This window comes from Talpa europaea, assembly GCF_964194135.1.
Source record: "Talpa europaea genome assembly, chromosome: 12".
Taxonomy (NCBI): domain Eukaryota; kingdom Metazoa; phylum Chordata; class Mammalia; order Eulipotyphla; family Talpidae; genus Talpa; species Talpa europaea.
Window position 1 is genome coordinate 64,399,764 of NC_140079.1, and position 64,711 is coordinate 64,464,474.

A 64,711-nucleotide genomic window follows, 5' to 3' on the forward strand; every position below is an offset into this window, starting at 1 on the left:
CAGCACTGAGTCAGGGAGGTGAAAGAAATCTCCTTGAGGAAGGAAGGCTTTCTCCAAAATTTGAAGGATAAGCAGAAGGTAACCCAGTGAAAAGAAATACAGGCAGATGCAATAACAATTGCAAAGACCCTAGAACAAGAGAGCATGACAAGAGGAGAGACTACCTACACGAAATGAAGATGCAAAGTAGAGGCCCAATGGTGTAAGACCATAAAGTCTTCCAGGTCTAAATATAAAACACTGATTGTCTTACTCTAAAAGTAATGGAAAAGATCATCGAGGTTACAATGAAGAGAATAAATGGCAGTGATGCTACAGTAGAGAAAAAAGTCAGTCGGCAGTTGTATTGCTCCTGGTGAGGAATATTAATAACTTGGACCACCTGGATTTTCTGTCAGACATGCAACACCATATATATCCTCAACTTAACTCTAAAATGGCCTCCTTTGCTTTTCAAGGAGTCACTTCTGTTCTTGAACTCAAGTATTTGGTGCACCACCTTTTGTTGACTTTCTCTTCTGACTCCCATCCTCGCCATCACTATAGAGTCTTTTATAGCTTGCTTCATTATCTATCCCTAAAGACCTCAACCCTTTATATGTCAGGCCCACCCAGAGGCCCTGGGATACAGTAAACCATCTCCAGCTCCCACACAGCTTTCTTGAGGTGAACCATCAGATTCATGCCCAGTGTTTTGGTTCAAAACACCATGGACATAGTTTCTGCTTTGTTACAATGTCTTTCCACCAATAACCACAAGGACTTCAAAGTGCTTTTCAATGTCATAAATAGCAAATTGGAGCCCATGAAAGCAAATATAGTTTGGGATGTCTTCTCCATGCTTAGTTATCTATCACTTTTCTGCCATTTTGCAAGATTTGGTTGGATTTTCCTGCACTTATCAGCTCAGAATTTCTACTTTGCTGGTGAGCAATACACCAGTTTTTCAATTATACTCTGTATTTCCTCTTAAGGAATGTTTATGAAAGCATTAAAATAGAAGAAGCTTTAATTTTGAGCCTCAATGGACCTTGCTATTTGACATATTTTCTTATTCCTCAATTTATTTATTTATTTTTAAAGATCTATTTATTTATGCATACAAGAGCTGGGGTATGGGCCAGAGGTGTGGGGGGTGAGAGGATTCACCAGAGACAGAGTGGGGAACAGAACAGGTAGATCTACTGAAATACACTGCTGAGGGGTACAGCGGGCAAGTCAGGAGAGGTCTGCTGCGCCATGTGGGTACCTCCTTGGCCGGCCAGGGATTGAACTCGTGCTGCAGAAGCTGCAGACAGCCTCAATGGCTGCATCTTAACCCCTTGTGCTACCAGGGAGACCCTATTCCTTAATTTAATTGCACAACAATTTAGAGAATTCGGCTTGCTTGTTTAGAATATCAAATATTTCTATGTAGAAAGTTGGTAGTGGTTTTGCTATATTGTCCTTTGGTTGATTACCTACCTTAAATCAAGTTTTTTAATGTTCTGCTTAAAAGTCAACATTTTCCCTTCTTTGTGCATTAACTGAAGAATAAATATGATTCCAGAAAGAGAAGCATGAGTTCCATAAACAATTCAGAAGAAAATCTAAAACAGATTTTTATTACCAATTATAAATACACATAAGTATAAAGAGAATTGTATCAAATAAATATATATATATACACATGAATTATCGAATTGAAACTTTAAAAAGTACAATTGAAACATTTTACCGAAAGTATTAAATATAATGGCATCTTCTAATATTAAATTTCCAAACAAAAAATTTCTAAGCTGGTCCAACAAACTATTCTTGTTGTGAGGAAAATAGAAAGAATTATAACAAATCTCACTCTGCCTCTACAGATATATTCAATTCTTAACCTTGTTTGCTTTGGCTTTCAGTTTTGATATAATTAGAAAGAAGTCAAATAAAGAAAGAAAATGTAGATGTTTTCAGATGAGAAAAAAATACCGAAATAAAACAGGGAAGTGAGCTAAACCATTACTCTCACTATTCAAAACATAAACATTATTAAAAGATCACTTGTGGTTAGGACAGAAGAAGTCTCATTTTGCTTTTATTAATAGCAAACTAAGTATCTTTAACCAGTCTTGTGCTGAGGGCAAAGAGAAAATCAGAATAAAATATAATCACCCGCTTGAAGGAATCAGAGAGCCAGAGAGATGGCAAGGAATGGTGTATTTGAAACTTTTTAAGAGAAAAGATTCAACATGAATGAAAATGAGACACATGGAAAGACCTTTGCCACAGAATGACAGGGGCTTCAGATAAGGATTTAATGGGCACATGCTGACAATTATCGTGAGATAAAAGGAATGTAGGGAATTTTCAGCAGAAAACTGAAAACTTTTAAAAATAACTAAATAGAAATTCTAGAACTAAAAATACAAGTGAAATTAAGAACTCAAAGTGCATAGGTTCAACAGTATATTAGACACAGATGAAGAAAAAATGAACTAGAAGAGGCCAGAAGATAGTACCTAGAATGAAAGATGAAACACACAGAAGAGGGTAAGAGATAGAAACAAGTAAGACTGTCTATCTTATAGATTAGTGTCCAGAAAGAAAAAATAATGGAGAAGAAACAATATTTGAAGAGATCATGGCTAAGACCTTCCCAAAACTAATGTAAGATATTGAGCTAAAGTTTCATGAAGTCCTAAAAACTCTAAATGAATAATAAAAAGAAATTGACATCAAGCACATCACAGTTTAATATGGAAAACTAAGTACAAAGATCCAGATGGAAAAAGACAGATTGCCTTCCAAATGTACCAATTATCACAAAACTAACCTTAACAGAAAAATATACAAAGAAAAGGGACTACTGCAGAGGATTCTGGGAAGAAGTTGGAGTAGTAGGAAGCACCAGGAGACTGTCTCCCCTCCTATCCAGCAATCACAGTGGCAGAATCTGTCTGCTGTAACTATTTTGGAAATCAGAAATCTGTTGATGGTTTGCAACTTCCAGGGGAAAAACATTATATGTTAACAAAAAAATGCATAATATATAGAGTATATTAATACACAGTTGTTAATATTTATATATAATATACCATATATTGACAAAATATACCATATATTCAGATGTTTTCTCATCTGAAAACATCTACATTTTCTTTCTTTATTTGACTTCTTTCTAAATATAGCAAAAATATACAATTATAAACATTTATGCACCATGATAGATCATGAAAATATATGAAGTAAAACTGTCAGAATTAAAGAGAAAAACAGATAATTCTATAACATTAGTTGAACACATCAATACCCATTGACAATAACAGAACAGCCAGATAGAAGATAGGGAAATAAGTGCTTGAGCAATGCAATAAACCAACTGGACCTAACAGACATATATAAACAATTCCACCCAACAGAAAGAGTAAAATATCTAGAAACGAACTTAATCAAGGAGGTAAAAGGCTTGTACAATGAAAACTACAAAACATTGCTTAAAGAAATTAAAAGAAGACATTAATGGAAACACCTCTGAATTAGAGGACTGTCACTATTGAGAGGTTACTACTATTCAAAGCAGTTTACACATTAAATGCAACTCCCATCAAAATGTATTTTGTTTTTGCAGAAAAATTAACTCAGTGCATCCAAGAGCCAAATGTAAGACTAAAATATAAGGTTCCTGGGAGAAAACACCAAGCAAAAGTTTCATACATTAGATTTGGCGATGACTTCTTGGTCATCACACCATAGGTACAAATGAAAATAGACAAATATGGCTTGATAATTTTTTTAAGACTTATTTATTTATTTATTTATACAAGCACTGGGTACAGTCAGAAGCGCGGGAGGGTAAGACTAAAATATAAGGTTCCTGGAAGAAAACACCAAGCAAAAGTTTCATACATTAGATTTGGCAATGACTTCTTGGTCATCACACCATAGGCACAAACGAAAATAGACAAATATGGCTTGATAATTTTTTTTAAGATTTATTTATTTATTTATTCAAGCACTGGGTACAGTCAGAAGTGTGGGAGGGTGAGAGAAATCACCAGAGCCAGAGCAGGGAGCAGAACAGGCAGACTGATGAAGTACACTGCTGAGGGGAGCAGCGGTCGCTGCAGGAGAGGTCTGCGCACCATGTGGGACCCTCGCCTGGCAGCTGGGGATCAAACCGGCGCTGCAGAGGCCGCAGGCAGCTTCGCAGACCAGCGCTCAACTGCTGCGCCACCAGGGGAGGCCCCTTGATAAAAATTTTTAAGTTTTGTGTATCAAAGGGCACAATCAGTGAGAAGGTAACCAAAGGAAAAGGAGAAAATATTTGTAAATCATGTATCTGATAAGAGATTACTATCAAGAATAAAGCCTAAAACTCAACAACAGCAGCAACAAAAAATCCAACTCAAAAATTAGCAAAGAGGGCCTCCCTGGTGGCACAGGGGTTAAAGTCTCAGCACTACCAAGCTATCGCCAACCACTGTGGTCCCTACAAAGGAGCTAATCCACAGGGTGCAGCAGACCTCTCCTGTCTTGCCTGCTGCTCCCCTTAGCAGTGTAGTTCAGTAGATCCGCCTGTTCTGCTCCCCACTCTGTCTCTGGTGAATCTTCTCACCCCCTGCACCTCTGGCTTGTACCCCAGTTCTTGCATACATAACTAAAATAAATCTTTAAAAAAAATGAGCAAGGAATTTGAACAGATTCTCTAATGAAGAGATATATGGTGTGTAAGTACAAGAAAAGATGTTCATTGTCACTGATCACTAAGGAAATATAAATTAAAAAACTACATCAAGATACCACCTCACATCCAATAGAATGGTACTGTTAAAAAAAACAAACAGAAAATAAGAGTTGGTGAGGTAAGAATGCAGAGAAATTGAAACTCTTGTGTACTAATACATTCTCTTCAAATACACTTGGAGCATCCACCAAGATAGTCTGCATTCTAGGCCATAAAAGCATGCTACAATACATTTAAAAGAATTAAAATCATTTAGAATATGTTCTCTAATGACAATGGAATTATAAATCAATCATAGATATCTGAAAAATGCCCAAAATTTTAAAACTTAAATATACATATAAGTAATCAATGGATCAAAGGAGAAATCTCAGGGAAATAGAAAGTATTTTGAACAGAATTAAGATGAAAATACACCCTATCAAATTTGTGAGATGCAGCAAAAGCACAGCATAGAGGGAAATTTATAGTGTTAATCCATATTAGAAAAAAGACGTAAAATGAATTACTTAACCTTCCATTTCAAGTGCTAGAAGAGCAGATTAGACCCAAAGTGAGTATAAAGAAAGAATAAGAGATAAAAAAAATTAAATAAAAGACATCAATAGTGAAAGTCAATGAAATCCAAGCTATTCTTTTTATTATAAAATCAAGCACATCACAAAAGTGCATATACACACATATAGTGCAATGACATAGCAGGTGTAAATACGATTTAGCACTCAGAGTTCCCTTTCCAATCACTAATCTCTCCATGTGTCCCAAAATAATCACTATCTTAACTTTTATGCAAATAGCTTCCTTGCTTTTTATTATTTTACCACCTAAAGAACACATCTGTTGAGTCAAAAATTGAATTCCTTTTTTTCAACTTCTTATAATATAGTGTTTATCAGATATGTTTGTTGGCTATTCATGTTTTTTTTTCTTTTGTTAAATATCCATCTCAATTTTTAAATTGGGTTGCCTTTGAAACAATAAAACTGATAAGCCTCAAGCTGGACTGATCAAGTTAGCGAAGATAGAAATTACCAGAATCTGAGAGAAGGGACATAGCCACAAATCCTACACACATTAAAAGAGTAAGGACATGTTATGAAAAACATTGTACTAATTAGATGACGAGTTTATGCTAAGTAATTAAACCAGTTAGGTATGCAACAATATTCTAAAATAAACACTTAAAACATATCTTTCAAAAACCTTCAGAACTCTCCTTAGACCCATGTTAAGCTCTAGGTCATTCAAAAAAGAGAACCACATATGCAACTAGCTCAAAAACCATCTTACGTGTTGAAAATGTGCGTATATATTAAAAATTCATGTTGAAGACATGGTCTTTTCTTATTGCCACACTATCTTCATTGGCTGAGGGACTCCCAAAAAATAAACATGAAGAGACAATACTAGATTTATTAAAGATCATAATGTTATTATTTATTGGAGAAGGAAAAAATGAGATTTATTGTATGATATATCGGGGAAAAAAACAACAGCAAAATCCTTTCCCTTGGAAATGAATTAGTAAAAAGCATACAATATTTATTGTATGAAATAGTATCTCAAGATAGGAAAAGCAGCACACAAGAATATATTTTTGGATATAAAAAATTCAGTTATGCAATCAGCAGCATTCAAAACCAGCCGAGTATCTATACAGTTACAAAAACTGATCTACGATTTAACAAAGAGTCTTAAAAGCTCTTCATCTTAGAACAAGCATAATGTTCTGAAGGCAGATGAATTCCCCACAGGCTTTTGAGCATTCTCACCCCTACTTTCACAATCAGAATTTACAGAAACAACAAGATGTGAGTGTACAGTCTTTTATTTTTTCTTTTCTTGTTCAAAGTGGCAAATCAAGCAAACAAGTTGAAAAAGGCAAAATAAACTGTTCTGAAAAAGCACGATTGAATATAAACAATGGTTCGCCTTTAGGATTATTATACAAATGCAAGGTTCCTTACCCAGAACAAGATCCAATAAATATCTCCCTGTGCAGGAGAGAAGGTCATTAGGCAAAGAGCAACCTGTGCCCAGACACTAGTTTCAATCAGGCCCTAAAAGACGTCTCACAAGGATGTTTAGTGTAGGCAGCCATTATATTGGAGAACATTTGTCTGTGATCATACATTTTTTGGGGGAACACTACTTATTAAATGTAGTGACATTACTTTTTTGTGATATCTCCACCAGTATTTTGTTATATCTCCACCAGTTATATCTCCACCATTATAATACTGTAGATGGACCTTTCATTTCAAATAGTCAAGTTTCTCCTGTCTTGTCAACTCTCGGCCCTGGTTTCAGTTCATCCAGTCTAGAGGAAATGGTTTGTACATGTCTAAGCCCATTAGCAGTGTATCAACTCCTGATAGAAAGGGTGTGATTTTATTTTGTCAATTTGCATTAGCACAGGCCCTGCTGCTCCAGGTCACTTCCCTGGGTTCCATCAAAAGCCAGGGAGGAAGATATCTGCAAGGCTTTGGGGGACCATGTCATAGGTACCTGAGCACCAAGAGCGAAGCTGAAGGACATCAGGGACATGGGAGTGTCACCTCTGCATTTAGGGCAGAACCAGAAATAACCAGAATGTGGCACTGAACAACCAACCATGAGGAAGTTGACATACAACACAGCACTTTCCTCTTTGCTCAACTAAAAATGCCCCAAGATCTCAGAATTTGATGAAATTATGAATTAGAAGATACTTTAAAGTCACATAATTTAACCTCCCCACCAACTTTTTAAACAAGAAATCATAAAAATTTTCAAAATTCCTTTGCTAACATCTGATCAAGAGTTATATAGATGCAAATCTGTATTCAAGGTCAGTTGAAGAATCGCTTCTCGGTCTTTTGGCTAAGATCAAGTGTCAAGGTCAGCTGAAGATCTATTTGCTATTGTAAAAACACTACCTGCAAAGAAACTATCATATGTGTTAAAAAATTATCCAAAAATTGCTGAAATTTAAAATAAAAAAAAAACTATGCCAAAGATTAGCAAAATGGCTTTAAAATTTTAAACACTGATTTTTTAAAATTCATTTGCTGAAAATGTGGTTTAAGGGCAAGTTGTGAATGTTGAAGTATTTGTAATCCTGTGGCTGAGTTGAGGTACAAGTTCTTTGAAGAACAAGAAGAAAAGGGACTGCACAGCCACTGGGCTGTATTTCAATTTCCTAATTCATCCCATGAGGTCTCATCCTCATTTCACAGCCGGTGAGCTAGCGAGAACTTAAGCATCCAAAGAAGTGCCCCCCAAATCTTTTTTTAAGGGTATCGCCCACTTCTTAATTATCTTTTCCAATGGAAGCAGCCAAAAGTCATTTTATTTAGATACATTCATGATTTTACTTCTTGCACCTCACTGGAGTGAAAGGGAGATTGCTCTCAGACACATAATCCCTCAAGTCAGATACAAGAGTGACGGACAGAAGCGCCAAGCACTGAGCTAACAGACCCAGTGAAAATGAGACCACTTAGGTAAAATAAATTTCGAGTCGGTAGGGTGAGTTCCTGAATCCTATTTGAACAGATAGAGTAAATCAGAGGCTGCCGAGCCCTGCTCAGTTTGGCTAAGAAGGCCCACACTATGAGGGGCCATGGCAGACAGCCAGCGTTAGAGATGACTAGTGATTATCTCACAATTCCCTGGAGGGAGAAGGCCAAGAACCCACATGTAGCCCACATGGGTGTAGCCCAACCCTGAGCAAGCCATGATGCTGCTCTCCTCTGCCCCACCTCATGGACCTACCCATTAAATATCAACTCCCTCACTCCCTTCCAGGCTAAATTCTCCTTTTCTGCTTTGACTCCCTCCTGCATGCGTCTCTAATAAAGCCTGGCTGGTTTAATTACACCTAGTGCTCTTTGGTGAACACTCTCCCTGGAGGGAAAAGGACCCACTCTTTCAGGTTGGGGCTCGTTACAAAAATGCTCCCCTCGAGAGTGATTCGCCTACCCAGGGACGAGACGGTCTGTCTGTGATCTTGAAAGAAGGCTCCAGCCAGGTCTCAGCACAGGGAGCCTGGGACACAGCCACATGGAGGAGTTGGACAAGCAGAGGCTCCAGCAAGCACATTTGATCAAGAGGTGGGAGGCAGTGGTTAGTGAACTGGCCCATCAGCATTAAATCAGCAGGTCTGAGAAGCTGGGAAATGAGGCAAGCAGTGAGACCAAGGGCTGTGCCCCCAGTACAGCGACCACAGCACCAACAGGCACAGGCCAGACCATCCTAGCAGGGGCTTCCAGACCAAAGCACAAGCCTGGGTGAGCACACTTCATATCTGCAAGAGTTGTCACTATGCTTCCCTTCACTCCCCAAAAGGCAATGTTCTGTCCACCTGGCAATAAATAGGATGGGATGAAGGCAGGGAGCAGGAAAACAGGGATCCTGACTAGTCAAAGGGTCTAAAACCAGAATGCTGTGCTCCTCCTTTCTCTAGGTAGCATTGAATCAGCACTGTTGCTTGGTAACAGCTTTCAGCAAATGTGAAAAGGATTTCTTCCTCCCATAGTTCGGCCAACAAAAACAAGTAGGGAAACAACTATAGGATAAGAAGGCAGAATTAAACCTCTAGGGATCTGGAAAATTCTAGAAGGCAGGATTATCCAAAAATTGCCAGTAGTGTCCTGACTGAAGTCTAAGCAAAGTGGCCACAGTCCCAAGAATTAGGACAAAGCAGGAGTTTTTATGCAAGAAGCACTGCCCTCTACTGGTGAGATCTGGCACAGACCCCTGACTCTCCATAATGAAGGGAAGACCCGCTGACTGGCAAAATTATTAAGAACGTTAAATGAAATCATTCATGGCAAGTGCTAAAAACACAGCACTAGATATATTAATGGTCAGAGACATTCATTCAGTCACCCCCAAAGGTCACTGGTTATTTCTGGGATTAAATAACATCTACCTTTCACTATCATTCACCTTAGCTGAGCCCCGTACACAGCACTTGATACCATCTCATTGACACCATGAATGTATCCAGCAGAAAATGCGATCCCCGTTACTCTTAAGCAGATGAGCAAAATGAGGAACCAGCAGTTAAGGAACTTGTTCACCCTGACACCACTGTGTGATGGAGCCATAACTCACATTCACTGCCACTACACTATGTGTGCCCCTGGACTCCTTCAGACCCCTCTTCCACCAGAGGTCTTCTGAGCTCTAACCTATTTCCCAGAGGTACCTGGGGTGTGAAAAGGAAAAAACAAACAAACAAACAAACAAACAAACAAAAACAAAAAACCAGAGGGTAGCACACAGAATTTCCCTTCATGGTTAAACATGAGTTAGGAACCTCAGTCTAAGACAGGATGCCCTCAGCAGCCTAGAAATGGCCTGGTGAGGCCCCACTGGGCCCCATTCAGGCCCCACTGGGCCTATTCCTACCTCTTCTGGTGAAATTAAAAGCCCAGCCAATCAGAGCAGGAGAAAGGCAAGTTCAGCAAGTAGCCACAGAGACCAGCTAGACCTGGTAAAGAGTAAAAAGGCAAACCCACAAGGACTTCATTTGTAGGATGACACTGGGGTCCTGGAATGCTGAGAACTCTGGTAATCAGTACAGGACACTTACAAAGGTCAGGCAGCAAGGCGAAGCTAAACAGGAAGGAACACAAAGGAATGATGAACATCCTCCGGATTCAAGCGGAAGCTTCCCGAGGGAGAATGGGGAGGAGACAATGCAGTGGCATAAAGAGACTGGGAACAGAAAAGACATAAGCTCGGTGATGAAAACAGGGGAGCCAGTTACCAGAGGTAACACCCCCAGAGCCACACCCGGAACATGGGGTTGTGAAGGAGACTAAAGCTGGGGCATCCAGACTCGGGGCTCAGTTCTGTCAATAACTGTGGCTTCAGATGGGTCTGGAAACCTCTCTCAGCCTTGACTTCCTTGCTCACACAGTGGGATAACAATCCCTACTTCTTCATGAGGCTCTTGTGAGGATCAGCCAAGATCATGAGCACAAACAGCACTTTGTATGCGCCCAGGCAGTTGGCTGAGATGTGCTTGCCCTGCAGGTCCATGGTGCCCACCCAGTGTCTGCAGCACAGGCTCAAGTGCACCGGACAGACTGTTTAAAGGTCACTGGCAGGCGTGACCACTTCCCGCTGGCACTACAGTAGGGCTCTGTCTTCCCACCCACTCTCCTATGGCTCTGCTCCAGGGGAAAACGGAAAATAAACTGGCTTAAAAGCAAACATTTATAAATAATGAAAATGCATAGACAGAGATACACACACATACACACACACAGAGAGCCGAGAGCAGCAAAAGTTTTCACCCACTGTGGGCTCTGGTCCAAGAAGAAATAGTGTTTTGTGCTGCTGCTATGTTCTCTCTAATCTAGTTCCAGGAAATCAGGCATAAAGTTATATGGTGAGAAAGACTCAAGAAAAGAGTGTGCACTGAATGCTGGGAACACATTCCAGTCAGGCATGGAGTCAACAGCAAGAGTGCAGGGGTTCAGATTTACAAACGACACTTGTTACCAAAAGGTGCTCCTTTCTCCCTTCACTTCACAGGCCTGTGGGCAGCTGGCAGGAGGGCACGTGGCTTATTCCAGATGGCAGAGCAGAAGCAAGTCCCTGCTAGCTATGTGGGGCAGGGACAAGGGTCTCCAAGCTGAAGGACAAATCTGCGTGTCCCTGTGGACCCCAAAACACTGTCCTTTACTGTTGAATTCCTGCCATCTCCAGTGAGGCTGCCTGAGGTCACCAGGCAATCACTGGCTTCCAAGGCTTATCGGCTGCTGCTTAATAAGGTTTTTATTTATGAGATTGCAGTGGAACACCATCCAAAGAGGAAACAGATGAGAGAGGAAGATTCCACTCCGTGAGATACAAAACCCACCTCTCTTACTGTGCGACAGACATTCGGGTTTAGGGGCAAAAGGTTGCCTCCAAAAGCAACCCTCAAATGTTCAGATGGCAAGCAACACATTGCTGCAAGATAAAAGGCACGTGTTTGCAAAACAGGTTTGGGAGATATTTACAAAAGTGCCCACCGGCTTCCGCCTGTTGTGCCTTCCAAAGCTTTGCCAAGCTGGCTTTGTGTTATGCAAGACACGTAGCAAAACACTTCTTCACAGCATCCCTAGGAAAGAAAAGCACAGATAAATGGGAAGCCAGGAACCATCAATATGTAAGAGGTAAAGATCTACTTGTCCTTAACCTCAACTATAGCACTGATTAGTATTACCCTGGGCAAGTTACCTACCTTGTTTCAAATTCCTCATCTGTAAAAGGGAATTCCCCATTTCCCCTACAGGTCAGTGTAGAAATCGGCACACTGAACAGAGGAGGTACTTAATCGACGATCGCTATCATTACAATCAGAGAAGCAGCTAGGAGGAAAGTACAGACTAGCAGAAACCGGGACATGAGGCAGGACTGCAGAGATCCACATTGTACAGGAGGCACATCCCGCAGTTAGGAGGCCGAGTTGCAATTTCCTCCTCCAAATGAAGCAGGGGAGGTCTCTGGGCACTTACTAACATGCTCTATTCACCCCACCCTGTGTGTGGACTCCTGGGGACTCACTGAGTGCTCAGCAAATCACTGCCCTAGTCAGCCAAGCATCTCCCTCCTCGCCACATCTGGCTACAGCTAGGACTCTGTTCATTCTCTGTTCTCAGCTGCACTCATGTCAAGGGCACAGGGAAGGCCAGAGCAAGGCGTGACTGCATTCTCATGAGCTACTGTGCTCCATTATCAAGATAACTCGAGGAAAGTGTTTCTTAAGATACGTGCCACACTACAGCCCCAGGAGACTTGCTGCACAAAGGGCTCTAGGGCCTAGGAGTGTCCCTTGTGGCAGCTCACAATATACATAACATCTTAAAGGAGCTGGAAAGTAAGGTAACAGAAATCTACCGAATTTGGCTTAAGCGTTTTCCCAAACTTATTTGGTCATGGAACCCCTTGCTTCCACATAAACACCATGAACATAACCAGTAGAGCCCCATGGGAAAGGCCACTCTAGGGGAAGCTACTAGTAAAGGATAGAGCCTGCCTTTGTGGTTCCTTCCCTAGCAGAGGAAACTGTCACTTGCTCAGCTCATGAAACCCACCACTTGCAACAGTACCCACCACTCTGCCCATCACTGGCACATGAGATCTGTAAAGGCCAGTCCCAGTAGAGCCAAGCAGGCCTGGCTTCCCACATGAGAGACCTGTGAGGGTGCCCGAGGCCCCGTATCTGGAAGCACTTACTAACATGCTTTGGTTTAATGTCATCATTATTTAACAAGGAATGACATTGTTTGAGTCCTAAATAATTAGCCTTACCTTGCATATGGTATGTAGGAAAGGCTGTACCTGCAATGAAAAAACAAATGATCAAATCAAGTGAAAGATTATACAAGGGAACAGACTCTGCTCCAAGAGTAGCTTCAGGGATTTATCCAGGTCCTCTGCCGCCCTCCCCTCAGAGTGGCGAAAGAACACACATGTACACACTCACTCATGCACAATGTACAACACTGATGTGAGTACAATGCTCATATATGTGATGCAGACACATTGACACATGCACACACCCATGTATGCACAATGCACAGGTGTGCACACACATGTAAATATACGCTGTGGAGCACATGTAACTGGGGAGAGAAAAGGAATGTCTTCTGTAGCCAAAGAAGGAAGACAGAAGGCCTTGGTGGGGCGGGGACAACCCCATCACTTCTGACTCATGGAATCACAGCTTTCACCCAATGAGCCAGCCGCAAGCACCTAAAATGGGCAGATTCCAGATACCCAGATGGCACCGAAGCCCTCTTCTAAAAGAATGCCAAATAAAATCCAGATCAGCGGCCCTCTAAATATTTTACAAATCCTCAAAAAAATACAAAATATCCAATTGGGATAAATTTTCTGCTCTGCTCTCACTAATTTCAAAAGAAAATAGAATTAAAAAGCCATGACCAACTACTTTGTAGGTGAAAATCCTGGTAAGATAAGATTCTCCTACAACCCCAAGTCAAAGAAATCTTGATGACCATGCCAGCTCTCACAGGCTAAAGGACCAGGCACAAAGCAACAGGCCAGTTCTAAATCGGTCAGTCCTAAGAAAGGCAAAAGTAGCTGGAATAGTCAGTGCTGGAGCCAACACAGCCCTCCGCCTGACTGCATCAAATGCTGAATTTGAAAACTGGCTTCAAAACCAGTCTACGAGCAGAGGAAGGCATGTGGTGGTACCAATTTCTTTCTCCAGAAGGAAACCAAAATAAGTCACTAGTCCCAGCACTTTCAGTACCTACTGCCAAAATATATTATATTAAAATCAGGTCATGATTCTTTTCCATATCTTACACTCAGCATGTACAGAAGCACATTTCCTTGTGAACCCAGCAAATTCCAAATGACATATTGAAAGCGCATTCATTCTGAAGTCCAAAATTACTAAAGGGAGGGGTGGGTGTTAAGCTTGCAATCACAAAATCCACTTCAACCAAACAGGAGTACACAGCAGACCCTTGAAAAGCAACATGAGTTTAGAAAGCATAGGTTGTTTATATGAAGGTTTTCTCCAGCTAAGCTGAAGAGTCACAGATTCCACCAACTGCCTACATCAGCTGGCTGAATGTGCAATGAGGAACCCGCAGACATGAAACCCACGGATGCATAGGATTGACCACAATGGACTAGAGCATCTGGGGATACTGGTGTCCATGGGGGTCCTGACGCCGATCCCCTTTGCATCCCAAGGAATGACTATACTTCAGTTTTGGGGAATCAAAAGTTAAACTCAGACTTTTAACTGTGTGGGGGTCAGCACCCCTAATCCCTGCACTGTTTAAGGGCAATCTTAATTGATCTTTGGAAGATTTAAGACTTTCAGAATTCTTTGCATGAGAGCAAACATTCTTTTTCCAAAGCAGACTAGCCACATCAGTACTGAAACTGTGCTGAAGCTATCATTCCTTGATCAACTTGATAAACTTTCGAAAACATTACAGAAATGGCCCAGAAGCTATACATTTCGTAAGTGAACCATTCCTCCTGCTTTGCAGCTGTGCCAGTAGAAAGGGGCCGGGAGCCTACAAATGTCTCTGCTTTCCTACGCTGAGCCCTAACCTGAGACTGCAGTGGCCAGCCCCTAGTCTTGCTAACAGGCCTCCGGCGCCCCTCCTGACCACACAGGTTGCCACACAATTTTTCATCCCAGTCACCGCTCTTCTCTCCCGCTCAAAATTCACTCTGTCCTTCTCTGAAATGCTTCATTCCAGCACCAATGGAAGGCTTATTATTTTTCTTACCACTTTTCTTTTTCTTCCATGCCTATTTGACTCACAAGCCTCTTTTTACCAATCTTTACAATACTTCATTGTCCTTGTACTTCCTGGATGTGAGTGGTTTGATAACATCTGTAACATCTCAAAGTCAACTATGAATTTGGCAAAAAAACTGCAGCAAAAAACAGCCTCCCAGGCCCACTTAAGACTATGAATGCCATCTATTGGCAGTGGGCGTTGGCTCTGGAGTCTGACTTCACTTGCATCGTTGAGAATTTCTAAATTAAAAAGCTTCAATGTTTTTCTAATCCACTTACACCAAGTGGAATTTTAGCTGCTTAGAGGGCGTTACTCAAAGATCCATGTGGGAGGGGACTGCTTAAAAGGTTACTTACCACGTCAGGGCCAAAGACTGCAAAATGCAGAAGATCAGAGCAAGTCCCTTGTTATGCCACTGAAAGAAAAATGAGATGGTTACATGCAAGTGCGTGACAGAAGCATGAGCCAAGAAGGTGAAGGAAATGAAAATGAAAATACACACTTACCCAAAAGGCTGCACACAGGGTAAGTGCAAAGCACAACTAGAGAGAGAAAGGAAGTCTTATTTAAGTAATGCAATGACAACATGGCAAAAAGCAAACAATACTGCAAAGCATTATTCTCAACAATGCTTACTGAGCCAATTCTGCAATCACCACAGCAAACAAATGCACCTTTCCTGTCAAAGCATTTAACCCCCTGAGCCCTGCATTTGGCAGAAAAGTTAAAATCTCCATGAAATTAAGCTAGACAATAAGGATTCATGTAAAGAAAAGGATCCTTTTCTGCTTTCAAATTCTCCCAAAATCTCTGGGCAGCAAAGAAAACCTCATCTCTGGCCCACCTATTCATCATCCAGCCTGTCATTCAAACACACTAAAGTAGGTTTAACACATTTAAACGCATTTTAAGGCCTGCCCTGTCTGGAGTAAGAAGGGCGTGGGTGGACAAAGGTTAATAAGAGATATCGATATCACTGATGTCAGCAAGTCTTTGTTTCTATGTCCCCTAAAGCTTTCCCAAGCCCTGGCTCAGGGAGCTCTTTCTATCAGAGTCTAGTCCAGGTGCTCCAATCTAGGGGCCAAGAGCAGTGCTCAGCCTGTCAGTCCTGCCTCGCATGAGGAGCCTCTGTCACAGGCACTTCTTAACACATCCACCCTGTGTATTCTCTCTGTGTCCAATATTGTACCCAAGGCTCTGAAAGGACACAAAATAAATAGCAAATGTAGACATGTCTTACAATACTTCCAGTACCTACTGGAACAAAAGAGATGTACACAAATGAAACTAATATATAAGTATGCTGCTTGAGTTCCAAACGATGCAATACCGATCATTATAAGAAAATGTCAGAGAATGTGGTCTGGAATGATTTTAATGATCAAAAGAAGAGAATGACCCAAAGATGGGGAGGATTCTGGGTAAACAGGACAGGAAGCTATGACAAGCCTGAAGGCACTATTGTCAGTGCTGGTCCCAGGGAGCCTGGACCATGAGACCAGGCCCATCTTGGGAAGACTGATGAAAACAAGTGCATGTGATCCCCAAATTACATAATGATGAGGGGGGAAAAGCCCACCCTAGGAGACTGGACACCCACTCTAAAGACTGAACCCTGTGCTTCTGAGATATTCCCTCCAGCTCTGCTGGTGTGTGGCCTCACCCATCACCCGAGGGTGTCCAAGCTCTCTGCTACCTTCTCAATTGGTTAATATGACAAGTAACACTCTATGGAGGTGCTTTCTAGAACTGATGAAACCTTGACACCCACTGAGAAAGAGGGGATAATTATCAGATGAGGGTTTCTCCCTGCTGTCACAGTTCACAGATGTGGGGTCAAGACAAAAGGAAAGCAGTTTAAGAGGAACCGAACTGTCTAAAGCAGAAATAAAATCCTTCAATTTAGAAACCCAGCCCTTACCAGCACCAGGATGGTTGCGATCAAACGTGTCGGCTCAAACATTCGCTTCAGCTGTTTCATTGGTCCCATGAGAAAGACAGTACTATGAGGCAAACACAGACAGAAGCTGTTCAGAGCGGAACAGAACCGTGCCAGGCACGCTAGGTCACCTCCCTGCTACCCCCAAAAAGCCCTGGGCAGCACGAGCAGTAGCTGACATTTGAAAAGCTCTTACCCTGACACTGCATGCCAGACCTTTTGTGTGCTATTCCCATTCAATCTACCAACAGCTTATGCAGTGGATCACAGGAGCAACTATCAATTTATTTTACAGAAGAATTAATTACAGAAGCCCAGAAGTATTAATTACTTATCCAAGGTCACCCAGTTAGTAACTGGTGGAGCCAGGCTGTAAATGCAGGAGACCTACACTAGACCCTCATTCACAATCACCAGGTCAGAAGGGGCCTTTCCCTTGTAGGTGCTATTTTGCCTCCTGAACAATCCACCCCGGAAATCAACCAATCAGTCAAAAAGATTGAAGCAACTTAAAAAAGTAAAACATCTTATGTTACTTATGTTAAAAAGTAGAGCACTTCAGAATGAAGGCTATCAGAAGGGCAGGGTCAGCATGGGGTTCAAAGGGTGGGGGTGACCAAGGCACTCTGGTAAAGGATTAGGGTACTTGGGTGGTGGGGATGGTGTGGTGGCACACAATCAAAGCAGTGTGAACCTGCACCCCTAGATTATATACAGCCTTGTAAACTAATGTTACCTCAATTAAAAAAGGAAACAATAATCTCCAGAAAATCATTCAAATGATATTAACATCATATATGATTTGTTGAATATTTTCTAAATGCCAGGTATCACAAACATGATCTCATTTCATCTGTTATTCCGATATTGTGACATTAGAGATGAGAAAATGAAGCTCGGAAGGGTTAACTTATGATCTAAGCTCGCACAGCTAGAAACCTGAAAAGTTGGCATTCAAACCTGTATCTGCTGGGAGTTCAAAGTTCAAAGACATCCCTAAAGTGCCTTCCGTATGAAAAGAGGAGAGTGAAAGAGAGTAGAGGACAAGGAGCTGAGCCTCACACCTAAGGCACCACGACTGGGTCAGCATTAAGTCCTGTTTCCCATCCCCTGAAGAGCACACCCACCTCAACATCACCCTCGGTAGCCCGTCACAGTCAGCACTGAACACAAGCCAACCAGCAGCTGACACTAGCTACCAAATGCTCACAACAAGCAAAAATTAAGAAAACTAATCTACCTCGCTTGGATATACCATTAAGTTTTCAACTTGAATTACAAGCTATATGCTCAGATCAAACCTTTAAGAGTGCACTTAGCCCATATTGAACAAGAAGCTACAGCCCAGGCTGTTCTTAAAAATTAAACACAGTGTATACAGTTAACCCTTGGACAATACGGATTTGAAGTATGTGGTTCCAATGACACAATGATTTTTTTCAATAAATATGCTGGAAAATTTTTTGGAGATCATGACAATTTGAAAAAACTCACAGATGTCTATAGCCTAGAAATATGGAGAAAATTAAGAAAATGTGTGTCATGAAACTTAAACAGACCATATCATGGCGCCTTTTGCAGTTGGGAGAAATGTAAACACACATAAAGTTCCAGTATTAAGTCAAAACTGCACAAACTAACTGCCGTGCATGTGATACTAACACTCTGCAGCCACTTCCTGTTGCAATCTGTGTTCAAGTGGTACAAATATCCACTTAAAATGCCAGGTGACACTAATTATCTCCACGGATCAGTCCATCACTCCAGTGAAAAAGTGAACGTGAAATTTCAAGTGGAGTGTGCATGGTGACTGGGGGGTGGTGTGGGGTCGGTGCACCTCGCCCCACTTTATTCAAGGGTCAACTGTACATAAAAAATATAACAGATTATAGGTGAAGCTGCAAACGCCTAAAGACACCTAGAATGAACAATTTGCTCCCTTTCTCACTTCCGCAGGCCATGCTGCAGAGAGCTGGTCCCATTAGGATGTGCTCAACAGTTCTTATGAACTAACCAACACACCCATAGATGGATGCTCAGTCCAAATTACATGATAACCTACAATGCCCAAAGCAAAATGCCCTTCCGAAGTTAGTATTTGAGAGTTTTGAAGGCAAGGTTAGACACCTCTGAAGGCCAGTATTTTACTGTCCTAAGTACTAATAAATCAAGCTTTAAAAAGGTGGCCAGAGCAACACAATCACTGCATTAACATAGATAGCCAGAAACAGAGCTAGTTTCGGGCAATCAGGAACAAGTAAGATGGAGTTGTGCTCCTGTCTAGTGGCTTAAGGCCTTGTAACAATGTGGAAAAATGCTAGCTGTCTCACAGGCATGGAGGGATCCACAGAGCCCCATATGAAGGAGGAGGTCACTGATTCTGAGGGAAGACAGTAATTAGGAGGTGTTTCGAAGAAGAGGTGATTTCTGAGTCAGATTTTAACAAGTGAATAAGAATCGACCACATTGGGGGACCTCAGGAGGCAGAGCAGAAGGTGTGGCTGGGGTAGCATTCTGAGCAGAGAAATAGCATGAGCAAAGGAACAAAGATATTTGGAGAAATGGAAGCAGTTCAGCCCAGCTGGGGAGAACATGGAGCAGGGAGTGGGACTGGGTAAAACCAGATCTGGAAGGGCCTCACATACAGAGGGCTTCGGAATGGACCATCAACAGGGAGGAGGAGCCACTGGTTAAGCAGGACTGTGAGTGAACCGCTCCACAGTTTTGTGGAAAATGGCCCAAACTGGGGCACTGAAGCAGGAGGGAAACAGACATGAGGACCGTGTAGCATCCAGGTGAGAAGTGATGCAACCCAGACCTGAGAGCAGCTCAGGTATCACCTTCTCCAGGAAGCCCTCCCTGGCTCTCAGGTTCAAGTTATATCAGTTCAGCTTCTTTCTCCATCTTCTATGACATTAAGAGTTGAAATGTCTGTCTGCCTAGCCCCCCATTGAGTTCGATTGCAGTAAGAACCATACTTGCTTATCTCTGAATCCTCAGAGGCAAGCACACAGGTGGTCAAGGCTTAGTCTCTGAGCCTTGAGTCAATCAGGAAGGGACAACAGTCACAGAGATAAAGAAGAAGGAGCCAGGAAGAGGTCAATACCAAGGCTTGGTGAGTAATGACAGTGTTAGGGTGGGAGGTGGGGCTTGGATACCTAGTATGCCGAGGCTGCTCACAGAGACACAGGGAATGAATAGGGAAGGGGAAGGGCAGACAGCTGAGTTCAAGTTGCAGCTGGTCCTTCTGGGAGTAGGGTGGTACTCCAGCTGCAGACAGAACTGGTGGTGTCAGCACACAGGTGTGGCTGGATCATTGGTTTGAATGACCAAGACCTGAGTCTGTGCGTCCCACGGGTCTGAGATGGTCTTAGACTAAGGAGTACCACGTGTCACCTGCACCACTGGTCTGATGAGTCCTTTTAAAATCCCTGATTCAGATTCTGGCCACAGGAAGACTGGACCACAGGAGACGACTGGGTTATAGACTTTGAAGGACTCATTCAAGCTGAGACTCATTCAGGGCCCTCCTATGTGAATTCACAGCAGTGATACCATTCCTGCTTTCTCCCAGGACATTTCAACGACAAACTAAGACATTAAAATACTTTGTATAAACAATAGCTAAGCTTTGGAAACAACCCAAATGCCCAAAAATAGATGACTGGATCAAGAAGATGTGGTACATATGCACCATGGAATATTACTCAGCATTCAAAAAAGATAAGCACATGCAATTTGCAGCAACATGGATGGCGCTGGAAGGGATCATGCTCAGCAAAATAAGCCAGAAAGAAAAAGAAAAATACCGGATGGTCTCACTCATAGCAGGAATCTAGAAAACTTAAATAAGGGACCAGGAAAAAGAATAACTATAAGAAAGTGAAAATCAAAATCAACAAAAAACTATGAACCAGAGACACTCTATGGAGGGTGGGGGGCGGGGAGGGGAGGGATTGGGGTCAAAATAAGGGGGTTGCAATTGTATGGGGAATATAAAAATAGAAGTTATTATTTTAAAAAAGAAAAAGAAAAAGAAAATATTCTCAAACCCCAAAAAATAAAATAAAATAAAATACTTTGTATAAAGATGCACACCTAAAACTTAGTTGTTATAATGCAATGTTACTTCAAAAAATAAATAATAAAATATTACAAAGTGCTAGGATTTGGAGGTGATATATTTTAACCACATCTTTTCTCTCCAAATCTTTAAAACTACTGAAGCATCCTCCCTTGCAACCGCTGTCCCTTAAGCACAATCCACACCCATTTTCTCATCTAGTAAATGGAGATAGTTAGATTAAAAAATATATATTTACCTCCCAACTGATGCGATGTTACCAAAGGTATAAAACACTGCGAAGAGGTAGAGTCCCTTTTTGGGCACCCAGAGCAGAAAAGTACCCTGCAAAATAAAGCACAGGTTGGCACATGAGAGCCCCATCCTCGGGGCCACAGGACAGAAGCCTAGGTCTCACCCCCTCTCACACCCTCTCCTCTGATCCATGCATTTCAGTGAAGAGCAAAATAGAAAAGGAGGTGAATGAAAGAGAAGACAGGGAAAAGGAAGGCTGGGGGAAAAGACAGAGGAAGGGCAGGTGGTCTTACCAGCAGTGAGCAGACAATTCCTGCAACAAAACATGCAGCGAAACCTTTTATTCTGGTTCCCCAGCTTAATGAAGATGCCTCTACAACCTGAAATTTTTAAAAAATCTGATTACATATATGCATAAGTATATCTAATCACCAAACACAAAGGAGTCAGGTCATTCGATTTAGAGGCAGTGCTTGAGTGTGCCTTGAGCAAGATAGGAACGCAGAGTCCTGCAGCAACACACGCTGTCAGGAGTCTCTGGGAATAATCCAGCTCCTTATCCAGCTGTGCATCTCCTGGCCAGCAGAGGCTAGGTTAGATGCTAGACATGTCCAGAGGGGAGACTCCTGCCTCAAGCACAATGCATTTCACAAACAGCAAGGCAAGACGGCAGACTCTGAGGAGCCCAGGCCTAGTCAGTCAGCGTGAGCTCCATTCTGCCTGTGGGGAAATAAGGAAAAGGCCGCACACAGAGAGATGTACCCTGGGGCCTGGTCTCCTATGTCCACAGGCCCAGCAGCTGGTGCTCCTGCCTGAATCCTGGGACCTCAAGGCAGGGCAGGAGCAGGGAGGAGCACTAACACTCTCATTTACCAGGACTCCCATGGGAGCTACTGGCTCTTGGTGCAGGTGATGCCCTTCAAGGTGCTGGCATTAACCAGGTCAACCAAGAGTGAGACAGAGCCCAGCTAATTAATCACTGCCCTGTTCATCCCGACTCTCTGCCACCATGATTAATCCCTCTCATGAGCAAAGTTCACAGGAGGCCAAGATTTCCCACAAAGTCTGCTAAAACAGAAGCCTGTGAGTACTTCCAAGGGTTTGCTCTTCTCCCACGTACCAGAGACCTTCCTAGTCCGCCCCTCTGGTGCAAAGGACAACACCTGCTGCCAACTGGGCACAGGCAGATGCCCCTCAGACCACAGCCAGGTCTGGGTGTGTTCATACAGGGCTCCCCTGTGTGCCACACAGACCCTGCACCCAACGCTGTGGGGAAAGCTGCCTGCACAGCTGGGGTCAATACACTGGCCACTCCCCAGCCTTAACCACTCCCAGATAAGGGACCTGTTCCAAATCTGTCTCCAAACTTCCTGTCAAACCAGAAGCTTGAAGAAAGGACCAGAGGCTCCCCAGTGGGGCGGACATTGCGACACAATGGCTTCCTCTCCACTCTGGAGAAAGGTATTTAGGGTAGATTATCAAAGGGGCTCCCCTCCTACTCCAGTATAGTCACACAAGTTGAAAATGGTCATAGAACATTGCAATACACAAACGCACATGTGTACACACACACACACACAGCACTTGCATAAAAATGCAGCAACATATGGCCCTGCAGAGAAAGGCACACTCAGGGCTGGCACATGCAGAGGGAGAGGTTGAGGACCTGACAGAGGGCCGCCAGCTCCAGGCTGAGGAAACCTCTCTTCCCCAATGAGTCACGAGCCGCAAAACATCAGGCCTTACTGACTCCTGGACCATGAGCTGGGGCCACTTCTGAACAACCTACTCAACCTCCCAGCAAGGACAAAATAAAATCAAAAGCAAGTACCATGCAAATACTAAAGTACCAAAGAACTTACCTCACCAAGGTGGCAAGAAGAACCAAGCTGCATGTAGGGAAGAAAGTGTGGCAGGAAGACTGGATTGGAAGTGCTGCCTGAGTGCTATGTAGTTATCAACAGGGATAATTAAAAAAAGATTCAACCTTTGTTTACAAAGAGCATAAAAGATAAGGATAAGTATCAAATCTGAACTGGCCTTGGCACTGAGAATACTAAATAGTCGCAAGAGGATGGTGAGATTCCCAGCCCTGTGAAATGAATGAAAATCACTGGCAATAGGAAGCTTTGCTGGTTTCTGCTTTCAGAAAGGAAGTGACATGCTGGGTTGACAGGTCTCTCCAGCTGAATTCCATACAAATGTCACCAAAATGTGTGTGTGTAGGGGGAGGGTGGGCTGTCACTTTTCACCACTGGTTCTCCACGCTGTGTGGCTGCAGGCTTTTACATGCACGCTTGCCCGCAGGAAGGGGGAAGCTGCTGTCCCACTTCTTTTCACTGGTCCCTATGAAAGCTCAATACTTCTTGCCAACTTAGGAAAACAAACTCAGTTGATATGAAATGTCTCTCAAAAGTCGCAGCTGCTGGAAACTGCTACCATACTTTTTGGAAATTAGAGTTGCTAAACGAGTACCTGGATGGAATTTGTGGGCAATCTGTTCATAAGCTGACTTTATGCACAAAGGTCTTTTTGACTCTGGGACAAGGTCAGGGGAGCAGGGGCTCTTGCCAAAGAGAAGTGAAGTTAAGAATTGTTCGGGGAAACAGGGCTGGTAACCAGAAGACAGTGATAAAGGAATACTTCATTCCTGTGCTTGCAAACCAATACCATTCAGACCTCCTTTGTCTCTAGAATTCTTTATAAAACAATGTAAACCTATATTTTGGGAAAGAAAATCACTGAAATTATAGATTCAAAGTGTACCATGAAGACGAGGTATCAATTTGGGAAACATCAAGAGGCTCCTGGTGATTAGACACTGCCAAGTGATTTTCATAGTTACCTGCTTTCTGATGTAGAAGAAACAGAACTAGTCAATCATTTATTATTTGCATTCAAAGAGTAAAAAAAAAAAAAAGCTTAAAACACTCACTTCTAATGGCCTCTGACAGCTTATAGGACTGAATTTAAAGAGACTTTTAAGTCAGGTCACCTGGTTCAACTTATCACACACAGCAGAAATTGCACCACGTAATCCTCCAGCTTTGCTAGCCTTAAAACCATAGAAATGTCAAGCCAGTACCAACACTTTAAAAGGAAGTCCCGACCCCATAAGTAAAATCTGAACCAAAACAACCCTGCAAATAAATAGCATGCAATGATGCACATAAACAGGAATCTCACACTAGGAAAGAGGCAGCAGTTTTCTAGAACACAAGAGAAGCACCTAGTTTTTTTTTTTTAAATAGACTTAACATATGCCTGAGCTTACAATACTCTAAAGCTCTTCATTGTATCCAACATGGGTATTCACCATTTTAGGTAAAAAAGAAACTCAGCGTTTTCTTTTTTTTTTTTTTTAAGATTTATTTATTTATTTATACAAGCACTGGGTACAGTCAGAAGCGTGGAAGGGCGAAGAGAATTCACCAGAGCCAGAGCGGGGAGCAGAGCAGGCAGAAGGACCGAAGTACACTGCTGAGGGGAGCAGCGGGCGGCAGGAGAGGTCTGCGCGCCATGTGGGACCCTCGACCGGTGGCCGGGGATGGAAACGGCGCTGCAGAGGCTGCGGGCAGCTTCGCAACCCAGCGCTCAACCACTGCGCTACTGGGGAGGCCCTCAGCATTTTCATTGTTAACCTGTATTATACCATTCACTCTTGAGAGCTTGCCCACTGCTTGGGATTACTTTGGAAATATAATATCTGTGTCAGCTCTGCTTCCCTCTTGAACCTCAGCTGCTTATAAAAGTTTGTTGACAATCTATGGGAGAAATCAGCTTTAGGTAATAAGTATGACTGTCAACCAAGTTGTCTTAGGTCCAGGCTAAGGTTTGACTTGAGAGTTCATAATAGAAGGGAAAAAAAAAAGAAGAACAGAAATCAAGCACAAAAAACTCAAGGAATTACTCCTGAGCCTTGGCCAATTATTAACGGCAACAAATTTAACTGCTCTCCAATGTCAATAAAGAGTTAAACCCCAGTTTCTGCAACACTGGATTCCTATAGTGTTACTTTTTCAAGGTGACGATTCACAGAGTACATTTTACAGTTCTGCATTTTAAGGAGGGGGTGGAATCATACAAAAATTGGAATAAACAGAAGTGGATGCAGCAGCGCGCTGAGAACACCACGGGAAACCCACTGAAATCAGAGAAAAAACTTAGGTCTCGAGTTGAAGACCCCACCCCAAAGTCATCATTTTCAAAATCTCATTGTACTGATGGGGAAGCTGAGCCCGAGGGAACACACCAAAAAGTAAAGAGCATTGTCACTCTGCAATCTAGAAAGGACAACAAAAACGACTAAAAGCATACAAAACAGGGAAAATGTCAACATTCCGTGTGCCTCTAGCAAAGATTTCAGCTCGATCAAAACCGTGCTAATAACTCAAACACACACACACACGCACACACACGCAGTGTCAGGAGGTCCTTGGGTGTCCACAAAGTGCAAAGAGTGTGGGCGCAGAGAAACAAGATGTGGGACCTGTCCCTGAGGAGTTCCTGGTTTCGCGGTGGAGACAGGAGACAACAAGGAGGAGTGCCGGCCCGTAGCCGGGGGGAGAGTCACACCCCACAACCCCAACTCCAACCAGGCCAAGCACCCGGGAACCCCTCCCGCCCCGCCGCGCCGTGCGCGACCACCGGCCCAGGATCTCCCCAGGGGGACTCCCTTCTCCAGGCTCCGCGCACCCCACGTCTGCCCCGGCGCTCTAGCCCATTCCCTGCGTCCACACGGATGGAGCGGAGCCACTTACGAAGGCCGCCCTCCCCTTCGCAGAAGTTTCTGGGATTTTGCTCCAGCGCCGCCCACTCTTTGCGGGGGGTATAGGGCGGGCCAAGGGGACAGAAAAGTAACCCCAAGTCGACCTCCCAGGACAAAGCGCCGGTTCCCGCACGTGTGGCGGGTGGGGCGTGGGGGTGAGCGGGGGTCCCCGCGGGGCCCTGCAGGGAAGGAAGGAGGAGGAGAGGCTGATCTGCTTTCCAGGAAATCCTGGAAGCCGCTTTCGCCTTCCGCACTCGCCACCCACCAGCGCCCGCGAGCTGAGAGCCCATCGGGTGTCACCTGGTCCCCGCGCCTCGAGCCCGGGCCGAAGCCTGGGGCGCGCGGACCGCCGGGGCGCACTCACCTCGGCCAGGCCTCCCCGGTCCTCGGTGTCCTGCCCACTCAGCACCTTCTTCAGCTTGTCCATCCCGGGGCCTGTCCACCAGCTCCTGCCCCTCCTCGGCCGCCTGTTGCGCCGGCCACGGCCCGGGCTCTTCCGGGTGCTCCGCCCCTGCCACCGCCCCGCCGCCGCCGCCAATCACGGCGCGCCCCGCCCAGGTACCTGCCCACCTGGCGACGGCCGGCGCAGGCGCCCCGAGCCCCTGAGCCCGCCGCCCACGTTCGCTCCGCCTGTTTTCACGGCTGGTTTTGGTCGAAGGAGGTGGGGCTCTCTGGAGGAGTTGGGATTCAGGTCCACCGAGCTTGCTACACGTCGCTTCTGCGTCCCGCGTCGCATTCCAGCTCAAACCTGCTGGCCTCACGGAGCCGTCGGAGAATCAGTCAACAAACACTGAGGACCTACTACGTGCTTTGCCCTCTCCTCCCATCACTCTTCATGTGACGGTGGATTCACACCTCAGCCCCCAGATCTGTGAACAAATGTGTTGAGCTTAAAAATCCTTGGGACCAACTGGAATAAATGCAGTCTATAACGAACTTCGTGAAAGCATTCGAAAGAAAAATACAAATGTAATTCCAGCTGAAAACCTTGAGGGACGGTAGGACTTGGTGAGGGGGTGGGAAAAGGAATACTAGATTGGTGTTTATTGAGTGGCCTGTTTTACTGACCTCAGACCAGACTTAAGCGCTAATGATTCTGTCTTGCAGAATGCATGTAACCACAGGACTCTGCCACAGACGGGCCCAGGGTTCACTTCGTGAACTGCTTGCTGGGAACTGCCTCAAAAACTAACTTCAAGATTACATGGGCTCAGAAAAACAAAGGAGGTTACCAGAACCACCCACTGGAGAATCTCCCCAGCACCCCCCTACACACGCGCGTGCACACACGAGAACACTTAATACAGTAAGAGCTGTAGTTGGATGGAGAACGTTTACATGTTAACGAGAACTTGGGCGTTGTAAAGTATTATAAATCAACCAGGCAAAGGGGTTTGCACAGTACCCCGCACAACACACCGCTGGTGAGGTTTCTTTATGGATACTCAATACCCTCTGTTTTATCATTTTAGCTCACACCACAGATCATGAATGACAAATGCTGTTACTATTGTTGGCTGTTCTTTTCCCCCTTGTTTCACTCAAATAGATCCCTACACATCTTCACGACTCAGGGTAACAGCACACGGTAGGAAATCCACCCACTGAGGAATGTGAGTTACAGCTCTAGCACCATCACATACTAGCTGCCATTGAACTCATTACTAACTTTTCTGATCCTCCATTTTCTCATCTGTAAAGTGAACACGAATGACTATCTCTGAACATTATAGTAAGAAGTAAACGTGTTAGTATATGAAGTATAGCATATAATAACCTCATTCTGTAGTACCTCTAATAACCTCATTTCATTCAATGTCATGTCATTATGACATTTTTGATCAAATGCCATTATTCAACTGAATAATGAATGGGAATGCCATTAGGTGTATAACAAGGAATGAAACATGTCATGTTTTCATCAGAACATGTGCACACTTCTGTGGGCCCATTTGTTTGGGAGTGTATCACTATAAATAGTTCATCTGGGCTTGGATATTCTTGCTATTGTTAGGTCATACATCCTGAACTTCAAATTCCTCCAGTGGCTGACTACTATCTTATGCTTAGAGTGCACCTGGAGAGCAGGATTCTTGTTCTGAGTTTTGCCCTCAACTTTCAGGGATGCCTGCCTCACAGAAAGGGTCTGTCTCTAGTTGCTTCCCCAGGTAGGCCGGTGGTCCTTGTTACTTAGTACTAGGCTTTTGGTGAACACAGGAAGCTTTTCAGTTGGTCTTGGCTAGCCTCAGTCTTTGGCATGCTTTGAGGGCTTGGGTCTTAGAGGTGTGGCTTTCTCAGCATTCTTGCTCCATTTCCAGGGATAACTGAACTCTGCCTCTAATCTATTGTTGATCTTGTGGAATTTTCTTGCCCATGACTGTGTATCCATATAGGTGCAGAGGCCTAGGTTTTTCTGCCCCCCCTCCCAGGTCAGAGGGCATTTCACTTGTCCTCCCTCTAAGAGTGATGATTCTTCATGCCCTGAAGGCAAAACATTTGCTATTCCTCCAGAGGCAGATTTTTTTTTTGTCTTAATTCCTCCCTCAGAAATACTGGATTTTTGCCTGGGGGTGGCAAGATTTGTTATTCCTCTCTCAGGAAGCCTAAGAGAGAGAGAAGGGTCTGGAGGAAGTGGACAGGGTTTCTTACTAACCCTCAGCAACAGCCAATTTCCTCCAACCACTGACAGGGATTTCCTGGTCCTTTGCCCACCCCCAGTGTTCCTGGTGAGCATCTGGGGTGAACCTTTGGGGAAAAAAGCACGAGTATAAAGTCCTCTTATTTGAAACTCTCAGCTATTCCAAACCAATAGCCCACAGTAGCCTGTAACAACTTAAGCATTAGCTGATTTCTTTTTTTTTAACCCGTGGCCACCTCTTTCTCATGGTCTTTCTAAGAAACAATTTGTGTGTCCCATTACTTGTTGAAGGACTTCTCACTTTTTAGGATTCAATTGACTCTGCCTTGCAATCTCAGATCTGTCATGGTTTCAAGAAAAGCTGTAGTTTCACAGATTACCCAGCCTTTTCACCTTGCTAAATTAGGAATGACATTCTCTTCGGGCTTTTTACAATCAACTCGACTAAAGTTGATTTTATTATTGTTTTAAATTAGTATTATTTCTATCATTGCACTTATTAAAATTTGTAATTATTTTTACTTTGTCTCCTCCATTAGACCTTACCTCCAGTCACTCTAGCCCTTCATTGCAATCCTTTGCACCTGGTACCTTACTGGACACAGAGTACTCAAAGCCACACAGCATGGTCCATATGACAGGTATTTATATTTTTATAAAGCAGAAAACATTAGCTTGCCATTCAGTAAGCAGTGGCTAATTAAAACCTGCATAGGCATAGAAGTTTAGGGATACAGAAGAGAGGTAGAAAAAGAGCCCAAATGCTAACTGAGGGATTATATTCTGAACTGTTAAATTTTCATTTATGTGTCTGGAGAATCAGACTACATTGTAGACTAAATTCAAAATATGAAACACAAATGAGAAGTGTATAACAAACCATTCTTTAATTAGGCTTCCAAAAAAACTGAAATAAATGAAATAGTAAAACATAGATCAGTAATTCCTTATTGTTTATTCTCCTCTTAGAAAAAGACACACTGGAACAAATAAATATAAAATGGCATATGTCTTATTTAGCAATGGCAAATACAGGTTTTCTTGGTAGTCTGTATAGGATTAAACTAATGAAGTTTTCAGAAGTACATTCTCCTATCTACCTTCCACCTGCTATTGAGAAAAAAAAAAGGCAATTCTTTAATTCTCTACAATTTTTAACAGTGGATTCTCAAAATAAGTAATCTAAGATTAAGTAAGGGACTATGACAACTGAATCAAGTTAAATACATATATATAATATAATGTGGCCTAGAAACTTCAACTAATGAATTATTCTTACAAGTTTTCATTTCTTATAATTTGTATGAATAGTTTGTTCTGTTCAAATCTGTATGGGGGGGGGGAACAGAGAGCTGTGTACAATATATACACTAAGAGAAAGCATTAAATACAGGTATATTTAATATACAGTGAACATGCCATGTGTCTTCTCAAAGTCAACAAAATCTTGATTTCCTGTACCTTGCAAGTGAAGCAGCAGAAGGCAAACAAATAACAAAACTATTTGTGACCATATTTAGCTAGTAAAGTTACTTAAATAACAATACTACAGAGTTCCAGTAATGATGACTATCCAGTTAGACTTTCTTTGCTACAATGTATCTTTAGGCTAATACCAGGAGAGCGGTTAATACTTTCAATTAAATATTCTTTATAATTTATGAATTAAGCAGAACTATGTGCAAGTTATTTCAAACAAGGGGGGAAATAACAGGGGGTTGACTTTTCCCCTTGCCCTGTAAAAAATTATGGAAAAAAATCCAGTTCAAGTAATTCCTTACTTGGTGCTCTATAACCACTTCCTACTTTATGAAGACCATTTAGAAAGACAGAAAAGAATATAAAATGTTTAAAGGGTCATCATCAAAATAACCAAATGGAGTTTAAATTTACTTTTGGGTACATGCTATACTACCCAGGTCCTGTACTAATTAATTACATTTTATGAGATTCCTATAATGTTAAAAAAACATGAATCTTAATAAAACAGAAAAACTGACTTTTTTTTAGCCCATTCCTCCTCTACAGCTCTCCCTCAAATATTTTAAGTAGAAAAGTAATCTGGTTGCTTTAGTGGATGAAGTAATATTTGCTAGAAACAATCCACATTAACTCTTCAATAACGTTTTTAGGATCAACTCCAAATTCAGTATTAATTTAGTCACTCAGAGCATGCACAGAAGATGAAGTAAAAAATGTCCGTAGAAGTAGAACCACACATAAGAAAAAGCACCTAACGATGGAGGAAAGACATCTCGATGTCCTACCTGTCAGGGCAAACCATGTTCATGTGTTTCCATGGACACAACAGCTTAAGTTCTCACAAAAACTAAGTTTTATGGTTCTATGTCTGAAATTTTCCTTGAACCACAAAAACCAGTTAAAACTTAAGGGGCAAAATGTTTTTATGTTATTTGTAGGGGGAAGATCATTAAAGTATAAGATCAATTCCTGGGAGGCCAGTGATGATTCTCCAGAAGTGCGAATAAACCTCCAGGAGCTCCAGATGAAAGGGCGGAGCAGCAGCAGGCATGAGCAGGGCTCTGGAAAAGTCCCAGGTTCTGCCAATCAGTGATTTCAAGTTAATCTCCCTCACAGGTAGGGTCTCATGACAGAGGCCGATTAGGCCCACACACAGGAGACAGCACATCACTACTGGTGAGGTCCTACTTTGTGGCAATTTAGAAATCCTCATTTAACTCCAGGAAATATAAATCTGGACTATAAATTTGAAGATAAACAATACAAACAGCAGTCAAATGGAACCTGCCTGCAACAATCTTTTATTTATTTTTCCTTTAAGGTGCCAGAAAATCTGCACATTGACCAAGGCAATTAATTCTCATAATAAAAATACTCCCTTGAAACAACCATGGTCTCCAGTCAGACTCCACGATGAGTACATGTTGTATCACATTCTATTCACAGGTGTATTTTCTTGTGAGTCTGCAGGATTTGTATCAATTCTTTCGGGAAATAATAACTTCTCATAAACTGCTTCCTTTATCGGCAAATGCTGTGATATTTCATTAGGTTCGGTGAAAAGGGAAGGTGAAACGTGCTAGGAAATACATAAATTTATGTTAGCATATATTCAGTTACTGCATTCCCACTAAAATGCTGTTGTTCAAGCATTCAGAAAGCATGCCCTAGTTCATATGTATTTACAAGGAGCATCATTTGGTGTTCTTAATTACAGTGGCTATCTCTTGTGACTGAATGAGGAAAGTACCATTTGTTAAGCAATCCACTGGGGAATCGTACAGACTTGCAGAAGCCCCGAATCAGTCCCAAGGGAGCAAAAAGCAAAGCAAAGTTATGCCAAAACAACAAGTTCATGGAAAAGAATGACCACATTTTAGGAAGAATAAAGGAAACTACAGGGTGGCAGGGTAGTTAGTGGAAAGACTATCCAACTGGTGCCAGATGTGGCTCTACCACTATCCAGCTGTGTGATTTGTTGTAAGTCACACCTTTGGGTTTGTTTTTCCAGCGTAAACTGTGGAAATTAGATTGGATGATAACTACAGTGATACCTAAAAAACTGTGACCAACTGTGATTTTCTTGTATTTGAGGTAAGTTCAGAAAAGTCGGAGTTATCCTATAAAGTCTGATTAGGTGAACAAACAGATTTAGGGATGTAAATTTGGGTGCTGGGTAGGGTATGGGGGGGATACTAACAACTTCTAAAAACGGATATTTAAATACTATACCATCAAGTTAGCAATTTTGCTCTCTCGTGATGTATATTCTCGTAACATGTAGGTCTTGTCGGCCTATGTTTAAAATTTAAAAAAAAAATGATGTAATAAGTTTACTTACATTGATGACAAATGCTTTCTATTAAACAGAACTGCCTATATTTGAGAACAGGTTGTGAAAGTAGAATGAAATTTGACAATAACTTATTCACAGGGAGATAACTTTTTCATCAGGAATTCTGAATTATTAATTCATTTCTATAAATCACAGTAATATCAGATACATATATATAAATAGATTTAATAATTATCATATAAGAAAAATGCAGGCAAAAATGTTACTTTGAAAGGAAATATGTATGAATATAAATGGGGTATGCAAAGGTTATCATATTTTTCAAGTTTGGGGCCACATCTTGCCTTAAGCTATATTATCTCTACCTACATAATTGTAGCTACTTTTATGTCCATATACAAGTTGAAACAAATTTTATTCTTTTCATTTTCCACAAAATTCTTGCCAAGTTGCTTATTTAAAGTCACTTTTTTTGTGCTTCAATTTTTTAAATTTGTTTAAGTTAGGTTTTAGAAAGCAATTTATTACAATTTGGTTTTTTGATGAAATGTTATTTAATATAGGAGGAACCAGAAGATTATACTCCTTTGAGTATATGTGCTGCCGAAGCGAGCACTAGATTATACTCCTTTGAAATTTCAAACATTTATATCAATAAAACAGATTAATTGTAATAAAAACCAGTTTAAAACCAGGCAATTGTAATAAAAACCAGTTTAAAAGTGCAGAATATAAATCATAAGTAATCACAACTTCTATAGATAATATATCCTTAACACTTAGAAATCCCTACATAAGATTTTACAGAAATCCATGCTTGCTTTCTAAAATTCAACATTGAGAGCCTCCCTGGTGGCACAGGGATTAAAGTTTCAGTGCTATGGCCAGCCACTGTGGCATGAGTTTGATCCCTGGCAAGGACGCTAACCCACATGGTGCAAGAGATTTCTCCTGTCTTGCCCGCTTCTCCCCTCAGCAGTGTATTTCAGTAGATCTGCCTAATCTGCTCCCCACTCTGTCTCTGATGAATCCTCTCACCCCCCCACCCCTCTAGCCATTATCCCAGTTCTTATATGCATAAATTAAAAAAAAAAAAACTTAAAAAAAAAAACAAAAAAAAAGTGAGGCCAATTGAGAATTAAGGGAACAGGAACTGGCTGGGGTATGGACTGTTTGGGCTATCAGAGAAGGGGGACCAAGGGATGGGTGGATTGTCTGGACCCAGAAAAGAGAGGAGGAATTGTGGCTCCAATTGGGACAGCCCTAAGACCCACTTCACCCTTCACTGTAAACAGATACCTGTATCTGTTGATTAGTGTACATGATAATTTGTACCAATTTTTATTTTTTAATTTGTTTAAGATTTATTTTACTTATTTATGCATACAAGAACTGGGGTGTAGGTCAGAGGTACAAGGGGGTAAGAGGATTACTGAGACAGAGTGGAGAGCAAAACAGGGGGATCTATTGAAATACACTGCTGAGGGGAGCAGTGGGCAAGACAGGAGAGGTCTGTAGTGCGATGTGGGTCAGCTCTCTGGACTGGAATCAAACTCAGACCTTAGCAGTAATAATGCCGAGATTTAACCCCTGCACACCAGGAAATCCACTGCACCAATTTTTAAAAGGTGCCTCTTCATCCCCAAATAAACCTAGTGTAGAATTTGAGAAAACACCAATGTAATCCTTCCTAGTGGGTTCAAGTCCCAGCTCTCCTAGTCTCCTCTCTAATTCATTATTCTACATGACCACAGATTTGAAGTAAAAAAATCCATTCAAAAATCATAGGATGCTATGAAGCCAGTAAAAGGAATTTCATGACTCAGTTTAAGTATCCCCCCTTTCATAACATTTTTTAAAAACTTTATATACTAATAGTCCTTCAAATGGAACACAGAGCTTTCAAACTTTAGATAACTTATCAAAATAATTCCATAATTCAAATTTTAGGAGGCTATGTGATTGGTATTTCTAGTATCCGGACAGTAGATCAACAATGCATACTACAGGGCCTCCCCGGTGGCGCAGCAGTTGAGCACTGGGTTGCGAAGCTGCCCGCAGCCTCTGCAGTGCTGGTTCGATCCCCAGCTGCTCCCCAGACACCAGAGGAGGGTCCCACATGGTGCACAGACCTCTCCTGCCGCCCGCTGCTCCCCTCAGCAGTGTACTTCGCTCCTTCTGCCTGCTCTGCTCCCCACTCTGGCTCTGGTGAATTCTCTCACCCTCCCACGCTTCTGACTGTACCCAGTGCTTGTATAAATAAATAAATCTTAAAAAAAAAACAAAAAACAATGCATACTACATATAAAGTAAAAGTCAAGTCAAGGGATAGTTTTCTAAAACACAGATTAGAAACACACAGGATTTTCAGAAAGAACACTCTACCGTGGTGTGTCTTTTAGAAGACATACCAGCAGCCATAATTTTTGAAAAAGATGTAATGTTTCAATAACTGTGTAGTCAATAGTGAGTGCAAAACAGCCAATCTTAAAGGTTAGAAGGATCGCCATTATGACATAAAACATTTAATTTCAAGTTCTCAGATTGATACTACAACAACATGAACAAGCCCAATATGAATCAGTATGTTTATTAAGTGAAAATAGATACCTCATGGTAGAGTCTTGTGTCATTCATTCTGATAAGTACCCCATCAATTCTCAAGAAAAACCGCAATAGCAGGAAAAAGCTAGATGGCATTACTCTCTGGAAAAGAAAAAAAGTACATTAATATTTTAATGAAAATTAAATATTAATAAAAGAAAAAATTTAAAGCGTCAGAGGATGATTGAATTAGTAGCATATAAAAATCTCTGACCTAGACTTGCTTGGTCCTAGTTCCAATTAAGGCTCAAAACCTTGTTTACATTATATTATTTAACATCCTGGTTTCAACTTCTTACACTAGAAAAATATTTCTTCTAGGTCAAAAGATAATGAGGTTAGAAAGACTTAAAATGATTCTAAGGAATGTGAAAATTAAATAATGTTCACTTTAAAAAATGGTAGCACTTATAATAAATGTCAATACGCGTATAACAAAATGAAAGAACAAAAAACTCTTTGTTGCTGCTCATCTTTTATTCATTTTACATAAAATAAGACAAGCGACCATAATGAAATGCTCTAATTCAACCAAGCAGGTACTATTTCATATTGCCAAAATCTGGTTTATCAGATCACTATACGGTGTTCTTGACATCATGCCTCTGTGACACACCTATTCATTTCTGCTTTCCAAGTATAACACTGAAAAAAAGGCAGAGTTAGTGGAGAGAGTAAGGTGGGTCCTGATGGCAGGGTGGGATGGGGTGTAGGGTATTCAGGTCTTCAAAGAAAGTTAAGACAGATAAAACAGTTTGATAGCTGCTTTAACATAGATATGCACAAAGTTCAATTATCACTCAGAGAAAGAACCCGATTCTGCTAAGGAAAGAGAAGGCAACACTTGAAACTACCGTGGAAAAGAACTAAGGATGAGAAGGAGACCAGTGGGAGACCAGGAATTAAGGGACCTGAGTTCTAGTCTCAATTTTATAACTCAACTGTCTATTTTAAGATAGTCGTTCTCTCCTAAGAGATGCTTAGAAATTTGTGGTTATTTTCTGTTGTCACAATGATAAATAACCAGCACGAACTTAGTAGTTAAAGACCAGCAATATTAGATATTCTGAAATGCACAGAGCGATCCTACATAACAAAAGTCCAACCCTGCACCCACAAAATTTCCAAATCTCACCTCGAATTCACATAGATTAAAAAAAAAAAAATCTATCATCACCTGGCCTTAGAATCTCATTTTACTTTACATATAAATATAAACTTCAGAGTTTCCAGGAAGGAGATTACTTTGTAAATCAAGAGATTATATTTTGCTTTATTTGGAACTTCACTAAAAGCTGTTCACCAAATTGAAAAATGTTATCAACAATGACAGTGCATATTGTGTTGAGTCACCGACTGATACCTGGTACCTTGTCAGCCCACACTTATAGCTGTCACATTCACAGTGACTCAACATGCAAATATAAGTACGCGCCGACTTCATGAGGTCTTTTAGTAGACTGTACATATACATATGGAAGTACATAATGTATTCTAAATCAATTTCTTTTCATCTCCCTTTTATAATTGGGACATTATGTTGATTTATGGAAAAGGTAGGTTATATTATCTATGAATTTCACTGAAGGGTAGTAAAGGGAAGGGATGCTTAAAATATTTGGTTAAAGAGTAATAAAAGGAGCAAGGGGTTAGACAAGATTGAGAACCACAATATTAGAGCAAGTTACTCAACCAGTCAAAATCTCCTCCCTTATCCATAAAAACGGGGGATGTGAATAAAGATTTTATAGAGGAGATGGCCCCAAGTTTCTCCAGCAGAAACTGGCAGCAGACACTGATGTATTTTCTGAGTTGGTCCTCTTTGAGGCCCTCTCACCTATTTCCTCCACTCCCGTTGATCCATCTTTCCAGACACCAAAGGTACAGCAAGTGTACTATGCATATTCAAGGAAGAAATTTCCTTTTATCCTAATGTGTTAAAAGACAACTAACATTCTAATCTGCCTAGATAATTCTGCTAAAACTGCAGGAGTGAGACTCGCAGGGCTAGAGCCATACTGCCCTATATCCTGCTCCCTTTTTCTCCTACTGCCATGGAAGCAGCATCTCTCTCTCTTTCTTTTCTAAGGCTAATCCTTCCATCCCATGATTTGGCTCCTAGAGAACTACACAAGGGAAACAGGAACAAGATCAGAGTCAAAAGTTGATCTAGGTCAGGTTAAAGGAGTGATCTGTAAGAGAACTGAGCTCATGGTATGTTTCTGAGCAACCAATGTATGTAATGTCATCAAATTACATGCAAGGAAGTTTGTCTTACGGCAGAGTACATAATAAATTAAATAGATGTGGACAAAAAAAACAAACAACAACAACAAAAAAACAAAACAAAAGTTGATCTAGGGGCCTCCCGGGTGGCGCAGCAGTTGAGTACTGGGTTGCGAAGTTGCCCGCAGTCTCTGCAGCGCCAGTTTGATACCCGGCTGCCGGGTGAGGGTTCCACATGGTGCACAGACCTCTCCTGCCACCCGCTGCTCCCCTCAGCAGTGTACTTTGTTGGTCTGCCTGTTCTGTTCCCTGCTCTGGCTCTGGTGAATTCTCTCACCCTCCCGCGCTTCTGACTGTACCCAGTGCTTGTGTAAATAAATAAATAAATCTGTAAAAAAAAAAAAAGTTGATCTAGTATGTATGATAGTAGTGAAGTTAATATCTCTGAACCTCAATGTCCTCATCTGTAAAATAAGGATATTAAAGTATTCACTGAATTTTCCTGAGGATTAAATGAGATGATATAGATAATTATCTAGTATGGTGTCTCCATATATATAGTAAAGGCTTATACTCTTCCTCTTTCTCCTCTTCTCATGCCAACCATTTTTTCCCCTCTCAACAAGTGACTCCTTCCTGTGAATTTCAGTTGAAGTTTTTCCAGAAAATTAGAATTCTGCAATCTTCCCCATACTTTTAAAAAATCACACACACACACACACACACACCCGTCAGTCTCACATTCTCTTAGACACATCTGTTTCTTCTCCTATACCATAAGCTTTTTCAAAGTTTGATCTATATCTACACTCCCTCTATACATTTTCCATACATGCCATGACCATGTAACTTAAATTACTGACCAAGATGAATTAACAACATCCTTACTGCTAAACTCAATAAACATATTTTTGAGTCTAGTGAACATCGTCACAGCCTAAAGATCTCTTTATAGCACGACGCTGCCCTTCATACCCTCCTTGGAATGTTCTCTGCCCTTCGCTTCCCAGGCACCACCATCTTGGGTTCTTGCTTACATCTCTATTTACTGGCTAGTCTATGCTTCTTGAAAGGGAACTTCATTTTTTTTTCATGCGTCATTACTTCTAAGCCAGAAAACAAGATGTTTCTTTTATTTAGAGCAGTATCTTTACATTGTTGCAAAGAAACCAACGTAGAAGAGACACTATTCTTATGAAAACATTCTAGGCATTCTTAAGATGCAATCCAATCATATAATTTTTAAAAAGTTACCCTAGGTAAAAAGAGAACATTTTACAATGACTATGAAGTTACTCTTCAGTTTAAGACTTAACTATTTACTCTGGTACACACATACACATTTATACCTACACTTCCCTCAGCTCCTTCATCCACAAAAACACCCAATTTGCTCCCCACATATTGCCCATTTATCTACATCATAGATGTCTACCCACTTGGGAACAAATGTAGACCCAGGGGTGCTAACTCATAAATGAACATTCAACACAGTCAGTTCCTCCCATAGGTGGGTGGGTAGACAAGTGGAAAGCACATGAGTAGATGAGGGGGAGATGAATAAATCTAAATGACAAAAGATATTGGGGGAGACTTATATGTGAACAAGGGAGTACGAAAACAATTATCTAAGGCTAGAATAATACATATAGGTTTCCAAAGAAAACTGTTACTAGTTTCCCAGCCCCATCTAAGCTAACCTTTAGAATCTCGTCTATAAGACTAAATGATTACTTAAAAATTCATTACAATTCCAAAATCCTATGCTTCTACAGAAAAACTTGACTTTAAAACAAATGTAGGGCCTCCCCTGGTGGCGCAGCAGTTGAGCGCTGGGCTGCGAGGCTGCCCACAGCCTCTGCAGCACTGGTTCATTCCCCAGTCGCCAGTGAGGGTCCCACAAAAAATAAAATTAAAAAATAAATAAAATGTATTTTGCTTTTATATAATTGTTTCATTCTTTATTATGGCTTAAATCATAACACCCATTGTCTTCAAGAATCAATCTTTCTGGCAAATCTTTTAAGTGCTATAATTAAGGAGTTAAAAAAAGTATTTATAGGAGTGTGGAAAAGGAATATTTAATTCTTCCTTTAGAAGCTGTGGAAGGTCTTATAGGGGAGGTGATATTTTAACTGGATCTTAAGGTACTTAATAAAATTTCAGTTGAAGTTTTTCTGAAAAGTCAGAATTCTAATCACAACCTAAAAGCAAACAATAGGAATACTATTGTTGTTTACTAACAGCCTATTTATTATTCTTTTAAAGCATGTTCCACCAATAACACTGATAGAAAAGAATACTAAAGAAGGAATTTATACTTGTCATTTCTGTTTTCCACTTCTATGCTGAAAAGCAAAGTGAAGTTAAAAGAGCACACAGAGCACTTTTTAAAATGACATCCACTATGCTGTCTGCATAGTCATAATTTTCATACAAATTGTCCACCCACAATATGGCAGAATAAAGACACTGGAGTCATCATCTCCCCTGAAACAACTACAAAAGACTGACATGGGCGCTTAGCATTAATCCAGATGCTTCAAACCAGCTATATAGCTCTAGGACTTCTCCATAGTTCAAGAACTAAGGTTGGTGGCCACTAGGGGGAAGAACAGGAGGAGGCAAAGGGGAGCATGTCTGGGCTGGAGGTCAACTTCCCAAGTAATAAGCAAATAAACCACAAAATAGCCAGGCCAGTCTATTAAAAATTGCTTTGTTAATGCAAAACTAATTTTACAATGATATTACAATGGACAAACTAATATTTACATGACATCAAGTTGATCTGAGGTAAGTTGTATTATTTCTGACTAATGGTAAGACTAGAAGGAAGAAGTTAATTTAATTTTTATTAAATCTTTTTATTTATTTATGCATACAAGAGCTAGGATACAGGCCAGAGATCCAGGGAGTGAGAGGATTCACCAGAGACAGAGCGGGAAACAGAACAGGCAGACTGACTGAAACACACTGCTGAGGGGAGCAGTGGGCAGAGTCAGGAGAGGTCTGCTTCGCCATGTGGGTTGCTCCCTGGCCGGCTGGGAATTGAACTCATGCTGCAGAGGCTGCGAATTGCTTTATAGTGCGGAGCTTAACCCCTTGCGCCACCAGGGAGGCCCAAGAAGTTAATTTTTATTATTTTTTTTTAAATAAATTTTATTTTTATATTCCCCATACAATTGTAACCCCCTTATTTTGACCCCAATCCCTCCCCTCCCCGCCACCTACCCCCCATAGAGTGTCTCTGGTTCATAGTTTTTTGTTGATTTTGATTTTCACTCTCTTATAGTTATTCATTTTCCTGGTCCCTTATTTAAGTTTTCTAGATTCCTGCTATGAGTGAGACCATCCGGTATTTTTCTTTTTCTTTCTGGCTTATTCCAAGAAGTTAATTTTAAACAAAAATCATAATACTCACAATTTTCACACTCAGGCTTGAAACTCCATGATCATGAAGTTCATCTTCAAACAGGAGAACTTCTTCAAAAAACTTAATCTGTTCTCTGGTTTTCAATTTCTCTGTATCTATATGATCTGTCGTAGGCACAACCTGAAAGGAGAAAATTAATAATGAGCACATTAAATAAAGTCAAGAAGATATAGGAAAACAGTTTTCCTACTGGTATTTTTTGCCATAGACAGAACAGAGCACTCTAAACTTGGGTTTATATCAGGAGTTAAGAAAGATGAGGCATGTGCCTTGCATCTGAAAAGCTGAAGCCTCTGCAGAAGCTGATATAACTTCGTCCAAAATAGAGCAAAAGTTCATCAATTTCATATACACCAAATTTAAATAAAGTTTCTATTGAGACTTAATCACTTATGCTGGACTCATTCTCAGAGGCACTCAAGAAATCCCACACTAAACCCCAACATAGCAGGTAGCACTAAAGTATGCTGTGTGATACCATTCTTTACTACATCCAAGTTCATACAAAGTGTTCAGCTTTTCTATTTTTTGACATGATGTATCATACTTAAATACAATGACTGTCAAACTGTAACAGGGTGGTCCCCAGGAGAGGGGGAGGTTCCAGGTTTCCTGCCCCACCCAAAAGGAGGGTGGAGCTGAGCAGAGAGAGAAGCTGCTGCAGAGGAGAGTGAGGAAGGAAGCAAGATAGAGCCAGAAGGAGACCTGGAGGAGGCACATGGAGCCAAGAGACACATGAAGAAACTGCTTGCCTTTTGGTTGTGGACTGGGTGACGCAGATGTGGGTGAGAGACCCATGGGGAGGTGACAATGGCAGTTTTTGTCTTGATTTTGCTCTTTTCCTCCCATATTTGTCTGGTTGTTTCTGATGCTTTCCTGTGGGTCCCCACTGGAAGATGCTTTAGACTTGTGGCAGGCTTTGGGGCCTTGCTCTGGGCCAATCCTGCTTAGACTTTTACCCACCAGTGGACGGGTAACTTTGGGTACTTAATTTAGAAACTATAATCTTTGCCTTTCCTGTATCATTTACTAATTGTATTAAAGTTCCTTTTCATTAAAGTCTCATATGTTTTGTGTTGATGCGGCGGATGGCAGAACCTATTTAGAGCAGGCAGGTTTGCGGGGTCTAGGGTGCCCCTCTCCCTGTCCTGTAACAAAACCATAGGTATCCAGTGAATGGTAACTATTATTTTGCTTTACTTAGCAGCCATGGTTAGGTATTTTGATTTATGGATAGAATTTAGAAATGGACTGTAGTTGAGGTAGTGAAAATAATTAGATGAATATGATAAAGCATGTTCAAGATACTGCACAGATTTGGGGGGCAAATGGCTTAAGAGAATATCAAGTGATGGGGGTGGGGGAGTTGTAAGAAGAAAGCAGTTTGTATATGATTCCCAAGAGGTGAAAATGTTTCTCGTTCTTCCACCATCACTTACAGGTAACACTTTAGCTCTCTGAATATTACTCCAAAAGATGTCTGGAGCAGACATGAGACCACATCTGAAGGTGAAAACTGGGAGGGGGAGGGCAGAGGGAAGGAGGAAGGTAGGGCAGCATTTGCAGTCTTGTGATCTATTTAAGATAAAAGTTGGTGCCTCTAGGACTGTCTAAGAGCATAAAACTTAAGTTAATGTTTAATAAAAAGTCTAAATTCCTTACTTTTTATTTCCTTTTAGTTCAAAGGAATACATTTGAAAGATCCTCCTTATAGATACTTCTGACTTGCAAAAAATTAATTGATGCTAAAAGGAACTTACTAATTAGTAATTGGTTACTTAACTAATAGTTCATACTGTCTTAGCAAGTAGTCAAAGTAAATACATCAGTATTGTCATTTACTTATGCTTTTAAATATCTGAAAGACAAAAAACAATTAAGTAAAACATAGATTAGGGATATTCATTATATTTATCTTATCTATACGATCTTCTTCATTTTCGAAGACAGACACGCTTAAAACTTTGTCTTAGTCCAGTCTTCCTCAACTCCACTTATCTCCTCCCCTAACCCAAGCATACAAAAAGAAAAGAGGGGGGCGGAGGGAGAACCCCAAAAAACTAAACTTGAAACAGAGTAATTCTTGGCCTCCAAAATTGTCAGAATAAGTAAGCCAGAAAAACCCTCCTGCTAAAGACAATTTTAAAAGCTATGTGGAAAACAAAAACTTCTTTAACACATCAAATGGTCAAGGCACTGAAGAATTACTGCACTAAGATATGGACACTGAAGAATTACTGCATAAAGCCCAAAAAAGTGAAAGTGAGCCTGTACATGGCAGCTGTGGCCTTAAGGCATCAGCCAATGGCTGACCCAGCGGTGGAACTGGACTGATAGCTTTTGCTCCCATCATTGCTTAGTGCTCACCAAGGTGGGGAACTTGGGAACATTCCCTGCTCCACCTCCTAATTTGGGGATGATACCCTAAGGTGCTACACTGGTTTCATGGTTTCTTATACTACAGGCCCAGTAAACTTCAAACTCCAGCCCTAGAAAAGATGAGAGGTTGGCAAACTAAGACCTGTAGCCAAATGTGGCCTACTACCTGTTTTTGTATGGACTGCTAGTGAAGGATCATTTTAATATTCTTTAAATGACTGGGAAAAAATTTTTAAAGTATATTTTATTACACATGAAATTATAGGAAATTCAATTTTCCATATACATGAATAAAATTTTACTGAATCATAGCCATGCTCATACTTGTCTATGGCTGCTTTCAATGACATCATCAGAGTTGAGTAGCTGCAACATAAAATTCATGGCCCTCAAAGTGTAAAGTATTTACTATCCACTCTCCTTCACAGGAAAAGTTTGCAGGCCTAGTCCTTGACTATAAAAAGTGCCTGCTGGAAATAAACAAAAATCTCTTCTAGATGAATATATCCTGTGAGTCAAACAAAAACATAGAAGAATATCAGGAGCCTGGACACCATAAGCCAGAAGCAACAGAAATAATAAGATTTGAGACTCCAGATATTGAAAATATAAGTCCCAAGCTGTAAAACAAGGAACACTGATTTTAAGGATACAGAAGCTAAGACTGAAAATTTCAATGGATACTAGGAAATATTTTCTTAAAAGAATGACTATGATCAGGTATGATCCTGCAGGGGCTGCTTACAATGTCTATTTTCCTGCATTCGCTACATTTCACAATTCATTAAACGGTAACTTCATGTTTTGTGAACTTTTCTGGTTTTGTTATTGCACAACTTTTTAAAGGCTTAAAAAAATATGGAAACTACAAACATTCTGGCTTTCTTACAAGAAAAATAAATCCTATTCACATCTTTCAAATGAGCCCTCCCTGACATTAGATGAAAGTTTATAATATGGAAATTACTGGACACGAATACTCCTTAACATATCATATAAAGTTAAATAACAGAAAATGCTAAGAATACTATGTTAAATTTCCTTCTGAAAAGGTACTGAGAACAAATTGAGAAACCACTGAATACAGAAACACACATAATCAGAAGCTCCCCATCAACTAAAAACCTCAAATTTAAGAGCCAAGAAAAAGCTCTCTGATATTCTTACTGTCTATATAAAATACATTCTCTATACAGACACATATTTCTTATATACACCAGTGTTTTTAAGAAGCATTTTGAGGAAGAACTGGAGAATTGAAGACTTTAAAATCACAAGTAACATCACAGGTCAAAAAAAGTCTTACGTATTACAAAAGTTAAATGCAAAAACTGTTTATATGGACGTAATCTATACATAACCACCCTGCTTAAACAATGAGCTACAACATTAGCCTTACGTTGTTGCTATTGTATAGTTAAGAGATTCATACCTTAAGATCTTGAACCAATTTCTTCATCTACAAAATGAGAATAATGCCTAGACTACAAGGATATTATGAAGGTTAAGCTACAAACTCTCACAATTTTGCCTGGAAAATAGTCACTCCATTTTTTAACACAGTAAGGGAACATATTTATCAGCTCCTTTTAGACCATCAAACAATGAAAATGTAGACAATTTATCTAATTTTATTCTTTGTTTTTTTTCTCCTTTCAATATTAACTTAGTTCCCTTGATATGTGAGATATATTATCATAATAATAGCAGCAGCTGTCATTTACTGAGATCTTATTCTCTCTAGTGGACAGCATACTAACTATCTTACATATATCATCTATTACCTCACAACTGTTAATATCTCAAATTTGCCAAAGTGGAAACAAGGTTTAGCAAAATCAAAACTTTTCCAAGTTGTTAAGTGGTGGTGTTGGGATTTGAACCCAGGACTCTGTTCCGCTAAAGCCTGAGTTCATTAGCAATGGTGAGAGGGCAATCACATTGCTATTTGTCAGGAACACCTCACAACAAATTATATTACAGGTTTATGTGGCAACAAGAGTGTACTGGATACATGTTTTTCTTTGCAAAGTTTTTCCCTTGGGAGTGAGGACATTGGAGAACTTTAAGAAACTGAAATAACTTTGCCCCCTCTTTCCCCTATTTGACTGTAAAGGAGGGATTTTTTGTCTGTTCTCTGCTGTATCCATGGTTAGTGCCTGGTACACAGTGAGAGAGAGAAGGGAAAGGAAAAAAGGGAGGGAGGGAAGGAAAATGTTCTCTCACACAGACTGGGGTTGTTTTTTGGTTTATGGTTTGTTTTTGTTTTTGTTTTGGTCTAAAAGGCAGCACAAGGCCTCTCCAGTGGCGCAGTGTGTTGAGTGAAGCACTGTGTAGCTGTCGGCAGCTCGGGTTCGATTCCCGGCTGGCCAGGGAGAGTCCCACATGGCATGGCAGACTTCTCCTGTCGTGCCCGCTGCTCCCCTCAGCAGTGTGTTTCAGTCGTCTGCCTGTTCTGCTCCCCACTCTGTCTCTGGTGAATCCTCTCACCCTCCCGTACCTCTGGCCTGTACCCCAGCTATTGTATAAATAAAAAAAATAAATAAATCTTTTTAAAAATAAATAAATAAAAGGCAGCACAGAAAACAGTGAACACTTGAGAGAGAGACGAGAAAAAAACCTCAAGAATTCCTAAGTTCCAACTATGAACTTCTATATCTTCAAGGGTCTCAAAATCTTTGCAGTGATAAGCGCATAACCTATATCTTTAACAGCTCTGCCTAAGCACGAACAATACTATATAGATCTCCGATAACTACTTTTAATGTAAATCATTTACACAGAAATAACTGCATTTATTATAATAGAATATGATATTTAGAGATACACAAGCTAAGCCAAATTTGCATCATTTCAGTCACATTTTAAGATCTCAAAATTCAGCTAAGCTCCTAATCTGAGACCTACCAATCCCCCCTTCTTAGTGTCACTGACCATGAAGTGAGTCTCTTCTTAAGCACAAATCCAAATTTGGCCACAAAATAGATATTTCTGTTTTCTCAACTTACAACTGAGATTCAAGATAAATTGGGTAACTTGCCTGACGTCATACCAGGTTCACACATAGAACAGGAAGAACAAAACCTAAGTTGTGTGACTTAGAATCCAAATTGCTCACATAACTGTTCATCTGTAAAACTGTAAGCTACTAGCTAACACTTCTTTCTAAATCATCTACGAAATCATACTAATGACAAATGTACATTTTAATGCTTTTTGATGATGGTAACAATAACATTAAGGCAATTTGCCATTGTTATCAACCAGTTTAAGAATCAAAAATGGTTCCATTTGGGTCTCCTTTTATTTTCTGCTGATAATCAACAAAATCCCCTCACCTTGCATTCTGAAACCCCCCCATAATAGGAATGAAAGTAGCAAAAAATAACCCATTACTACTAAGTCCTAATGTTGAGACTGTCCAAGAAAATAAAAAGCACAAAATTTACCTTTAACTTAAGTGACTCTCCAAGTAATGTTCCCTTATAATCTGTTGTATACGTCCAATCGTATGGCTTAATAACCTCTTTGGAGTGTTCACCCTCCGTCCTCAAATACCAAAATGAGAAGTATCAGATTTAGTGATGTCATATAACACACCAAATTACATCTTACAGATAATTCTACCAAATACATACACATGTCATGATGTACGAATACATCTTACAGTTTCTGGTACATTTATTGTTATTTAACCTGTCATGTGCTGAAGGAGTCCAATTAGTCTGTACTCTGCCTAAGGACATGGGCTTAAAAAGGCTTATATTCTTTGCGTCCTCTAAGGAATCTAGTATACTTACTAGGCACCAAAAAAAAAAAGCTGATTTGATTATCAAAGAAACATTTTTCTTAATTTCAAAGTTTCTCAAATTTTCAATGCATGTCATAAGTAAACATTTCTCTTTAAAACAGGGGCATTAAAATCAAAACTACCATGAGATATCATCTTACACCAGTGAGAATGGCACATATTAAAAAAACTAGCAACAACAAATGTTGGCGAGGCTGTGGAGAAAAAGGAACTCTCCTGCACTGTTGGTGGGAGTGCAAACTGGTCCAACCACTATGGAAAGCTGTGTGGAGATTCCTCAACCTACTAAAGATAGAGCTTCCATATGATCCAGCAATTCCACTCCTACGTATTTACCCAAAGGACACAGAAACATCAATTCCAAAGAGCACCTGCACCCCTATGTTTATAGCAGCACTATTTACAATAGCTAAGTTTTGGAAACAACCCAAATGCCCAAAAATAGATTACTGGATCAAGAAGATGTGGTACATATACACCATGGAATATTACTCAGCATTCAAAAAAGATAAACACATGCAATTTGCAGCAACATGGATGGCGCTGGAAGGGATCATGCTCAGCGAAATAAGCCAGAAAGAAAAAGAAAAATACCGGATGGTCTCACTCATAGCAGGAATCTAGAAAACTTAAATAAGGGACCAGGAAAAAGAATAACTATAAGAAAGAAAATATCAAAATCAACAAACAACTATGAACAAGAGACACTCAATGGGGGGTGGGGAGGGGAGGGATTGGGGTCAAAATAAGGGGATTGCAATTGTATGGGGAATATAAAAATAAAATTTATTTAAAGAAAAATAAAAAAAAAAAAACAGGGGCATTAAAGTACACAGTGTATTGCCTCTTCATTAAAGAACACTAAAGGTTCAGAAAAGTTAACCCTACCAAGTTCAGCTCAATTGCAGTTCTACTTAACAACTATTCAAGAGATGGAATTGCTAAACTCCATTTCATGGATATGAAAAGTGAATTCTAGAATGATCCAACTACCAAGTCTACCAATATAGCCCTTTGTTCTAATAAAATACACATCATGAAATTATTTTCAACTCATTTCCTTTTTGTTTAATCCAGAACTGTCCAGATTCTCACCTGCTTTCCTGCCACTCTTCCGCACAGGCGACTTTAAGCATTCCTTGGTAGTTGTTTACACATCTTAATGCATCTCTAGCATTGAACTCAATCCCAAAGCCAGAGCCATGCTGTATTCTTAAAACGTTGTCTCCAAACATCATTTCAGGAAGAGATGGCATGTGCAATTCATCAGCTAACCTACATATAACCAAAAGTTGGGTAAGATTATTTTATATCATTCTTGGCACTTTTGTTTGTTCCCACCAGAGTTTTTTCAACATTACTGAATTAAATAATATAAAATTTGATAAAATAAACATTTACAAAATCTAAAAATGCTTTCAGCATCCATTCTCTCCATGTGTATCTTTATAACACTGTACTAGACAATGAGCTAAACAAGATAGATGATAAATACAGAAATACATAATATAATGTCAGTGATAAGTGATACACACCCCCCCCCAAAAAAAAACAAAGTAAGGGAAGGAGGCACTATGTTAGGTAGGAAAATCAGAGATTGCTTCTGTGATTGTGACATTTGAGCCTCAAAACTACCTTCTGAGCCAAGAAAGGTTCAGAGAGTTCACGTGGCTTACTGAGGATGACAGAGCTAGTAAGGTTAACTCCAGTCCTTTTCCCATGACACCAGGTTGCCTTATATATACTTAGAGTTCTTCTGGCCCGCCTCATTAGAAAACAAAGTTATACTGGACAACTATAAAGCTATGACCACAAATAATTAACCCACAGATATGTTTTGATTGGCCTGTATATTTTTTAAATATTTGAAGTAGTCAGGAGGCCCTACAACATTATGTGGGCATGTATGGCTATGTTGTACCAGTTGGCTAGAGTTCAGTAGTCTGCCCTTTTAAGTGGGGGCATGGGTTCTCCAGTTCGCCCTGGACCCTTTTAGAAAGTTGGGTTTGTAATCACTATTATAAAGCTTTTAATGTGTCAGCTAGTTACTCACTTCTGAAAAAAGTAGCTATATGAATAGGTTACTACCATGTGTATGAGCCCATCACCTCAGTTACAGCAGGCTTTCAATTTAGAGATGAATGTTCAGTTTCTCAACCAAAAGGAAATTATCTTTGGGCTGCCAGAATCCCTAAGTCTTAGAAAATTGTGCCCAATATAGTCATGCCTAATTGACTAGTGATCAATTAAACTTATTCTGATCTCTCTCTTCAGATGTCTGCATTACAGTCAAATGAAACACAGACCAAGAGACATGGCCTGAAACAGAAGCCATCAGGAACAGGGGAGGGAAGAGTGAAAAGTAACCAGAGGAACAACATGGATGAACCCTGAGAACATATGCTAACTGAAATAAGCCAGTCACAAGAAAATACTACATGATAATTTTAGATAAATTTTAGCTTTATGGATTTTAGTATTTTAGATAGTCAAAGTCACAGACTCAAAGAGTGGAAAGATGGTTGCCAAGGGCTGGGGGTGTGGGGGGAGAGAAGAAATGAGGATTTACTAAACAACAGTCAAAAAGTTTCAATCAATCAACATGAATAAACTCTAATCATCGGTTACACAACATTGTCCCTATAACCAAAAGTGTTACACACTTTAAAATTTGTTCAGAGGGTAGCTCTCTTGCTAAATGTTTTTACCATAATAAAATAAAATTTTAAAAGATTTAATACTTAAAAAATCAAACAAAAGAACTGTAATTAGCATGCTCCATAAAAAAAATTAGATAAAATAAGTTCGGACTACTTCACTGAATAATGCACACTGAAAGTGAAATACATTATTCTAGTGATTATACCTAATATATCTGGAAAAATCTGGTAATCCCATGAGATGCTCCCCTTATATAGGTAAAAGATCACTGGCACTTACATTGCTTTCAAAAGTTTAAATTCAGAGTATTTTAAACATGAGCCAAAGACAGAGTGGCTTAACCCCATTTTTAATGTCAAACTTCAATTTTAACAAATAGGATTACATTTAAAACATATGAAGACAAGAAACCTCTACAGGATTAAGTATCAGTAATATTCATTGTTAGCCTTAAATATCCATTAAAAGAAGTGTTCTTAATCCAATATTTCCTCTAATCCATTTATTTAGCACCCTAGAGGTTTTTATACCCTAGGGCAATGCAGCACAGAAAGTTAGGATGGGTGAGGGTAAACCTTTCTTTTGTCAGAAGAAAGGACTAAGTATACCAGGTAGATTTACCTTAGAAATAATAAGATTTATCTTAGAAATAAGACATAAAGAGATTAAAAACCAGAATTAAAACGCTCCATGTTTTAAAGCTCTCCATGCATCCAACATCTCTTAAAAATTTTATAAGTTATATGGGCAACCCTGATATGAAGCACACTGCTTTATATACAGTACAATTATAGATGGTGCAACATGTAACAGAGAACATAACGTGGAGGGAAAAACCCAATCAGTAACTCAATGTGTGGTGTGATGATTTTTTTTTCTTTTCTGTATTTTCCTTATTGAGTGTACAGGAATGTTATATTTTTTAGGAGCTAAACAGCTCTCCTCTCTTTCCTCTGCCAAATCCTCGTGTTCCCTAGCTTCCATCTCATGAGCTTTTTCCTTTTTTTCTGAATGACCTTAATTTCCTGCCAAGACTCCAGTTATCAAATATAAATGGAGGATTCTTAAATCTAAACCCATAGACAAGTGGTCTTTTTTTAAGCTCCAAGATAAATATATCCAAAAGCTGACTACATCTCCGCTTTATGACCCATACACAAATGACATTTCAACAAATGATAAATTCCATCAAATAACTGCCCCAATCTGCTCGATCTCCTGTGCTTCTCATCTTGTTCAATAACAACATTTTCCATGCAATAGCCCACGTCAGGAATCTTTCCATCAGTAGAGCCCTCCTTTTTCCTTCTCTCTCCTATCAACTGGCCATCAAATCTCCAGTCCTCCACTCTCCCCTTCTAACACTCTCAAACTGCCCGGTGTAAATATCTCCATCAACAATTGTAACTGTATTATAATTGTCTGTAGAAATGGTGACTTCCTGGAGGCAGAGGTTGCCTTTCATGTTCAGTATTTCAAGTCCCTGGCACAGCACCTGCTTTGCTAAAAACCATACATACCTACATACATACACACATGCACATATACATACATACACATACACATTGATGTATATATTGTGAAATGGGGGCAATGTGAAATGTAGCAGGCCACGCAAGGCCTCAGCTCGAGTTAGCTCAGGAGGACAAGTTAGGGCTGTGGGAAAATTCCAGGCCAAAACAACAGAGGCCGGGTTCCCGTCAAAAATAAGACGTATGTACCCTTTGGACCTGAAACATGGGATGTGGTGAATCGCTCCACTGCTTGTAACAGCACAGTCTGGCTTCTGTACCCCCGGTCTGCGGTGGCAACTGCAAACTCCTGGGTGCGGTATGTAACAACACAGTTTGGCTTCTGGACCCCCACTTGCCATGACACCTGCAAACTCCCAGGTGCGGTTTTTGGCTTTAAAAACCCTTATCACCCCCAGCTCGGGGCTGCTCCCTACCAGAGGGACAGTCGCCGGCCGCCTAATAAAGGTCTTTTCTAAATTTGATTTAGACTCGGGTCTGTGTCTAGGGGGAGACTCTACAACAATATGTAGACACGTATGGTTTTTCAGATATGTAAGAAAATGGAGTCACAGCCACACACACAGAACCGGTCTACATGGGGCGCAGACTAGGGCAGGTAGGGACCGACGGCGATCGGAAAGCCTGCAGAACTGTCAGGCTCTCTCACGCCGAGGAGTGACAGTTTCGCCAAGGCCGAGCCCAGCCACCACCAACCCAACGACTAGAGGTGGGCGTAAGATCGTTCACTGCCGCTGTCCCCCAAAGACCCCGGGCCCAGCCTCTGTCCCAGGGAAGCGGCTGCGCGGGGCTCACCCGGCCTCCCGCCCAGGCCCGCCCTCTGGCCCGCGCCCGACCCGTGCCCGGGAGCCTCACTTCTCCACATCCGCTGACTTCATGATGTGAGTCTTGGCCGCCGTCAGCTTCCAGGGCCCGAAGGAGAAGTCCTGGTGGCTGCTCTGGAAGCCGTGGATCATCATGGCCGCGGCGGGACCCGTGGGAACCACAGGGAACGGGCGGGAGTGGGAGCGGCGGCGGCGGCGGCGGGCACCGGTTCCTCCGCCTCCCTCCTGCCCAGCCCCCTCGGCTTCCGAGCCGTTACCATCCCGGGCCCCGCCCCGCCCCCTACCGGCCAACCCCCGACGAGGACCCTCCCTTCCGCCTTCTTCTCCGCCCCTTTGCGTTTTACTTCCGAGACCAGTTGCTAATCTTGCGTGACCTACGTCTTGCGTCACGATGCGCCGGAAAAAGGAGAGGCGAAGACGCTGAGGGGCGGGACTTCGGATGTAGGGGGTGTGGTCAGGAACGCACCGCCCCCGAACGCCTTGGATGACGTCATCTCGGAGGATTTTTGCGGAACGCCTATAAGGGAGAGGGCGGGTGTCGTCTGTTTGCACGTCGGCAGATGCTTGTAGAGAGGAAATGCCCGACGCTTTTCTGTTGCGGCACAAAAAAATGGTAATTAGAATTTAGAAGGTCCGGCACTGAGTGCGATATGATTTAGGAGTAAACTTCTAGTCCCCATTGACGAAGACAGACTCGCATCAGAAATTTCAACCTTCGGATATTGCAGGAGTTTCCTGGTCTAGCTGCTGCTTGTACCTGGTGGAATGAACACACGAGCGACCTGATGCTAAACCGCTTTCGCAACGCTGTGCGTGCATCCCGGGGCAAACCACTTAACCAGTAATAGTGGTTTCAGTTGCCTCAAAATGAGATGATTTGATATTAAGAAATCTTCCAAAGAGATCTTTCCAACTCCCTCTCAGCCCTTTTGCTAGTTTGCCTGAAACTCTGCGCTTTCTTGCTAGTTTATTTGCCTGAATAGTCATACGCAAGCCTGTCCCATTTCAGATCAACTTAGAATCTTTTAAAATTGTATTTTCCAGCCCCGGTGTCTTGCGCAGTACTGGCATGATCTAGTTTGCACTTGATCCATCTTTAAAAGACTTTTCCAGAACACTGAAGCTAGATTTAATCATCTTCCCCTGTGAACCAAAATGGTGATTTAAGTTCACTTCATATTCCAGGTATCACCATCCATTCATACATCCAAAGGAATGCCCAAATCTGAGTGCCTGCTATTTGCCAAGCATTTGTTTTATTGCAAAATAACACCCATTCTTAGAACAGAGATCAACAATTAAATTCTAAGACTTGGGCCTCCCTGGTGGCGCAAGGGGTTAGCATCGCACTATGAAGCAATCCACAGCCTCTGCAGAACGAGTTCGATACCCAGCCAGGGAGATGATCCACATGGTGCAACAGACCTCTCCTGTCTCACCTTCTGCTCCCCTCAGCAGTGTATTTCAGTGAATCTGCCTGTTCTGTTCTCCACTCTTCTCTGGTGAGTCCTCTCACCCCCCCCAACCTCTAGCCTGTACCCCAGTTCTTGTATGCATAAATAAATAAATCTTTTTAAAAAAAATTCTAGGACTTGATGTCAGTGGTACAAGATAGGACTCCCTACCCCGTAAAATATATGTTATCCCCTGTACAGTTTTATCTAAACTACCTTTAAGTAGCTGAACTCCCTTTGTTTCTCCACATGTGAAATTACATACAATGCACATGGAAAATGAATGCTAACATTTGCATGACTGGGGGCATTTCTGAATGAATGATCATGATCATTAAAAATATGTCTTGTTCAAATTTGAATACTACATCAGTTATAATTCTATTTACATGTCTCTTCTATTTACATCCCAGAATAAGTCATTTCTGCACTGTAGAATAGCATGCAGGAAAATTGATCTTGAAAATGCTAGCACTTGTTTCCTGGTTTTTTGCCAATATAAATTGGCAAAATCCTGCAAATTGTTTGCTGTTTATCAAGTTCTGGATTTGACATTGCAGCCTGTCCTCTAGAGATCAAGCTGTTATAGAGCAACCCCAATATTAAAACGGGTTCCTGGCTGTGGGTCCTCACCCGCGCGCTTTAAAGGGACTTATGAATACTCTACTATACACACACACAAAAGGTTAATAAAAGGTTTATTTACAAGAAAAAAGAAAATAAGGAAAATGTACAACTCAGGAAAAACATAGGGAAATAAAGTCTTTAATGCGTCCTACCCGATCCGACGACCTGGAAACCCAAAGTCACTCTCAGAGCTGGCCGGACACTGCGAACTGGCGGAGAGCCAAAAGCCCACGTGTCTGCCTTTTGTATCCACCTGGCTGCTTAACCCCACCCTCAGGTCCCAGCCACCTTCCCTTTGGTGATAATGGAATTTGAAGTTCCCAGTGTCTTTGACTTTGACCTAGGGTGGGGGTGGAGTCCACAAAGCCTATATGGAATTAGCTTTGGGACATCCTTTTTCCCCTAACACTAGGAGTAGGTATGGTTAGGGATCTAGAAGCAATGAGAAGAGCTAGGTATGGGGCACAGAATGAACTAGCACCTTCTTCCAAGCTATCTTCCTCAGAGTAGGTCATCCTAGAGTCTTCAAGTAAGTCAAGAACATTGTCATCTAAGAGAGGAGAAGGGGCTGGGGATTTGGCCATTAGGGTGCTTGAAGTGCATAGAATGCTTTTTAAAAATTGTTTTATAGCAATAGACTCTACTAAGCTCTACTAAGGGGTAGATTTTTGTATGTGTGTTGTTTAATTCAGGTCATGGAAATGCCAAGCTCTCAAATTTCTGAGAGTACACATTATTATTAAGAGAACTATTGCAGCAAGCTTCTGAAGATAGAAATGAAACAGGTGAACCAAGGACTTTTAAGACAGCTACTGGGGAAGTCTGAATTAAAACAAGAGCTAGTTCCACAGCAGTGAGAGAGGGTGGCAGAAGCCCATTTATAGAAATTATTGCTTCAGATAGGGAATGGCATCAAAGCATGAGGCATACAGAGAGAAAAGAGGAATCCATTAGTCAAAGAAAGAGACTCAGTCATGGAGAAACAAGAGATGAACCTAGTCCCAGAGGTGAAATTGTTCTTTCCTTGTGCTCATGTGTGTAATTACATCAAGTCTCTGGGTACTCGAGAAAACTTGGGGAAGTCTCTGTTCTTTACAGCCAAAGAGCTCAGTAAAAACAGGAAGCTACTTTCAACCTCTCCTATAGTACCCCCAAGCATAACTTTGTCCCTCAAATATTCGCATAAAATATATAAGGGAGGTCAGATTCTATGGAGGAGAGGAAATACAATGAGAGAATTTAGACTAGGGAATTCCAAAAAGGGAAGAGGTGAGACTACAAATATTTCAGCAGGGTAAAGTGGTAGAGAGAAAATATATAGAGGGGTTTGAGGAACTGAGAGAACACCTGTGTTGAAAAGATGTGTTGACTGCAGCCAAATGTATTTTTAAAAAAGAAATGTTGCCTACTTTCACTTGTGGGATGACTTGAAAAAAAGACCAACTCATTAGTAATGGAGAAATAAAAGCCAGCCATTAAAAGCTCAGAGGGTTTCAGAGAAATATATTAGCTGACTTAAGTTGCAGAACAAGAACAAATAAAGAGGCCCAGATCATATCGAGCTTTATTATTACATCAAGAAAACAATTATCTTTTCCTAACATATCTGGAGCTAAGTGATTTCTACATGATCATAATTCAGTTTAGTAGATATTTCCTAATAAAGGCACAATTAACAAATCAACTCAATTGAAATATCACATTGTTTCTCAATCTCTTTCGTATTAACTACCCCCATAAGAAATGCCTTTCTTCTCCAGAAAAGCACATTTGGTGTGAGAACTTCTGGGAGTTAATAGTTTTTGCTTCCTAAATAAATGGCCTGGTATTTGAAATCAAGGATGATTACTTAAGCTTGGCTATAAACTGGGTTTGTCGAGAAGTAACAGAGTGTACATGTTTTTCCTCCCTAAACAATAATAAAATCCTCAAGGATTATATGAGGTGGACTTCAGGGAAAGTTACATAAAAGACTATGATGTAAAGTACACATGATTTAGATCTGCTATATCCTAACTCTTTGATAACAACTTTAGATATGTTTTTGAATATCTGTTTCCTTGACATATTGGTAACAGTAATAACAACAATAATAATATATTACCTCCCTTAGAGTACTCACAAATGTGAAGGGCCTTCATTTGTTCATATGCAAATATCAGTTTTTATGATGGTTGAAATCTTTAAACTCTGTTTAATGAGCACAATGTTATTTTCTGAGTGGAGACCTCAATCATGAAGTGAATATGGAAAGATCTAGAATATTAAATGCTCTAGAGCTCTGCTAGAGGACTATTGCTTGACTTCTAATGCAGAGTTCTAGAAAACCCCAATAATTCCAGCTTTTTGTTATTACGTAAATCTAAGTAACTCTGAAGTCAGCACCAGCCACAAAGTAGGTAAAGAATGGGCCTAGGTGGGACCTTCTTCCCAGAATCTCAGGCATTCACTTGTACAGGTCCAAGCCACTGAGCAGAACCCAAACTTTAGCCATCTTGCAAACACTATGTTATTCTGTATATTCCAACACATATGAACTTGATTTGAGCTGGATTGGATTAGAGACCAGTAACACACAACACAGCACCTAGGAACAACCACTTCACAGTTAATGATAGAAGGGAGTATTTAGGTATTTTCAGAGGATGGAGGACTCTCTTGACTAAAGACATATCCAGTCACAAGAGAGCATCCAGGCCCTCCCTGGTGGAGCAAGAGGTTAAGACACAACCTATGAAGCTGTCCGCAGCCACTGCAGCATGAGTTCAATCCCCGGCCAGGGAGCTACCCACATGGCACAGCAGACCTCTCCTGACTCGCCCACTGCTCCCCTCAGCAGTGTATTTCAGTCAGTCTGCCTGTTCTGTTCCCCACTCTGTCTCTGGTGAATGCTCTCACCCTCCATACCTCTGATCTGTACCCCAGTTTTTGTAAGCATCAATAAATAAATCTTTTTTAAAAAATAAAAAAAAAGAGCATCCATTATGTATTTTCTCTATTCTAGGCACTGCTCTAGATAACATTGAGGTAAAAGCACTCCTGACACTAGGAAGCAGATAACATATTTGGAAAAGTGACATAACTACATATAAAAAGACATGGAATTCTCCGGGGCAGCTGAAGTGACAGCCATTTCCTACCCAGCATCATGTCTGCCCTCAGACCTCTTGTGAAACCCAAGATCATAAAAAGAGGACTGAGAAGTAGTGGTGGAAACCCAGAAGTATTAACGACAGGTATGGAAAAGACTCAAGGGCAGAATATCATACCCAACCATGGTTCTGGAAGCAGTGGTTAAACAAAGCACATCTGCCCAGAGGCTTCCGGAAAGTCCTGGTCCATCACATCAAGTTTCTGGAAGAACTGCTGAGGTACAACAGATCTTACTGTTCTGAGATTGCTCACACTGTGTCTCCTAGAACTGCAAACATCATGGAAAGAGCAGCTCGGAAGGTGTTCAGTCACTAACCCACATTCAGGTTGGCAGAGAAGAAAGGATAGCTCATGTGCATGTTTTATTTGTGGTAAATAAAACTGTGAAAATGCTGGAAAAGCAAAAGCATAGATATAATCTGCTTATGTGTGCTCCGTGAAGGTAAAAATTCAGCATGCCTGCTGCTGACGGTTTACTTAACAAGTGTCACTTTTGTGAAAGGAGAGTTGAACAAGATGAATAAATGCTTTAGGAGTTTAGAGAAGGGAAGGTTGCTTGTGGTCAAGGAAAACAAAGTGGAAAGTGCTTACAATAGTACTTTAAGGAGAAAATAGGGTTCAAGAAGCAGAGGAGGAAAAAAGTATCCCCAGTGTTGAAGCATCACGTCCAGAGGCCAAGAGCCTCTGGACGTGATAAAAAAAATATTATTTTTAAGTTATTATTATATTTTCTTAATAATATACATTGTCAAAATTCTTCCAGATAAAGTGAAATCACTTTAACTCTTATTTAATAATGTAATGCATAGTATGGTCATTCTACAGTTGATGCCACTTTTCCTCTATGGATAGACATTATACTTTTTGCCACAACAGACAAATGTTGCCATAAACTTTCTTGCATATATGTATATTCTGTTCTGCTGCTTTTTAATTCCATGGGTTAGATTCCCAGCAGCAGGATTTCTGGTCAAAGGGCATATATTTTTTTTTAAAGGGGAAATAACAATGTTTCCCATTGCAACAAGTCGAATATTGTCCATTCCACAGATGAGGAAGCTGAGGATGAGAATTCAATAACCTACCTCCCCAGTGTGTCACAAATCAGAAAAGGGATAAAAATACAATAGATATTTGTGAGCATGCAAGATGCAGCCTATATATTTACTTCCAAATAAATTAAATCCAGCTCAGACTCTTAATTCAAATAGACTAGGGACCCGTCACCCTACTAACACCCCTGCCCTTAAAATAACAAAGGATAATCTTGAGGTCTAGATGTTATGCAGAGAAAAATGCTTGAAGAAGCCTCTCTTGTCTTGGTCCCCATATTCCCCACTGAGATGCCAGCCTACAGTTTTTCTAGAATCCAGAAATTTTGTTCAGTCTCCCAGGAGGAGAAAGGATCTCTGTCACTCAGATTCCCCCAATTCTTTATTCTTCAAATCTTGGATTTGGAGAACTCTCAGTGTCTCTGTTTTTGCCCATCCCACCTACTCTTTCCCATCAAGCAATGCAAATCTCCCTTGAAGCAAAGAGAAAATTTTGGCTGACCTTTTAGAACAGGGGAGGGATATACTGAGAGCACAACACAGACTTCTTTTGGACAGTTCCATAGCAATAAAATGAAAAAGAAAAATTAGTATCTTGATAAATTAATCTATGACAAATAGCTAACATTTTTAAAAGTTTGCTGTACGGCAGGGACTATATTTATTCTTTTACCCATGATGGGTATATAAAATAATCATCCCTATTTTATAGTTGAAATGCCCAGAGCTTAGGTTAAATAGCTTACTGAAGATCACAAGGCCTCTAAGTGATAGAATCAAAACTCAAGCTTAAGAATGTCTGGCTGGACAGTCTAAATTCTCTTTACTATACCATATAAGGGGAGCAATCCTTCCCTCCGGAGTTCAAAGCAGAGCTTTCTTTTTTTCTTTCTCTTGAAAAAAGAAAAAACAAACTACATAACAACAGACTCTATATTAAATAACAAACCCAAGAAGAAACTTAACTCCTGGTCTCATAAAAAATCAAATCAGGACCTCCCTGGTGGTGCAAGAGGTTAAGTGTCAGAACTATGAAGCAATCAGGGAGGTGAACCACATGGTGCATCAGACCTCTCCTATCTTGCCCGCTGCTCCCCTCAGCAGTGTATTTCAGTCAATCCACCTGTTCTGCTCTCCACTCTGTCTCTGGTGAATCCTCTTACCCTCCGCACCTCTGGCATACACCCCAGTTCTTGTATGCATAAATAAATAAATCTTAAAAAAAATCAAATCAGTTACATTTGTCTTTGTCATTTTGTCATTTGTCACTTTCTAGAACTTTGCATTTGCATACTTGTTACATATTTATAATATCATAAACTTTTAGATAATTTCAATTGCCATTATTTTGCTGTAGTCTCGTGTTTTCATATATTCTATATATTTTATATTACATGTAAATATATTTATTTTTCCATTTCATACAACACACACTTAAATAAATTTCTATAGTCTTGTCTTTCTCCCCCCTTACCTCTCCCTGTGCCCATCCTTCCCCACAGAGAGAAACAATTTCAGGGTGGTGTGTGATTCCCATTCATTTCTCCATAGTTACACAATCAAATAATAACACAAATATTGAAGGACTGGCCTTGTTTATTTTATGTATTTCTTACCATATATAATCTTCAACACTTCTACAAATTACGAATTTTTACTTATTGTTATATTTTCTTAACAATATGCATTATCAAAGTCCCTCCAGATCAAACCTTCCAGATCATGACTCTTTCTTGTTTAATAATATAATCCATAGGGCCTCCCCGGTGGCTCAGCGGTTGAGCGCTGGGTTGCGAAGCTGCCCACAGCCTCTGCAGCGCCGGTTCGATCCCCGGCTGCTCCCCAGCCACCGGAGGAGGATCCCACATGGCGCGCAGACCTCTCCTGCCGCCCGCTGCTCCCCTCAGCAGTGTACTTCAGTCCTTCTGCCTGCTCTGCTCCCCGCTCTGGCTCTGGTGAATTCTCTCACCCTCCCGCGCTTCTGACTGTACCCAGTGCATGTATAAACAAAAAACAAAACAAAATGAATAAATAAATAAAACATGCCTCTATTAAAAAAAAATATATAATATAATCCATAGTATGGTCACTTTACAGAGTATTCTGCCTTCCCTCTGTAGATGAACATTATGCTTTTTGACACAACAATCAATGTGGTAGTAGACTTTCTTGCATCTGTATATTATTCTGTATTGATGTTTATATTTCTACAGGATATACAACAGTGGGATATCTGGGTCCAAGGGCATATATTTATTTTAATGTAATTTATATTGCCAGAATACTTTTCAAACGATTATACAAACTTCACTTGATTATACAAGCATTTTTATTATACAGACTTTTTTATCCACAGTGTAAAAGGGTATTAGGCCCTAATCTCAAATGCTTGTCTGAGGACAGCCTCCAGAAATTCCCATTTAGTGGGCGGTGGGAATCTGAATTTTCTTCCAAAAGTCATAGACAATACGACTTGGGAGTATCATGTTTACCTCACTACATGATTTACTACAAGGGAAAAATAAGGAGCCAGAGACCAGGAAAACTATTCAATGCTGATTCCCTTTTATGAAGGGCCTCAACTTTAAACTTTTCACATATCACCAGATAATGTTATTAGAGACAAGCCCTGACAAGACTGAAAAAAGAAGACAACAATACAACCTTAAATTTATATCTCATTATGAGCCCACTTCCCTGCTAATATTTATCGTTTAATAAATTGTTATTGTTAGAACAATTATGTGGTTGAACATTGCCAAAGAAATTTTTGTCATTAGCACACTTATTTTTTTAATTTAATTATTTTTTTAATTGAGGTAATATCAGGATGCCCCCACCGGGCATTACCACCACAGTGCACCCACCACAAATTCACCCATATTCTACTGCCATAGACCACTGATTAGCACAGTTATATGGCAGAACGTTGCCATCTGTAATGAAACATTTTCAAATTCAATTAAGTCTATAGCTTATGTACGACATATGGTCGTTCAGTCATTGGAACAATTCTTTCAGCAATATCATTTTTCTGTTACATGTCTTTCCTTTATATCACTCAAAAATACTTCAATGTTCTGATTTTCCTGGGTAAAGAATTAAATTATTGCATCATATTAGAGATGATTATTGAAAGTATTTATTTACTAAAAGTATTGACTATATAGTGTGTTTTATAAGCCTGTGCTGGCATTTATTCATTCTTTTCTTATGATTTCTAGTCTTTACTCCTTTCTTCTCTCCCTCCCTTCCAACTTTTCCAATCTCTAGTCTCAGTCTCTCCCTCCCTTTATTTTTTCCTCTGTCTCCTTCCCTCTCCTTGTTTCTCTTTATAACCCGGCCTCGTTCCTCTCTCTGGGTGATACCGAAATCCTCTCCCAGGCTCACCAGGTTTTAACCTGGGACTCCTGCAGCTCCTCCATTGGCCACTAGGGGCCTCCTTCCCCCTGACCTGAGGGGAGAGACATTACCTTTTCCAATTTTCTCTTCTTTAATATTCATAGTATTTAATAAGAATATGTAAAAATAGTTATGAATAGGTAGATCCTCTTCAGCTGTTAGTGATTCTGTTTCTATTTAGCTGCTTTGGAAGATGTCTGATAAGGATGATGACTTATCTTCAGTATTCTCTAAGAGCAAAGGACAGAGGGAAGAGAGAACGGCAAAATGAAAAGCTCATTATAGAGATTGAATTTGGAAAAGAGGTGAGGCAGCATAAAGGAGAGAGAGAAGACAGTATTTACTATAAACAACATCAGCAACATTAGCCAAATTTAACCTAAGTCTGTTGGCAGAAGAAGGTTTTCAAGACAATATAACTTTATACTGTATTACCTTATACTTTATACAGTATAACTTTATACAGTATAACAGTATAAGGCCTAAAGTTTAAATGTCACCTTTACCACTTACTTGCTTTGTAGCCTCAGATAAGTTCTTCAAAATTCTGAGTCTTCTTTCTTCCCATTCATAAGAAATAATTCCCAAATATACAGGATCGTTTTGGAAATTAAACAACGTATAGTGCCCAATCAACACCTGGAATTGATTTCCTTTATTTATTGTTTCCATTTGGGAATAAATTTCTTGCAATTTTCATTCTAAGATTCCTCTGTTGGTCAATAATAAGTCAAAATTCCCAACACAAAATCTAACAGACATAGAGATATTTTTGGTAACAAATCTTATCAGTGGACCCCTGATGGTTTGGATCTCAGAAAAACTAGACCCGTATAACTAGTGTGTGTTTGGTTGTATCTAGCCTTTGCTTATTCTAGTTTGATGACTGAAGCAATTGGTTATGACCTGAAGAAAAGCTGCTCAGTGCCGTGGCAATGCTCTCTCTCTTATGTAGACATAAATTTAAAGAGACAATTTCACAATAACTGCAAGATAATCTCCATAAAAGGTCTCCCAGAGCTTTGGTTAGAAATCTGGAATGCTGAAAATAAAGAAACCGTTGGCATTATAGCAAAGAATTTTGCTTAGTAATTATTCCTATTGGCTCAAAATAGTATTGCTCATGCAAAACAAAACAAACAAACAAACAAAAACCAAATTCATTAACCTAACACTCATGTATTTGTAAAATAAGTTCTCAGAGTCAGAGAGTCATGCTTTTCAAAACAAACTTCATTCTTGTGGAAAAAGTGGTGGAACCATGGATGAATTTCACCATGGCAGGTGGGGTGGGAGGAGGCTGGGCAATCTCTTCTCATACAGTGTCTGAACTTGATTTCACTAATGTGGCATTTAAAAGTATTTGGCAAAACTTTCACAAGAATATGTTCTATTTCTACTTATTAATATATTTCAAGTTTTCTGGCACTATCAACAATCTTGACCAAATGACTGGCCAAAATCATTTTTACAGTATACGACTGCCTAACTGAATGGTTACATGAGTGATAGCCTTACTGTAGACTGTGGGATATATTTTGAGTAATTAAGTAAACATATGTAATTAAATAGTACATTCAACTGCAGAGACAGACTCAATTCTAAGCTAAAAATGCCACATATGTTGGAAGCATTACTAAACGCAATACATGGACATATTGGTCTATTATTTTTAATGTCAGTTGATTACATTCCTTAGTGACAAGTTTTTTGCATATTTAAAATATGCAAAACATGAAACAACCTTCTAACTTGACTTTTAATCCCATCTTCCTTTACAAATATGGTAGAAAACCAAGAAGAGATTAACTACATTATATTTCTGCCTATTTCTTGTAACACTGGCTTACGACACTGTACTTTTTGCTCTACACCCTCCCCTACCCCTCACTGTAGCCCCAATTCTGCAGTCACATTTCTAAGGTTTGTTTTTGGTTTGGTTTTATCTGACCCTTTGGTTTATTTCTCTATATTCCACATATCGGTGAAAACATTTGGTATTTGTCTTTCTTCTTTTGACCTATTTCACTTAGCACGATCCCCTTCAGTTCTACCCATGTTGTTGCAAATGGCAAGAGTTCATCATTTTAGTAGCTGAGCATATTCCATGTGCATATAGACATCATTTTCCTTTTTTAATGAGTGAGTTATTTTTATTGAGGTAAGATTGGTCTACAACACTGTATGGGCTATAGGGGCATAAGCTGGCACTTCCTCATATGCATATCACACCACACCCACCACCAAGGCACCTTCCGCTCTCCATAGTTCGTTTGCTCCCTCCCCATCCTGTAGCCTTAATTCCATTTTCATATTTCTAGAGTTTTTTATTGGCTTGGTTTTGTCCAATCCTTTGTTTTGTTTCTCTATATTTCACATATAAGTGAAACTATCCATATAGCACATTTTCTTAATCCATACATCCATCCTTGGGCTCTTATGTTGTTTCCATAACTTGGTTATTGTAAATGTGCTGTAATGAAGACAGGAGTGCATATATCTCTTGGAATGAGTGTTTTTGCATTCTTCTAGTAGATGCCTAAGGGTAGAATTGCTGGATCGTATGATAGATCTGCTTTTAATATATTAAGAAACCTCCATACTGTCTTCATTGGGACTGGATCAGTCTACATTCACAACAGGATTCCCTTTTCTCCACATCTTCACCAACACTTATTTCTAGTCTTTTGATATGGACCATTCTCACAGGTGTGAGCTAGTATCTCATTATGGTTTCAATTTGCATTTCCCTGGTGATAAGTGATGATGAGCATTTTTTCATGTTCTGTTGGTCATCTGCATGTCTTCTTTGGAGAAATATCTATTTAACTCTTCTGCTATTAACTGAAATAAGTTTCATGGGTATTTTCAACACACTACTCCCAAATAAATCAAGAGAAAATAAAAAGAAATAAAGAAAAGATGCTTCAAATACCAAATGTGGTTTCAAGTTTAAAATGACCGAAACCTGATCTTAGCTGTCTTGAATGATGTAGCTGCCTGGCACAGCCTTCCTTCTTCTCACTCCTTATCTAAGGAAGAAAACCAATGGCAAAATTAAGTTGGTCATGGTATGAGTGTTTGCAGAAACTTTACTCCCTTCCAACCCTTAACTTTT

The 64,711-nt window shown here is 40.6% G+C and overlaps 2 protein-coding genes across 2 annotated transcripts; both read right to left on the bottom strand.

Moving 5' to 3' along the window:
• Positions 1-11,776: 11,776 nt before the first annotated feature.
• Positions 11,777-26,446, bottom strand: SFT2D2 (SFT2 domain containing 2; the record flags this gene model as incomplete). The annotated part of the gene is made up of 8 exons (XM_084250354.1): positions 11,777-11,816; positions 13,010-13,039; positions 15,351-15,409; positions 15,501-15,536; positions 16,916-16,997; positions 21,256-21,341; positions 21,545-21,631; positions 26,384-26,446. 8 exons carry the CDS (start codon positions 26,444-26,446, stop codon positions 11,777-11,779), a joined length of 483 nt encoding a protein of 160 aa, XP_084106480.1.
• A 5,122-nt stretch (positions 26,447-31,568) lies between these two features.
• On the bottom strand, positions 31,569-52,165 carry TIPRL (TOR signaling pathway regulator; the record flags this gene model as incomplete). The annotated part of the gene is made up of 7 exons (XM_084250078.1): positions 51,937-52,165; positions 47,984-48,163; positions 46,527-46,626; positions 40,687-40,818; positions 35,046-35,141; positions 32,372-32,434; positions 31,569-31,718 (listed from the first exon to the last, which is right to left on the bottom strand). The coding sequence occupies exons 1-7, from the start codon at positions 52,038-52,040 to the stop codon at positions 31,569-31,571; spliced, it is 825 nt and encodes a 274-aa protein (XP_084106204.1). The 5' UTR covers positions 52,041-52,165.
• Between the last annotated feature and the right edge of the window lie 12,546 nt (positions 52,166-64,711).